Source organism: Toxorhynchites rutilus, chromosome 3, assembly GCF_029784135.1.
Source record: "Toxorhynchites rutilus septentrionalis strain SRP chromosome 3, ASM2978413v1, whole genome shotgun sequence".
Lineage (NCBI taxonomy): Eukaryota > Metazoa > Arthropoda > Insecta > Diptera > Culicidae > Toxorhynchites > Toxorhynchites rutilus.
Genome location: NC_073746.1, coordinates 136,665,407 through 136,737,495, shown reverse-complemented (window position 1 = coordinate 136,737,495; position 72,089 = coordinate 136,665,407). Strand labels below are relative to the sequence as shown.

At 39.7% G+C, this 72,089-nt stretch overlaps 4 protein-coding genes and 1 long non-coding RNA gene across 5 annotated transcripts; 3 read left to right on the top strand and 2 right to left on the bottom strand.

Moving 5' to 3' along the window:
• Positions 1–42,757: 42,757 nt before the first annotated feature.
• Positions 42,758–43,270, bottom strand: LOC129774987 (uncharacterized). The gene is made up of 3 exons (XR_008742828.1): positions 43,161–43,270; positions 43,037–43,103; positions 42,758–42,982 (listed from the first exon to the last, which is right to left on the bottom strand). It is a non-coding gene; the product is annotated as an uncharacterized LOC129774987 (long non-coding RNA).
• A 2,099-nt stretch (positions 43,271–45,369) lies between these two features.
• LOC129773512 (uncharacterized) lies at positions 45,370–46,428 on the top strand. Its single transcript, XM_055777126.1, has one exon. The coding sequence runs from the start codon at positions 45,370–45,372 to the stop codon at positions 46,426–46,428; it is 1,059 nt and encodes a 352-aa protein (XP_055633101.1).
• Positions 46,429–46,686: 258 nt separating this feature from the next.
• On the top strand, positions 46,687–51,101 carry LOC129773511 (uncharacterized). The gene is made up of 2 exons (XM_055777125.1): positions 46,687–48,234; positions 49,446–51,101. The coding sequence occupies exons 1-2, from the start codon at positions 46,687–46,689 to the stop codon at positions 51,099–51,101; spliced, it is 3,204 nt and encodes a 1,067-aa protein (XP_055633100.1).
• Positions 51,102–58,329: 7,228 nt separating this feature from the next.
• Positions 58,330–59,254, top strand: LOC129774986 (uncharacterized). Its single transcript, XM_055779118.1, has 2 exons — positions 58,330–58,553; positions 58,618–59,254. The coding sequence occupies exons 1-2, from the start codon at positions 58,487–58,489 to the stop codon at positions 59,112–59,114; spliced, it is 564 nt and encodes a 187-aa protein (XP_055635093.1). The 5' UTR covers positions 58,330–58,486; the 3' UTR covers positions 59,115–59,254.
• A 614-nt stretch (positions 59,255–59,868) lies between these two features.
• LOC129773510 (uncharacterized) lies at positions 59,869–70,746 on the bottom strand. The gene is made up of 4 exons (XM_055777124.1): positions 70,152–70,746; positions 68,878–69,001; positions 67,584–67,769; positions 59,869–60,758 (listed from the first exon to the last, which is right to left on the bottom strand). The coding sequence occupies exons 1-4, from the start codon at positions 70,296–70,298 to the stop codon at positions 59,869–59,871; spliced, it is 1,347 nt and encodes a 448-aa protein (XP_055633099.1). The 5' UTR covers positions 70,299–70,746.
• Between the last annotated feature and the right edge of the window lie 1,343 nt (positions 70,747–72,089).

Sequence of the window (72,089 nt, the reverse complement as noted above, 5' to 3'; positions counted from 1 at the left end):
TAGTAGTTTAGGGTAGTCGATAGATCCTTGCGGTATATCAAAAATAAACATTCGTAGCTTCGTGGAAGTTGGTGACAATTATCAAGATAAAATCAAACCACTTATTCCACAATCTTTCGCCATCTTTCACGTAACTTGGAAATTCCGTCCTTCCAGAACATGAACCTGTCCAAAGAATTGAAATTCTTGGCTTAAGGTGAAGGTGGAAGCAAGCCTTTGTAGTAGTATAGGTAAAACCACGTGTATAAATGGAGCAATTTGTTTCATTTGTTTTGATCTTTGTACGTAAATAGTTCAATTAGCTTATCAGACTGCGTGGTGCTTCACTGACCCATATATATACAGGGTTTTCCAACTTTAAATTCCGAAAGTAAATTGAAATAAAACACACTTAGAATTCTAATTTCGATGAAACTTTTATTTCAAATTAAAGTTTGGTTTATGCCATTATGTGTGAAATACAACATCATTCAAATGTCCACCTAGGGCTTCCTCGCACACCTTGATCCGGAACAGATAATTTTCGATGACTTTTCGGCACATATGGGGCGGTATCTCGGTCATAACTTCACGAATGTTGTCTTTCAAATGTTCAAGAGTTTGCGGAGAGTTGGCATAGACACGGTCTTTCGCATAACCCCACAAAAAAAAAGTCTAGCGGTTTCAAATCGCATGATCTAGACGGCCAATTGGCATCACCAAAACGCGAAATTATGCGTCCCTCAAATTTCGTTCGCAATATGGCCATGTTCGGTCGTGTTGTGTGGCACGTGGCACCGTTCTGCTGAAACCACATGTCATCCGTCTTCAATTTGTGGCAAAAAAAAATCGGTTAACATGCGGCCATAGCGCTCACCATTCACAGTTACCGTCTCGCCGTCCTCATTTTCAAAGATGACTCCACCAGACCATAATGCGCACCAAACAGGGGCCTTTGTGCGGATGCAATGGCCTCTCAACAATCACGTGTGGATTTTCTGAGCCCCATATACGGAAATTTTGGGTGTTCACATAGCCACCGAGCTCGAAATGTGCCTCATCGCTGAAGAAAATTTGATGCGAAAATTCAGCATTTTGCTGCTGTTGTTCGTTCACCCAGTCGACGTATGCCCGACGCATTCCATGGTCACGACGCTCTAATTTTTGTACCAGTTGGACTTTATATGGATGTAGGTGCAAGTCCAAATGCAAAATTCGCCACAATGATGTGTTTGACAAGCCCAATTGCTGAGCACGCCGTGGAATCTAAACATTCGGGTCATCCTCCACACTGACAGCAACTGCAGCAATATTTTCGGCCGAACGCACATTACGATGATGCACAGGTTTCACAATATCCGCAACGGATCCAGTTTGTTCGAATTTACGCACTACATTAGCGATTGTGTGCTCTGTAGGCCGTCCATGACGACCAAAATCCGTCCGTAATGTTCGAAAAACATTTGCCGGTTTTTCATCATTTTTATAGTATAATTTAACAAAATTAACACGTTGTGCGATGCTAAAACGATCCATATTGTAAAATGGCAGACATTCAACTAACGATATGACGCTTTGGTTGACAGCTCAAGTAGCTAAAACTTACATTCTATTAAACGTAAAAATAATAGTTGTATTGATATCAGCACAATTTTATTTTATTGATTTTCATGACATGAAACGCTATGACTGAGGAATAACATTTTATTGAGTGGTTTTTATATCTGTGTCAATGATGTTGTCTGGCATCAGTGTCGAAAAATAAAGATGTTTTTATCAATACAAACAAAACCATTGCGGAAAATTGAAAAATGAAAAGTTTACTTTCAGAGCACTAGCTCGAGTTTTACGACGTTTTCCACTATACATTGCGACGGCACATGAAAATTTAATATCTGGTGAGTAATCGATTAGATTTTGGTTAACATTACTTGGTGGGAAGTGTGTGCAAACGATCGTTTTCTTCACACTGTTTCGCAAAATTATTGATTTTCGGGCGGGGGTAAGAGAGGGAGATGAAAGAAATGAGCGCCATTGTGGCAGCCATTTGTGGCTAGCTTCCACCTTCACCTTAAGAGTGGACAGGCACACAACATGACATTCTCCTGATGAGGACCGGTTTTGGAAATATTTAGTGGTGGTTAATTACACCCAAAATTCTTGTGTTGCATTTGTAAAACGAGTTGCAGATAGAGTTTTTTTTTGCTTACAATGATGCCGCAACCCATGAAGAGATTGGATCTTATTCACACCATTGTTCAGCCAAAAAACATGGTCCACAACTGCAGTTGTCCAACTCCGGGTCGCTCCGATTCTTGCAAAGGCCAGCTGCACCTGATTCAACCATCTCGCTCGCGGGGTCCATTTCCTCTTGTTCCCAACTGACTCGATGCGAACACCATCTGTCCGACAATCTTGAAACGTGTCCCGCCCATCAATTGAAAAAATGATTGATGCAAAACTCTCGTAAATCTATAGACTGAGCAATAATTGTGAGTACAAGAGGAAGCTTGTACCTTCGATTTAGACCGATCAGAACGAGGCATTTCCGTTTGGATAACGGTTGAGATTCTTTAATTGCTCGATAGTCAGTTTCATGACATGTATCATTTTATTGAATGTTATGAAGTGCCAAAATCGATCGACGCAGGAATCTCATCAATCCACCATGAAATGACTGAGCAATAAGCGTTTGAAATTAGACATTTCTCACGATTTCAATATGTCCCCGAAAAACGTAATCCTACTTCAAAAATAATAATTAAAAAAAAATCAATCAAAACACATATTCATATATTAGGTTGGGGAAAAAGTAATCCATGAGTTTTGGGTGAATTTCAAAACTATTTTTAAAATGCTTCGGATTATCCGATTTGGGTCAAATATGCACTGTTTTGTTGTAATTTGTTACCATTCTAAACGTAGCTTCATAATGTCGCTATCATAGAGGTCTTGGTCCTTATTGGCAGAAAACTTAAGCAATAGATTTTTACAGTCTTCTCTTGATCCCAATTTCTTATCACTCTGGAAATTTTGCAATGCGAGAAAAAAGTAGTAATCGCTTGGTGCCAGGTCCGGACTAAAGGGTGTGTCACATCAAATTGCATCACGGAAAAAACGCTGTAGAAATTCGCCCAGTAGACCGATCCTTTTGAAAATTTTAGACAGTAAAATAAAAACTATTAAACAACTTTTGGCATTTTCTTTTTATTCATACTTCGAGCCCAAGCCCGTATGCTCGCACCTTCCTCTTTACCCCGTCCATAAGGTTCTGTACAACGTCAGGTTGTAGTTTTTTTTTAACAGAAATCCATTTTCTCTTGAAGTCCGCCTCCGATTTGACAACTTTTGGGTTCTTCCTGAGGGCCTGCTTCATAATCGCCCAATATTTCTCTATTGGGCGAAGCTCCGGCGCGTTGGGTGGGTTCATTTCCTTTGGCACGAAGGTGACCCCGTTGGCTTCGTACCACTCCAACACGTCCTTTGAATAGTGGCACGAAGCGAGATCCGGCCAGAAGATGGTCGGGCCCTCGTGCTGCTTCAATAGTGGTAGTAAGCGCTTCTGTAGGCACTCCTTAAGGTAAACCTGCCCGTTTACCGTGCCGGTCATTACGAAGGGGGCGCTCTGCTTTCCGCAAGAGCAGATCGCTTGCCACACCATGTACTTTTTGGCAAACTTGGATAGTTTCTGCTTGCGAATCTCCTCCGGAACGCTGAATTTGTCCTCTGCGGAGAAGAACAACAGGCCCGGCAGCTGACGAAGGTCCGCTTTGACGTAGGTTTCGTCGTCCATTACTAGGCAATGCGGCTTCGTCAGCATTTCGGTGTACAGCTTCCGGGCTCGCGTCTTCCCCACCATGTTTTGCCTTTCGTCGCGGTTAGGAGCCTTCTGAACCTCGTATGTACGCAGGCCCTCCCGCTGCTTGGTCCGCTGGACGAATGAACTTGACAAATTCAGCTTATTGGCGACATCCCGGACCAAACTTCTCGGATCACGTCTAAACTGCTTAACTACGCGCTTGTGATCTTTCTCACTGACGGAGCATCCATTTTTGCCGTTCTTCACCTTCCGGTCGATGGTTAGGTTCTCGAAGTATCGTTTTAGTACTCTGCTGACCGTGGATTGGACGATTCCCAGCATCTTACCGATGTCCCGATATGACAACTCCGGATTCTCAAAATGAGTGCACAGGATTAATTCATGACGCTCTTTTTCGTTCGACGACATTTTTCCAAATTTACGAAAAATTGACAGTGAAGCATGACCAACGTGATCTATACACTCTTATCTGATTATAAGCGAAAGCTGAAGATATAATTCCTAAAAATTAAATTTCTACAGCGTTTTTTCCGTGATGCAATTTGATGTGACACACCCTTCATATGGTGAATGCATTAAAGCATCCCAATCATCCCAATCTGGGAATTGTGTGGCATTGCGTTATCATGATGAAACACAACACCTCTTCTGTTGGTCAATTCTGCACGTTTCTGGTCAATCGCTTGCTTCAAACGGTCCATTTGTTGACAGTAGAGATCTTAATTTAGTGTATTGCACTAAAATAAAAATAAAAAAAATTAAAAATAAATTCGAAAAAAAATTTTTGAAAAATAAATGAAAAATAAATTGAGTTGCGTATTTTACTGTGGCAGTATCGACACCATAAACACCATTCACAATTTCAGCGGCCTGGCTTGTATTTTTGCATTTATAAAAGAAAAAGTGTAAAATGTACCGAATTTTCTTTCTGTTGACCTCCATTGTTAACACCCTGCAACTCACAATTGAATAGAACAAACAAAAAATAACAAAAGTTTTTTTTTAGTTCAAAATATCACCTTTACAACGAGCCCAGCCTATACTTGAAATTATATGATCGATATCACGCGAGATATCGATCACTAAAGTCAGCTATCGAGAAAATAATGGGTGACTTTTCCCCCAACCTAATATATCAAACAAATAGTCCAAATTCAAAATATGAAGAGACGTAGCCGAACAATCTGAATTTTAAAACATGTTCTCGTTGAACTACTCTCAACCAGTCGTTATTAAAACGTAAACGTATGGCTACGTAAAAGCATAAAGTAACCGTAGCTGAATTCATACACTAGAAGACATAATTTGAGACAATAGACCGCAACAAATTGATTCGCACTGAAAAAGCGATGCAGCTTCAAAGTAATTTAACAGTAATATTGATTAAGCTAACGCAAATCACGCCACATGAAAGTAGGAAAAACTTACAGAGACTGCTAACCTTGGAATATCTCATCGTTGTGTTCTGGGGTCATTACTTTTCATGTTTATACGAGGGTCACTATTTATATTTCGGGAATAGGAACAAAAACAAATAGTTAAGCTGCGAATATATTTTTATTGTTTTTCAAAGTACTCGCCACGATGATCGATACACTTTTGCATGCGCTTAAACCAATTTTCAAAGCATTTATTCCAATCGACACGAGCCTTTTTTTTTGAGCGATTGTCAAATTATGTGGGATCCAACGTGAACATAATTTTCGCACAACTATGTGTTCATGTAAAATCGCATATATGCTGGTGGAACTAATGCTTAGGGATGCCTCAATCTCACAATAGGTTACATGACGATCTTGCTTAATCATTTCGTGCACAGCATCGATGTTTTCTGGCACTACAGTCGATTTTGGACGACCTTCACGAAACTCGTCGGACAGCGAACTACGACCACGATTGAATTCACTTTACCAGCGATACACAGTGGTTTTTGATGGAGCTTCATCGCCAAAAGTCAAATTAAGTTGATTGACGCACTTTTGTTGTGATAATCCACGTCGAAAGTCGTAAAAAATCATCGCACGAAAATGTTCACGATTCAGTTCCATTTTTTTGCCGAGACCAAACTTTCAAAGTTAAATTGGTACGGTGAAGGAATTGAAAGTTTAAATATACGGAAAGTCTTTGTAGTATTCCAAGTGAAAATATCAGCGAATCGAAATTTCGCAGAAGCTAAAAGCAGGCATTTTTCAAATGAATTTGAGTGAATCAAAAAATGTATATATAGATTGTGCAATTATCTACATGCAGAATACACTGTACACACGCACAGAATAGGAGATTTATTGAAGATCCGGGTGACGAGTTAACGAAACCTACAAAACGTAAGATAGCGAAGAGTGATATATAATATAGAGCTAAATTAAATAATGTGTTTATAACTTGTAGGAGATTTTTAACCGTTCAACCTCGAGCGGTTCCGAATAAACGAGTTGAATTTCCGGAAGTTGGTTTCCTTTCGTTGCGAAAGCAACATATAAAATAAACAAATAGCGTCCGTATGACAAAATGTTCTGAGTACGTATATCGTCAAAAATGTCAAACTTTACGATGGAACCGTCAGATGGACTCACATGACATCAGTGTTGCCAATTCCCGAAATATAAATAGTGACCCTCGTATCAGTTTAAAATTTATGTTCTGAATAGTAAAGCATAATATTAAAACTTTCTCAGTAATGATATAGCAATTTATGTCATTGCGAATGATCTTACGCAACAATGAAAGTAATGTAAAAATGCTATAAATGATCTATTTTTTTTTTGCTCTTGCTACTCTTTCAATTGATTTCGGTTAAGACTCATTATCATTCAAATTGAAAGAGTAGATCTCCACCTGTTGCAATTGAATTATGATGATCGGCTGATTTCGTGCAACGCAGATATGCTTCGAGCTGCTAGATAGCTGCTCAATAACATACATGTTATTGAAGCCACTATGTTATCGAAATGTCATCTAAATTTCATTTCGACGCTTATTAATGGAGTCGTAACGAACTACTGATTTTGCTCAAAGTGTTATAGACGAGTATAACATTGAAAAATCAATCGTAAATGAAATTGGTCATATGATAAATAAAATTGTTGATGTAGTGACAGCTATATCTACAATGTTTCAAACAAAATCGGAGAGACAATTTCAGCTGACTGCGAACATCCAACGAATAGGTTGATTACTTCAGAAATCAGATAAAACAACGGTCATTCTACACGTAGGGTAAGCAGTTCCGCATACATTCTGCAAGGGTTGGAAAATATACAGACTTGGTCCGCAAAAAAAGCCAATTCATCCGTCCGACCATTTGTGTCATAACGTGCACAATTGATGACGATTTCTCTCCAGCATGGATACCGCAGCGAAAAATCAAAGTTATCGATAGGTTGGCTGCCTCTCGGGTGCTTTTGTTTTCGCAGTCTATGAGAACAGACTCGATAGCGGAAATACTCGATGGTGTTTCGCTCCCATCTAAATCCACCGCTTTTACTGCCACGGAAAAATGGCGACTTTCAATGGACCATCCATAAATCATCAAACCTTTTGGATGATTTCGGCGTCGAAGTTGCAATAATTTATTAGACAGCTACTAGAGAGTAGATCGCATTTTTCATCGGCACGCTCAACGCAATCCATCGGATAGATTCAATCGATTTAGGCGCTCCATAGTGAGTAAGTTTTAACAAGTTTTCAGTGAGTTTACCAAAAATCGTCTCTTCGTGAAACTAAATGTTCAAAATCCATCGCTTAAAGTGGAAGGTTTCCACAAGAGCGGATCAACCATAATTTTACGAATTGCTACGAAGGTGTGAGTATCCTGAGCCGAACGATTTCTGACTGGAAAATGATTATCAATCATTTCTGAATCTGATAAACAGACGAAAAATATGAAATGAAACACTAAGTCATCGAAAGTGTAGCTTTCCTCCCTGGATGATAAACCTGCACCATTTGAAACACGCACCGCCCCCATGCTTCCGGAGTGGTTTTCGTGGTGAAAAAAGGGGTGTCATTATCGGTCCCATTTTTTCACTTCATCGAGTTTGTCCCTCACTTTCACGTTCATCCTGAAGTGGCGAATGCCGTGTTTTATTTGTTTTTCCATGGTGTTCGATGGGGTGGATGAACCAAAGAAAAAACCATCATCACTTCAAATGAAACGGCGGAAGGGATTGCGTTGATTTTCTAAAGAGTCAGAAGTATTTCGTCAAGGCCCACTAAAATGGGAAAGTTTTCCCCGAAGAAGTTAAACACCCTCGCGTTCATTACGCCAATTTGAAGCAGAGACAGCGAAAGTAATTGAATTTTAAGAAAAAAAGGAACAGGGAGAAAAAAAAAGTTTGGTTTTACGGCCCAATTTATAGGAATCAAGCCGCGAACTGCGGAAAGCAAAAACATTTTTAAGTGATTCGTTAATAGGGGTGGGACACACTTTAGAAATAGATTGATTTTGTGGGGAGTCTGTTCTACCAACTTTCTAGGTGTTTACTTTCCTTGCCATATTTGAAAGGTATTTATTTTTTTCCATGTAATTTTAATTTGCTCCTGTTATTGATGTTATTCGTCATACGAGTTCTGAAAGTATCGTCAATTTTGAATTTCGGCGGGTAACGGATATTCGATTTCCGATTTTTCATGGCGTTATGTTGGTAGGGTAAATGATCATGTTTTGTCCGATTTAGGGTGTTTCTACGCAACTAGTAAATGCAAATCGAAAAAAAGTGGACAAACCATGATCATATTTTCGACTGGCTCCCATTTTTCTTTATTTACTAGCTAACCCGACAAACTTCATCCCGCCCAATATTTGTGTTTTGTTATCAATACCTTCAAATATTCACGTCTTCTTACTATGAGCAAGTTCAAAGGTCCAATCGCAGAACTGTTCATTGATTGATCTTCTATTCGACCCCGTTGAATTTACGTTTTACTTTGAAATTCCGAGTATTTCTAACAAAACTCATCATTATAATATCAGATTATTTTCAGACACAATTCTCGTTTAAGATTTTTCAACCACTTGCAAATAACATGTTTCTCCGTTACATGAAATAAATGTTTTATACAGAAAATATAATAGAATGAAGACAGCCCTAAATCGGACAATTCCTTTCTCGAGTTCTGCTCTTATCAACACATCCGGCTATCCTTTTTTAGTATAGATAGAAGAAGATATAGGAGTGCGTTTCATCACAATAAAATCCATTTCCAGTTTCGAACAAAGATCAATTTCGCTAGCGCAAACATCAAATGTACTAACAACGCTTAACACTATATAATTGTAGAACATATGGGAATTAAATTTTCCGAATTTTTCCTTTTGACGTAGAACTACGTCTTTCATTTCCCGTCAATTTCCCTAAGATTTGTTTGATATTGTATACATTACAATCCCATAGTCTGTATATGGTTTAAATTGATGAAAATTGGAAGCATTCCCATTGCCTCATACATTTGGTCTGTCCATTTGTGTGCTTTCCCGAACAGAACTGTCAATAACGAGCAACTTATTGACGAGCAACGAAGGGGAAATCGTAAGATGTAAAGTGAACAAAGGAAAAGAAGAAGAACGAAGGGGAATATTTACCTAGAGTATAAACATTGCTTAGGCAAACTTCATTCTTCGTGAGGACACCGACTGGACAACATCGTAGCTGGACGAGCTGGACGGCGAGGGATCGAATGGTTTTCTCAAGGTAGTGGGGGTGCAGGAGTAATATGAGGAAAGAGTAGAGTTTTCCAAGGATCTTTTCGAAGGCTAGAGACAAATCAACTGAAGAAGTTTAAAGTCTCTTTAATTCAACAAGGAAAGGAAGGAAAGGCAAACTTTCAGTATCGTTCTAGATACGAAACAATGAACATCGCTTGTTATTCCTTTTTTTTAGTTATCACATGTCTTCATTTCGGACTGACGCCGTTGCATTAATGTTTTGAGCTACACAATTGTGTGGGGAATCATAAAGCTAGGCTATCGTCAGCGCACCAAAAAAATAAATGTTCTGACATTTTGTCAGTGATTTAGTTTCGCATGACGGTAGGAAAACTCTCTCCACAAAGGATGACAGCTAAGCTAATCTAGACTGGCAATATTAACGGAAAGGGTTTCTGTTGAGAAGAGCGCAAAATAGAGATAAGTGTGTGTATATTTAGTTGCTTCAAGCCATTTATGTGCGTACTTGCGTGCTTCATAACTCGTACGTAGATATAGTGCATCTTCGCTACGCTGAAATTCCATTTGTAATGATAAATATAAACAAGGAGGGGTGATAGCGGGAGGGAATTATTTACGCTAGGGTCGTCGGTCGTTGGTGCCTTTGACATTGCATCAATGCATTGAACTGACACTATGGTGAAGCAGGCGTTAAGGTTGTGCACCAGAAATTATTTAGGAAATACTAAGTGCTTCAATAAGTTATAATATGTCATTAATTTATTTGGATGCAGATAGAGTTTATTTCGCTTATTTAGTCACCAAAAAAATAAATGTCGTTCTGAAATTTTGTATATGATTTGGTTTCGCTTGCCAGTAGCAAAACTTTCTCCACTAAGGATGATAGCTGCGCTTATCTCGAGCATGTATTGTTCTGCGAGCACAAGAATGAATCATCAAACAAGTAACGTCAAATGATTCTACATTAAAAAAAATTTCAGGGCGACCAAACTGGTAGAATGGTTATTTCAAAATTTTCGTAGCATTATAAAATAATATCCGCAGTTATAAACAAGCGACTTGAATTAAACTACAGCGTAGTTCTACGTCAACAACGCGATCGTGTCTTGAACACAACCTCCTATATTTTTTCTTCAGAGTTTTCCGAAAACTTTCAATTGTCATATTTGGTTGGAATATTTTTGGTTTCTTCTTGAATGGCGTTAACGTTCCCTTGTGGAACTTTTGCCGTTTCAACGTACGCATTAACTAGCGTCATTTATTAATACTTGGTCGAGATTTCTTAAGCCAAATAACACGCCTTGAATGTATTCCGAGGGGCAAGCTCTTGAATACGCATGACCACAGTGCAAGTCGAAGGAAATTTCTTTGACGAAAAATCCCCCGGCCAGAACGGAAATCGAACCCGAACACCCGGCATGATAATGTGAGACGCTAACCACTCGGCCACGGGTGCTTTAAATATGTGTAATATTTTTATGGGACCCCCTCTCCATTACAGTGGAGGGAGGGGTGTCATACCATTATAGGAACATTTCTCATACCCAAAAACCCTCACATCCCAAATTGTGCTTGATTAGTTATCGAGTTATGCAGAAGTTTGTGTTTCGTTTGTATGGCAGCCCCCTTAGAGAGGGAGAGGAGTGTATTCACCATGAAACGTTTCGTGCCCCGTAAAACTTTCACATGCCAAATGTGGCTCCATTTGCTTGATTAATTCTCGAGTTATTCAGAAATTTGTGTTTCATTTGTATGGTAGACCCCCCCCCCCCTTAGAGAGTGGGGCGAAGAGTCTAACCATCATAGAAATATTTATTGCACCCTAAAACCTTCACATGCACATTTTTGTTTCATTTGCTTGATTAATTCTCGAGTAATACAGAAATTTGTGTTTCATTTGTATGGCAGCCCCCCTTTAGAGAGTGGGGCGAAGAATCTAACCACCATAGAAACATTTATTGCGCCCCAAAACCTCAATATGCCTAATTTGGTTTCATTTGCTTGAATAATTTTCGAGTAATGCAGAAATTTGTGTTTCATTTGTATGTATGTTACAATTGGTCCCTAAAGGGACAGACCTCAACTCGCTCCGCTTTGTGTCCTTCAAAGTAGGCATCAACGAAGCGCACAGAGTAAAGGCTCTCTCTACCAATTCATGGCCTGTGAACGTTCGTTTCCGTGAATTTGAAGATAATCGTTCAAAAAACGGGCGCATATCGTCAGACTATCTTCCATTGCGTCCCCGAACACGAAGCCACCGACCCCACCTGCGATAAGGGTGCCCTTTAACAGGGCTACTTAGAAACATTGGTTTCAATTTCACCAGGGCACATGCAAAAAAGCATTTTGGGAGCCCCTTCTAACCCCGTAACAGTCGTGTCTCCAGCCTTGTCAAACTATCAACGTTATCCATCCTGGTCCTGTTTACGGCGGCTTGGAAGAAGTCTTCCAGCCTGCACTGTATTAGAGAATATTCTGACCCTGATCGTTTTCAAAATCGTAGCTCCTCGTCAAGCGACAGATCACAAATTTGCCCTGTTGCTTTCAAATTCAGTCAGTGGTATGGTGAGGTATTCAAGCTCCCCAGAATGTGGATACACCAGGACGCAATGTGTACAGTGCTTCGGAAGCCCTGGAGCCACCCGACCCAGTCACGCTGTTAGCTGATTCCTGCAATCGAAGTCATCCTGGCCCTGTGGTCGAGGTTGGTGATAGGGTTTCCCAGCCTGTGTTGACAGGCAAGTACCATATCATTTGTGATGTTCCTTCTCCTGATGCTTTTTCAAGTTGCGGCGGGATACCGCAGATTATTCGCGGAGCTTCTATGTCCGACGTTACCAATGCCATCAATTCATCTGTGTTTTTCGTGTATTATCAAAACCTTGGCGGAATGAACACCTCGTTAGCAAAGTACGCGATTGCATGCAGTGACGACTGCTACAACATCTACGCGTTTACGGAAACGTGGCTCAACGACAACACTATTTCAAGCCAGCTCTTCGATAGTAACTACGTCGTTTTCCGACAAGATCGATCAGCATCCAACAGCAACAAAAGTTCTGGCGGCGGAGTTTTGTTGGCTATTCGTTCTCGCTATAAGTCGCGGTTACTGTCTCCTCCCGAAAGTGTGTCTGTTGAACAATTGTGGGTGTCGGTTAACGCGGGCGACTCAACGCTCTTTATTTGCCTGGTATACATTCCTCCGGATCGTGTGAACGATAATACCCTTATCGAGAAGCACTTGCAGTCGCTTGACTGGGTTGTTTCTCTAATGGACGCGAAAGACAATTTGTTGATCCTTGGTGATTTCAACCTACGTGACGTTGGATGGGAACTGAATACCCACGGCTTTTATTTTCCCTCATCCAATTCGTCGATTGGACTCGTATCTCGCAATCTATTGGACGCATATCGCACTTCAAGACTCGGACAGAAGAATGGAGTTTTCAACAGTAACAATCGTATGCTAGACCTCTGCTTTGTAAGTGAGGAAATGTGCTACAGTTGCTCAGTAATACCAGCTCCATCTCCGCTCGTCAAATGTTGCGTGCATCACCGACCTTTGTTGGTCAGCATTGATTCCTGTGTACACTGTGATCACAATGACACGACAGAGAGAATGTTTTACGACTTCGGCAGAGCAAACTTCGACGAGATGAACAACTTCCTCTCGAACGTTAATTGGGAAGAAGAACTGGCCAATCGAGATACTAATGTCGCGGCGACGGTATCGTGCATCATAACTTACGCAATCGATCAATTTGTACCTAAGCGTATCAACCGTGAGCCTATCAAACCTGCCTAGTCAAACTCGGAGAAACGGGCAGCTCTTCGAGAAAACGCTAAACACACAAAGGAAGGAAACAGGGTTACCCTCAAGCATGACCAATGGTGAAATGAAAGCTGCCACCATCGCCGATATTGCAGACATGTTTCGCACACACTTTAGAAGCGTTTTCAGCAATGAACGAATTAGCAATCAAGACGTAGACGTAGAAGCTGCATCTCGCAATGTACCTCCCTCAGCTTTCTCAAGTCATTCGTTTTCGATCACCAGAGAAATGGTTGTATCAGCTGGGAATCAACTGAAGAGCTCAATGGGTTCCGGTCCAGATAGAATTCCGTCATTGGTCCTCAAACGCTGTTTGCCTGCGCTGGCAAACTCTGGTCAGTGTTTTCAACTGCTCTCTCCTATGCGGTGAATTCCCAGTCTGTTGGAAGGAATCCTATGTCTTCCCGATTCACAAGAAGGATAGTAGAGGGAATGTATCTAATTTTCGAGAAATAGCTTCATTAAGTGCTACCTCCAAATTATTCGAGTTAATTATTCTCGAAAAACTGGTTCAACACTTCGCCCACTGCATTTTGGAGGACCAGAGGCTTCATGCCCAAGCGGTCGACGGCTACCAATTTAGTGAAGTTTACTTCGTTCATCATCCGCGAAGTGGAACTAGGCCATCAAGTAGATGCCATCTATACGGATCTCTCTGCAGCCTTCGATAAAATGAACCACGATATTGTTTTGGCTAAATACGACAAATTAGGCGTCCATAACAATCTGCTTGCCTGGCTATCCTCTTATCTAACTGGTCGAAATATGTCTGTTAAAATTGGAGACTTTGTTTCTTCTCCCTTCCTCGTGACATGCGGCGTTCCTCAAGGCAGCCATCTCGGACCATTTCTGTTTCTGTTATATATGAACGATGTTAACACTATTTTGAAATGCCTTAAGTTGTCGTACGCTGATGATCTAAAACTGTATTTGGTGATACGGAAACCAGGCGATACTATTTTCCTACAGGATGATCAATTGTAAGTTATCGCCGAGTGGTGCCAACTGAACCGCTTGGTACTCAATGTTTCGAAATGCTTCGTAATATCATTCGGCAGACATCGTGCATTGATTCATCATAACTATGTTCTATCGGGCACTCGCTCGCAACAGGAATCAACCGTTAAGGATTTGGGAATACTCATTGATTCTATGCTCACATTCAAGAATCATGTCGCTTACGTGGTATCAAAAGCTTCCTCTCGTCTCGGCTTTATATTTCGCTTCGCTAAAACTTTCAAAAATGTATATTGCTTAAAAGCTTTATATAGCTCATTGGTGCGGCCTCTTTTGGAATACTCGGCTGTAGTGTGGTGTCCATACTACCAAAACGAGACGAATCGCATCGAAGCTATTCAACGGAAGTTTGTTCGTTGCGCTAGTTAGCATCCACCCCAATTTCATACCTGCAGCAGTAATGCATAGTAATGCATCGTTTATGACTCAGTGAAGATTGTTCCAATAACATCGTTTTATGACTCAGCGACGGTTCGTAATCAGAAGAAATGCTTTATGACTCAGCGACGGTTGTTTTGTTATTTTAGCAGAATAGAGAATAGAATAGAGCAGGTAAAAATAGCTAGGTATTGAACTGTAATGATATTTGGTAAGGAAAATAAACGGCACTCTTAGTTTGGCTCTCACACTGAAAGGTTATATTTCTTCAGAGAAGTCCATACTATTTGTAACTCGCTCTGAGGCATCTTCCGTGGAATGACACCAACAATTTGCCCAGCTATGAAAGCCGTTGTATGCTTATACATCTGGAGCTACTGGAGGCGAGACGCAACATTGCGATGGCAAGTTTCATCGGTGATCTGATTCAGGGAAACATCGACTGCACTTCGCTGTTAAGTTGCCTTCACAGAAACACCCGCCCTCGTAATTTACGCTCACAGATTTTCCTGTATGTTCGTCCCTCACGAACCAACTACGGACATAACGAGCCCATGCGAAGAATGTGTCGAATCTTTAACAGATGCTACGATGTGTTTGACTTCAATGTTTCGCGTTACAAAAATAAGTGTAGTTATCGTAGTGTTCTTAATTAATGTTTATAGTGCTAGTATATTTTTTTGTCATTGGGGTGAATATTTTAACTGTTGACCAAATAAATAAATACATAACAATATCTATTTCTTTCCTCTTACTTGCTATTTTGATAAAAACTTTTTCAAACATCTACAAAAAACAAAAACCAACACTGCCCAAGCAGTGGTTTGTTGTTGACATCACAAACTGACGAAAAAAAGTACGCTAATTCGCAAAGATCTTAAAGGTTAATTTGTTTGGAGAAATTTAAGGTGTACACTTAATTTTGTGATACTTAGAATAGAGATTGTTTTCAATTTAAAAAATATATATAAATATTGGGCTGTCAAAAAAGTCCTGCGGTATTTCCGCGAGGTGTCGTTGTAAGCGCGTAGTTCTAGTTGTATTCATTGTATCGAGTCATACTATAGCTTGTTGAAAAGGTATTTTTGCGCGCTCTAATATAGTCGATGACAGTGTTTTGTTTGGTTAAGTCGTTCGTGAGTTATAGTGTCGCAAATATGGAGCAAAATAAAGAGAAAATCCGACATATTTTACAGTACTACTATGACAAAAGCAAAAATGCATCTCAAGCTGCCAATAAAATTTGTGCAGTTTATGGACCCGATACAATTTCCATTTCCACCGCACAACGATGGTTTCAACGTTTTCGTTCTAGTGTAGAGGTCGTCGAAGATGCGCCACGCTCCGGAAGGCCTGTCGTCGAAAATTGCGACAAAATCGCTGAATTAGCCGAGAAAGATCGGCATAGTAGCAGCCGTAGCATCGGCCAAGAGCTGGGGATAAGTCATCAAACCGTTATTAACCATTTGAAGAAGCTTGGATTCACAAAGAAGCTCGATGTATGGGTGCCACACACGTTGACGCAAAAAACATCTTTGACCGTATCGACGCATGTGAATCGCTGCTGAATCGCAACAAAATCGACCCGTTTCTGAAGCGGATAGTGACTGGCGATGAAAAGTGGGTCACTTACGACAACGTGAAGCGCAAACGGTCGTGGTCGAAGCCCGCTGAAGCGGCTCAGACGGTGGCCAGGCCCTCATTAACGGCCAGGAAGGTTCTGCTGTGTGTTTGGTGGGATTGTCAAGGAATAATATATTATGAGCTGCTTCCCTATGGCCAAACGCTCAATTCGGACCTGTACTGCCAACAACTGGACCGCTTGAAGGTAGCACTCATGAAGAAGAGGCCATCTTTGATAAACAGAGGCCGCATTGTCTTCCATCAGGACAACGCCAGGCCACACACTTCTTTGGTGACGCGTCAGAAGCTCCGGGAGCTCGGATGGGAGTTTCTTTTGCATCCGCCGTATAGTCTGGACCTTGCACCAAGTGACTACCACCTGTTTTTGTCCATGGCGAACGAGCTAGGTAGTCAGAAGTTAGCCACAAAAGAGGCCTATGAAAATAGGCAATCCGAGTTTTTTTCCAATAAGGAAGCGAGCTTCTATAACAGGGGTATTATGAAGTTGTCATCTCGTTGGGAACAAGTCATCGAACAAAACGGCGCATATTTGACTTAAAACAGATGATTGTAACTAATTTTATGAACAAATGAAAATTTAAAAAAAAACCGCAGGACTTTTTTGACAGCCTAATATCAAAACACTTTTCGCGAAATTTTCTTGCGCGCATAGTTAGTTAAATGTGTGTGTTACTAATGTGCCTCAAAAGAAGAAATGTATTCAAAATATTTTGGGCCCAAGTGTTCGTATGGAGTATCGTCAAGCAGCATGTTTATATTCAATTTTGGGATTGAATGTATATGCTTGTTACTTGTTGATTCCTAAACCAACGTTTGTCCTACGTCCATCTTCCGGGTATATCAACCTTTTTTTCAGAGTGGCCACAAACACTTGTTAGTCATTGTGTCGCGGACCGCAAAAAATGAAAAAGGATGATGTTCAAGACACGACCGCACTGTGAACAAAGAACTACGAAATTATTGCCGGCGAGCACAAACATTAGTGAAATTTAATAATGAAACTCTTTGATACAAAATCAAATATTTGTACCAAAGAGTCTTATTATTAACGACAAGGGCAGATAAATGAATGCATTCACTGAGCAAAGAGCGCGCACACTACGCAATTTGAGTAGGTTGTCAAATTAATTCTAATGCCGGTTGTTTGGTTTAGTTTTTCAAATTGCTCTTTTTCAAGGCTAGAGGTGAATGAACTGCCTTAAGCTTAAAGCCTCTATAATTCAAAACAACATCGTTACACCAATAAATCCCAACACACTTCTGAATTCACAGAAGTTCCCTTCAGCCAAAAATAAATATAAAATAGATTTTTAGAACGCATCGAAAGTTCTAAAATAACTCTAGTCGAAAGTTTTTGTGGCCTTTTGTGACCGATGGGTTTGCGTTGTTTTGTAGACGCAGCTGAAGATGGTTGATTCATGATTCATTCTTGTTCTCGCGAGAACAATACCCGCACTCATAACAATGCACGTAACGCACTCAGTATGGATCGCGACATTTTTCTCGTACTACACACAGAGCGGCTTCAGGCCCACACTACCGTTATCTATTCGATAACGCATAAAGTCCACAGTTCGTACATTCTCCACGGTATGACATCCAACGTCATAAGTCCTATTTAATATCACTCTTCTGCTTTGATTCTGCTCTACACTTTACTTGCTTCTTGCATATTCTGAAAAGGCATTCTGTGGCGAAAAAAATGTCAACACAGTAGCAAAAGAGAAGTTTAGGTTGGCCAGGGCGAGTACAATATTTAGAGAACTTTCACTGACAGCCTAACGACATCGAAAAATCTAGACTAAAATGACCTTTCAAGCTCATATTTATAGATTTTTGAGATTTCAACAGTTTCGGAGCAGTTTTGAGACAATAAGTAACCAGTATTACTTATTGTTGCGTCCACTACTATTTTTTTGGTTTTGCGGTGTAATGCATAGTTGACATTAGGAGCCGATCCCCGTCGCTGACAAATGCGATTAACGCTTGCACCAACACAAGCGCGCACTGGCAGCGACGGCGGTCGGTAGCATAGTTAACTCTTTCAGTCTATACAAGTCAGTCGATGTAATGTGGTCTATGCTAGAAGTTGTGCGCAATAAAATTAGCCCATGTAGCTCAGTCGAGTTTGTAGTGCTGTGCTGAGTAAATTTAGGTGCTTTGCATAAAACGCTTGGAGTGGATCCGGAAAGAAAAATTAACACAACGTAGGGTCCGGTTACCGCTCGACGGTACACTTATACATCTTTTATCTTTCGAATGAAATGATTGATATACCACTTTGTACAACTAACCAAGAAGTATTATCGCTCGAAACTTTTTGAAAATTTTTAGCTTACACCCCAGTACATATTCAAATATGATGTGATGCAAAAATACAGAGACACTTTACTCTAGACAGCATGCAAATCGACGCGGTGCCCCCACCGAACAAAATTGCACCATACTATGCAATATCTATTTATAATTCATTTTTCCTTAGAATCGAGCAAAACCATGGTGTGTCATCAGCATTGAATGATGATGATGATGTTTTGAATTAGAGCGGCTTTAAAGTTCATCAGTTAATTCAACTCTAGCCATGAAAAAGACAAATTTGGAAAAGCAAACTAAACACTCGGTCTCGAGAAAGTTTATTTCGAAAGCCTCACCGTCTGATGACTGATGAGTAGCGAATACTGTAATTTTAAATGGCGAATGGTTTGTTTATACTCAATGAATAGAATACGGGGGACCTACGAATGCAATATTTTCTCTATCCACATTGTCCGTAGAACGAACGCAGCATTTGCATTTCGAACGACCGATTTACGCTCGTCTGATTAACAGTGATATTCAAATATTGTACCACGCTGAGACATAATCGGTCACGGGAACACGATAGGAAAATGTGTATTCTTCCAATTCTCCTTAATTTGAACTATTTATGGGTTAAGGAACCGGCATGTATATCTTACCGCAAAATTCTAGAGAATAGCAAACCATCAAGATCCTATATGTGCTAAATTAAATATCAAGGCTAAAACTATTTCATAAAAAAAACCCTTACCTGTTTTCTGATTTGGTACCATTACTGAAAAACATAGTCTTATGTCAAAAAATAGGTTCAGATTTCATATCCATATTTTTATTTTTATTCACTAATGTCGACAGGATTAGCCCCAATTATCGGATAAAATATATTTAATCGATATTTAATCTACTAACTAGACAGCTAACTAATGTTCAAATGCGTAATGTGTAATAATGTGTAATGTGTCAAAACCCGTTATCCTCATTTCATGTTTTCTAAATCATTTCGTAAGTTTTTTTTTCTGTATTATAGTGACTTTCAACACTTTCGGCTGGTTCGTCACTTTTTTACCTTCCATTTTGGAAGAATGTCGGGAGTGAGAATTGAACTCGTGACGTTTAGCGTGAGAGGTATGGATGTTATCACTACGCCAGATCGCCTCCACATCAGTTCGTAAGTTTTCGCGATTGTTACACGTACAAAACGGTAACGGGCCAGGCGGGCCAACCAGAAGAGGCCGGTGGGCTGCAGGTTCAGTATGGCTGGTATGAAGGAAGTTGTTTTGCTCTCATGCCTTCTACACATCAAGTGACTTTATGTGAGTGAAGTAATAAGTTAAAAAAAAACATGCATGACTTTTCCTAGCAATTTTACGTGAACAGGTACAAAACTATCACGGCGAAAACGATACGAGTCGAGATCCCAAGGAATGCGATAATGAAACTATCGCTCTAAGGGTTATGGATTTCAAGATTGCACATTGCTGCAATTCACTTTCTCTCAGATGTATCAAGCCTAAATATTTTGGTTCAAATTTATTGAAATTCAATCAAATGTGGGAATTATAATTAATTACATTGGTTCCCGGGAAAATCTTCCGTGTTATAATCGCTCGAGTAACATTTGCATTTCAACAATCGGGGCAGTAATCCGCCATGTTAATCCTCTCTTCATCATATTTGTTGTCAATCCACTTTGTAAATCAATTCCCATTTCGACAGTTCTTTGTGAGGCGAATTCGAGCAGTACTTATTATCCAGCGGTGCGCGAGCCGTATGTGAATGACAACATTCAATAATAAATATTTACACGTTTTTCCATGATTTATACATTTTTATGGATGTTATGTTTTGGGATTTGTTTTTCCTCTTTGCTTTTTTTTTTTATTGCTATGTTACGAATTGCGCTGTTGTGGCGTCATATTTCTCAATGTTCGGATGCTTGACGTGGAGTCTGTTAGTGTGCGCCGCTGTGTCCAGGGGATACATAAATTAATGTGATTTAATCCAAAACAGTCATCTAATAAATAACAGGACAGAACGACTAACATTACTGTTGTGTGGTGAAAATACGTGATGGCATTTGCAATTGACTTTGCGAAGTTAGCGATATGAAATTTGAGAGAAATTAACTTACGTCGTATATTTACATTTACTTCTTTCTTTAAATATTCACATTTCACTCACGTATACATCAACTGAATTTGAATAATGGCGAAATAAACCAAAAACCCTTCAATGCAACACTGACTCTCACACCTACACATCAGCTCTCGGTCGCTGTTTTGTGAATAAAGCGCACCTTCTCCTCAAAAGCAGGCGGAAATTTCGGCTGACAATGATTTATGTGATGAAATCATTCGCATTAATAATAAATCTTTTCGTGAGTTTAGTCTACCTTTCATTCTGCTGGATCATACACTCAGAGCCAGGAGATAAACTCTAGCAGCAAAGTGTAATTCGGTGCAACATTTGCAGTGGCATTGGAAGGGTGGCGGCACCGCGTTGCGCAAAGTCCATTTTTCATTCACTCCTGTATTGACACAGACGAAACAATCGCACCTCAACCCGAGCAGCTTCAGTTCAATTTCAGAGATTCATCACGATTAAAGGCGGATCGGGTTTAGGGTCTACGGTTAGCAGTAAGGATACGCTGTGCTGATTCAACCCTCTCCTGGTTAGGCAAAGGCTGCGGTTAGAGGGTAGCAGCAGCGTTTCGGCAACGGCGGCACCACTTGTCAAATATTATTTTATACCGGATTTGTGCCTATTTCTATATGTTCACATTCCTCATCGGCCGTATTGGTTAGTACTCGTCGTTAGGTTTTTTTTTTCTGGCCAACCAAAAGCTGATGGGATGGGGTGTGATTGTGTCCACACCGAGGGTGGGTCAATACCGTACATATGTGACGCTGCTATCTGTAGAAGTCAGTTCCAACATCCGTGCTGGAACAACCCGGTATGTATGTGCTGAATGAACAAGTCCTGGAATGACGTTCAACTGCCGCACTCTAAATCTGAGCTTTGACCAATGTCGAGTATTATCGGCTGTAGGCTCCCGTCTCTGCCGTGGCATTGGTCCACCGGCCGCTGGCTGGAACAGTACGTGAAGTGAAAGCGGACAAGAATTGATTGAATATTTCGTTGAGAATTAAATTGAATGGAAAGATAAATATTAAATATTATTCCGATGATGATATTTGATGTATGCTTTTGCCCCGTCCGCCGTTCGCACTTGTGTGTGCGGCTATTGATAGCCGGTCTGGCCGGTTAGAGAAGGATAGTCCTTCTATTGCCATATAAACAGCTGTGGGATTCTATGTTTATGTGTTGTATCCTGTTTTCCATTTCCCTGGTTCGCCTTTTCCATCGTCTGTCATTTGGGTGTGCTTCGGAACATTATACTGGTCGGAAAATTTATATTTAAGTGATTGCTAAACCAACAATGCTATCGTATCGCACCACACTTGGACTCTGTGACGATATTTAGATGCGGCCAGTGTGATATGGGTGTCGAACAACAACCAATGATGGACTGAATCGGGGGACAGAATCGAATGTGGTTCAATCTCTAATTCTTCCTCGTTCGTGATTCGATATGGACATAATCTCTCAAATATGCAGATTCACTATATAAAATGTTCTGCACAGTATTTGTTGGTGATTTCCTTCAATATGAGAACAAGTTGGTAACTATTTCTGGATAGATTGATCCAATTGTAAGCAGCGCAACTCTTCTCATTCGAACCACTGTCCATATGGATATTGACGTTGATATTCGCTTGACAATCCGTATTTTTGTATTAGAGCCTTTTTTATGTTGGTGACTACGTGACTACGTTAAGTAAAATCGCTGTATCTAAAAGCTTCAGAAATGCAAGGAACTGTGAAAGATATTTTAATGGACAAAATTTATTTTAAATCCTACGTTTATAAAGTCTTCTACAAAAGGCCAAGGCCACGGAAGAGCCGAAGAACAAGTCGACATCCATCTTTTCATCAGCAAAAACCCAATTCAATTCAATTGTCTTTCACATCCATGTAAAAACGCTATATTCAGTAAGTTTCTTATCAAATAAAAAGTCACAGGAGGGTTGTATCCGAGACACGACCGCATAGTTGACGTAGGATTCCGTTAGACTATCTGTTGATTTTGGATACGTTTGAAGAATTACATCGTTAAACTCTTTGATAATGATTTGGTGGCCCTGAAAAGGGCAATTTTGTTGATTGTTGGATATTGTTTGTTCACTCAACCAGTGTTTACCGAGTAGTGATGACAGAAAGGGGTAAACAGTCGTTGGATGGTGCGTATCAGATAAAAGATACCGAAGTGGAACGAGATATGATGAAAACCGTCCTCTGTGATCCTAGACGAGATGTCTCCTGTGTTATGTATGGATGAAATGAAGAAAAAAAAAACTCACTAATGGAATATAAAATAGTTACCAATACCGAACACAATTATCAATTTTTCTCATCAGTAAAACATGTTACTTCAATATAGAGAAATCATATTTGAAATGGAAAAGGTAATTCTCTTTTATAACTTTGACTTTCTGAGTGTTTATTCAACCCAATGCGAATTTTAATTGGACTAACAGCACCTAATACTATACGAGGGTCACTATTTATATTTCGGGAATAGGAACAAAAACAAATAGTTAAGCTGCGAATATATTTTTATTGTTTTTCAAAGTACTCGCCACGATGATCGATACACTTTTGCATGCGCTTAAACCAATTTTCACAGCATTTATTCCAATCGACACGAGCCTTTTTTTTGAGCGATTGTCAAATTATGTGGGATCCAACGTGAACATAATTTTCGCACAACTAAGTGTTCATGTAAAATCGCATATATGCTGGTGGAACTAATGCTTAGGGATGCCTCAATCTCACAATAGGTTACATGACGATATTGCTTAATCATTTCATGCACAGCATCAATGTTTTCTGGCACTACAGTCGATTTTGGACGACCTTCACGAAACTCGTCGGACAGCGAACTACGACCACGATTGAATTCACTATACCAGCGATACACAGTGGTTTTTGATGGAGCTTCATTGCCAAAAGTCAAATTAAGTTGATTGACGCACTCTTGTTGTGATAATCCACGTCGAAAAATCATCGCACGAAAATGTTCATGATTCAGTTCCATTTTTTTGCCGAGACCAAACTTTCAACTAAATATAAAATAAACAAATAGCGTCCGTATGACAAAATGTTCTGAGTATGTATATCGTCAAAAATGTCAAACATTACGATGGAACCGTCAGATGGACTCACATGACATCAGTGTTGCCAATTCCCGAAATATGACCCTCGTATGTAGAGCATATGGGAAACAAATTTTTCTAATATTTTTTCACTTTTCAAATTTTTCTCGCCGTATAAACTTTCCTTGGGTGAAAATAAACACAACAAAACAGACAGCTTAAACCAAACGACCCGTTCTCGAGCGAGAACACACCTTGGTTTTTATTTATGAAATATGAAATAAATCGTTCCATATATCCATATAGTCATTTTTAACACAACTGCTACCATATACCATTTTACACTTACACTTGTGCTAAATTTTTCACAATACACGATCGGCCCAAATTTAAATTTTATTTGCTAGAATTATTCGTATCACTCACCTTACTTGCAATATAAAAATGCCCCCAACTTGCATATATTTGCAAAGCCGATTTTCCCCTAGGCAGCTTGGTTTTGATGTCTCTGTTAGGGACCCGCCGCATGTGTAGTCAATTTCGACCAATCAGAAGTGGGTATTTCCGTTAGGATAGGGGTTGAGATTTTTCAATTGTTGGATAGTTAGTTACATGACATATACTATTTTCTTCAATATAAAAAAATGTTATGGAGTACCGAAATCGATTGACGCAAAAATTTCATCAATCCATCATTAAATGAAATTTAAAATTGGACAATTTTCACGATGTGCTCGATTTTCGATTTTCAATTTGTTCCCCAATATGTTCCCGAAAGACGTAATCCTACGTCAAAACAGGTATTTTTTTTTATTCCCGATGAATATGAATATAATGTGGCAGTGTGCAGTGCATATTTGAAGAATAATTGACGAATTTCATGCCAACTCGACTGGCCGTTGGCAGCACCATCTCAGATAGTAGTGAAACGTTGTGGGTGTAAAGATATGGGTCATTTAAGGTGAAGGTGGAAGCTAGCCACAAATGGCTGCCACAATGGCGCTCATTTCTTTCATCTCCGTCCCTCACCCCTCGCCCGAAAATCAATAATTTCGCGAAACAGTGTGAAGAAAATTATCGTTTTCGCACACTTCCCATGAAGTAATATCAACCAAAATTTAATCGATTACTCACAAGATATCAAAATTTCATCTGCTGTCGCACTGTATAGTGAAAAACGTCGGAAAACTCGAGCAAGTGCTCTGAAAGTTAAATTTTCATTTTTCAATCTTCGGCAATGGTTTTGTTTGTGTTGGTGAAAGCATCGTTATTTTTTTGACACTGATGCCAGACAACATCATCGAAACAGCTATCAAAACCACTCAATAAAATGTTATTTTTGAGTCATAGCCTTTCATGTCATGAAAATCAATAGAATAAAATAGTGTTGATATCAATACAATCATTATTTTTACGTTTAATGGGTCTATAATGTAAGTTTTAGCAACTTTAACATTGGGTAAGAAAATTGTATTGCAGAGCTCGGAACACTGCCACGGCTGCCTATGCTTTCAAAAACAATAAACGGAAAAGTATTACATTCAATCAAAATGTCTCAGTCAACGAAGAGAAGGGTTAAGGTTCTCCAACGTGAATATGTGAAAACAATACGACCAACGAAGGAAAATATTGAGGAATTATCAGCATCGAGTTACTATGCGGTAGAACTTGTTAATATCAAAAGAGCCCCAATTCGCATGTGTTATAAATTTGCACATGCTACGCTCGCGTATAATCAGAATTTTACTTCATATGCAAAAATACCCCTTCTATATATTTATGTTTGCAATTGGCTTGGTTCATCGGAACATATCGTTCATACATTTAACTTCAGTATTGAATTGTTATTTTTTTTTTCAAATGTATTCAAAGACTCGTGTCAATGAAGCGCCACACAGTCTGATAAGTGAATTGATCTATTTACGTGTGCTTTGCTCTTCTCTCACAAACACTATTACCCCATTTTTATTCATGGGTTTACCTATACTATTACAATGGCTAGCTTCCACCTTCACCTTAAGCAACTTTGCATGCTTGAAATATTCGAAAAACAATTTTTTTTCTTAAATTTTTACAAAAAATTATAACTTAAAAACTATGATTCCTACAAAATTCATGTAAAAGGATGAAATGTAGGAAATTGTTTAAATTTAAATACCAAAAATTTTTTGGAAAAAAATTAAAAATTATTTTTTTTTTAAAACGTTCTTTTTTAAATTCCCAAAAATATATATATGAATAGCCCTTACAATTTCCAACAAGTCGTCCATACATCGGAAGATGGGCACTATTACAGGGAATAAGTTTTTCTAACAACACCTTTTTTTATATTTTCTTTCAAAAAAATACAACTAATCCTAATATTGTTTAAAGTCAAGATAGCGATATAGTGTATTCGACAAAGTTTTATATCTTATTAAAATGTAAACTTTTGTCGAAGACATCAACTTTCTATCTTTTTTAGTTTTTCGAATATATGTCATTTTTGTACGAAGACTCCTGAAAAAAATAATGTTTTGCTCGTAACATTTTTGTGTGTAAATTCTCACGTTTGAAATGTTCTTGACATGTTTCCGAATAGAGAAAAGTTAGCAGAGCATGTAAATTGCGATAATCGATATATATATGAAAACGGATTTCTGTCTGTCTGTATGTCTGTCTGTCTGTCTATCAGATTCTTATGGACTTGGAAACTACTGAACCGATCAACATGAACATTGGTATGTAGGGGTTTTTGGGTCCGGGGAAGGTTTTCGTGATAGTTTGAGACCCATCCCCCCTCTTCAAGGGGGGCTGCCATACAAACTAAACTACTAAAATTTCTACATTACTCGTGAATTAATCAAGCAAATGAAACGAAATTTGGCATACAGAGGTTTTAGGGTGCAATAAATGATTTTATGCTGGTTAAACTCTCCACCCCGCTCTCTAAGGGGGGGTAGCTGCCATACAAATGAAACACGAATTTGTGCATTACTCGAGAATTAATCAAGCAAATGGAACCAAATTAGACATATTGAGGTTTTAGAGTGCAATAAATATTTCTATGGTGGTTAGACTCTCCACCCCCCTCTCTAAGGGGTGGGGTGGGGGACTGCCATACAAATGAAACCCAAATTTCTGCATTACTCGAGAATTAATCAAGCAAATGAAACCAAATTTGACATATTGAGATTTTAGGGTGCAATAAATGTTTGTATGGTGATAAGACACTCCACCCTCCATCCTAAGGGGGGGCTGCCATACAAATGAAACACAAATTTCTACATAACTCGAGAACTAATCAAGCAAATGCAACCAAATTTTGCATGCGGAGGTTTTAGGGTGCAATAAAAGTTTCTATGGTGGTTAGACACTCCCCGCTCTCTAAGGGCTGCCATACAAACGAAACAACAAAATTCTGCATAACTCGAGAACTAATCAAGCACATTTTGGGATGTGAGGATTTTTGGGTATGAGTAAAGTTTCTGATGGTAATACGCCTCTCCCTCCTCTGGAATGGAGAGGGGGTCCTATAAAAATATTACACATATTTCAACCAAAAATATTCCAACCAAATTTGACAATTGAAAATTTTCGGAAAACTCTGAAGGAAAAAGGGAAAATTCGAAAATAAATTCCCATATGTTCTACAATTACATAGTGACAAGAGCTGTTAGTCCATTTGATGTTTGCGCTAGCGAAAAAAATGGATTTTAATGTAAAGAAACGCACTCCTATATCTTCTTCTATCTATACCAATAAAAAAGTATCGCCCAATGTGTTGATAAGAGCAGAACTCGGAAGGAATTGTCCGATTTAGGGCTGTCTTTATTCTATCATATTCTCTGTATAAAACATTTATTTCATGTAACGGAGAAACATGTTGAAAAATCTATAATGAGAATTGTGTCTGAAAATAATCTGATATTATAATGATAAGTGTTGTTAGAAATATTAGAAATTTTATAGTAAAAGGTAAATTCAAAGGGGTCGATTAGAAAATCAATCAATGAACAGTTCTGCGATTGGATTTATGAACTTGCTCATAGTAAGAAAACGTGAATGTTGGAAGGTATTTATAACAAAAAAAAATTTTTGGGCGGTACGAAGTTTGCCGGGTCAGCTAGTTTATACATAAAAATATTACGAATTAAACATTAATAGTATTTTTTCAAAGAAAAAAGTGAAAAAGTTGTTGTTCGAAAAACTTTTTTCATGTAAATGTGCCCATCGTCCGATGTATGGAAAACTTTTTAGAAATTCTAAGGGCTTTCTTATCTAGTTTTTCAGAATTTTAAAAGCATTTGTGGAAAATGAAATGTAATTTCCTACATTTCATTCTCTGACCATCTTTTTGTAGATGTTATAGTTTTTAAATTAAGATTTTTCGAACAAAAAGTTGAAAAAACACAAAATTTTAAAAAAAACCTACAATAAAAATGTCAGAACTACAAAGTTTTAGTCAACGAATGGAATGTAGGAAATTATTTTGGTTTTCATTAAAAATTATCAAACAAATTTTTGGGAAAAAAATTCATTGAAAAAAAAAAATTTTGAAAATAAAAATGCATTTTTCTCGAAAACATATGCTTTCAAAATTCTGAGAGAAATAGATATAAATAGCCCTTAAAATTTCCAACATTTCCCATACATCGGACGATGGGCACATTTACACGGAAATAGTTTTTCGAACAACAACTTTTTCATGTTTTTCTTTGAAAAACTGCTATTAATGTTCAATTCGTAACATTTTTTCGCATAAACTATCGCATTCTAAATGCTCTGCTAACTTTTCTCTCTTTAGAAACATGTCAAGAACATGTCAGACGTGAAAATTTACACACAAAAATGTCACGAGCAGAACATTATTTTTTTCAGGAATCTTCATACAAAAATGACATATATTCCGAAAACTTTCTTCCGTATGAAATTTTTTAATTGCCTAGTATAGTGTAGTTTATTAACCTACAATTTATTTTTCTAGATCCCACTTCCGTGGCGATAATTAATTATTCTATGTAGTGCGGTTTCTAACCTCCAAAATTGAATTAATGCACTAAATTGTGAGAAGCCTAATATACCTAAATTTGTTATTAAAACCTAATTATAACTACTTTCTGCAGCTTTGAAGCAGATAAATACATGCTATCAAACATTAGTGAACGGGGTTTTACTTCCGCCAACAATTTTTCAAAGAATTTAAGTCAGACGATGCCGGATGATACTCCACCCACTCCGGGAGTTGTTAAATGCGTGGCCTGCGATGAGAAGGAATCCGGCAACTTTGTCCAATGTAACAAATGCAAATCCTGGTGGCATTTCGAATGCGACCGGGAGTGGAAGTGTACTCAGTGCGAAATCGCCCTAAGCGAATCGGATAAAAGCAGCAAATACAGCCGAAGCAAAGGAGATTGCAGCGGAAGCAGGTCGAGCTGGATATGAACAGGAGGTTCCTGCAACAGGAGCAGGAATTGCTGAACAAGGCCAAAGTAGCTGACGAAACCAACTCCCGGATTAGTCAACGAGGACGCGATCATCGTGTGCAACAGTGGTTGAACAAGACCCCTAATGGTGATGAAGAAGGCGCGGTAGGTGGAGAACCATTACCAGCTGCCTCGCACACCAAAACCAGTGGTCAACAACTACCCCCCGGCACCGGCGATCAGCAGACAGACCCAAAGACGACGAAGTCCGGCAACCAATTGTAAATCCGCGAAATTCGCGATGAAGTGACCGAATTGCGATCGCAGCTGGCGCTCTGTATGCAGCGAATGGACCAGGTTATTAGCCAGCAGTCGGCGCACCAGGTACCACAACAGCCCCCGATGAGTGTGCCCATGTCTACAGGTGCCATTCCTAAAACATATCCTAACCATGAACAGTTAAGTAGACATCAAGCACCCCTACCCGCTGGAAATAAAGGCAGATCTGGCTTGTTTGACAGGATAAGTCCTCCCACAACCAAACAATACAATCGTCTCCCATCTCTGTGTGAACCACAATAGCCTCGCAACCATGTCCAACATCGCAACAACTCGTAGCTCGGCAGTCTCTGGCTAGGGATTTGCCAACATTCACCGGGGATCCAGCAGAATGGCCGATATTCATCTCCAGCTACAACTACACGACCGAAGCGTGCGGCTATACGGATGGCGAAAATATGGTCAGGCTGCAGCATTGCCTGAAAGGCAGTGCGCTCGAAAGCGTAAGAAGTCGGCTCGTGATACCCCGTACGGTCCCGCAGGTCATCGAGAAACTGCAAATGCTATATGGACGTCCGGAAATCCTCATAAATGCTTTGCTCCAGAAAGTTCGGTCAATTCCAGCCCCGACATCGGACCGGCTTGAGGGACTCATCGATTACGGGACTGCGATTCAAGCACTGTGCGACTACATCGTAGCAGCGAACGAGCTGACCCATTTGTCGAACCCTACACTGCTTCAAGTACTAGTAGCCAAGCTTCCGGCCGACCAGAAGATGATATGGGCAGGGTACAGACGTGGTGTTGGCAACGTAGACCTGACAACGTTCTGTGCTTACATGCAGCAAGTGGTCGAGGATGCCACGAGCGTGCATTCGATTGAGTCAAACGTAAGAAGGACGCAATGAAAAGAGCAGGGAAAGGACAAAGTGAAGCAGAAAGGTTACGTCCATCAACATGCGTCCGGAACTTCCGGCTTATCCGAAGCAGCTGAGCAAAAGCCGGCCGACAAGTTTCAATGCGTAACAGCAGCAAGCAAGGATATCGCATTAAGGACTGCGGAGAGTTTAGGATTCTCAGCATCGATAATCGTTGGCGGGGAATTCGTTCGTTGGGTGTCTTCCAAAACTGCCTTTTCAGGCATGACCGACGTTCCTGCCGAACTGTTACACGTTGCGGTATCAACGGATGCCAGTACCGACATTATCCTCTTCTGCACTCTTCGCCCAGGCCATCGGATTCAGATGCTGTCACACAGGTAGCTGACAACCACACTCATGGTCTGCAGAGTTCGAGTGTACTCTTCAGGATTGTTCCGGTTGCTCTCTACGGGAACAACGGCCAGGTGAATACCTTCGCCTTTCTTGATGAAGCATCTTCTCTAACGCTGGTCGAAGGAAAATTGGTGTAGGAGTTAGGAATATCTTGCAGCCCGCAGCCGCTCTGCCTGCGATGGACGGCGAATACCTCTCGGACCGAGAAATCTTCAATGAGTGTATCCATCTCCATCTCCGGAGAAGGCAAGGAAAGGAAACACTAGATCGTTGGAGCGCGAACGGTTGAGAGCTTGAATCTACCAACACAAAGCTTCAATTTGGAGGAGGCAGTGAAACGCTTCGAATAGTTGAAGTACTTGCCTCTGCAGAGTTACCAGAATGCTACGCCTAGGATTCTGATTGGATTGGACCATCTATCGTTGGCCCTGCCGTTGAAGATCAGGGAAGGCGATGGATCCGGTCCCGTCGCAGCCAAAACCAGGCTTGGCTGGTGCGTTTACGATCAGCAGCAACAGCAACAGAGCGCCTACAGTTTCCACATATGTGGATGCACGCATAATGAAGAGCTCCACGAAACGTTGAAGCAGTTTTTCACTGTAGAAGAAGTCGGAACCATCAGCCCTTCCCTTTCGACGTTGGATCAGCGAGCCCAGCAGCTACTGGAGCAAACAACCAAGCGAGTCGGAGATCATTTCGAGACCGGGCTGTTGTGGGACAACGACTTCATCGAGCTTCCAGACAGCTACCCCATGTCGTTGAGCCGAATGAAATGTTTGGAGCGTCGTATGGAGCGAGATCTGACTCTCAAGGAGAAGGTACATCAGAAGATACGGAAGTACGTGTCCAAGGATTACGCGCATGTAGCGACGAACGAAGAACTGGAGACCGCCGACCCCAGACGAGTCTGGTATTTGCCGATAGGGGCAGTGACGAATCCACGGAAACCAGACAAGTTCCGCATCATCTAGGACGCAGCCGCGATGGTAGATGGAACATCTTTAAACAGCCATCTACTGAAGGGTCCGGATCAACTGACGGCGCTGCCTGCCGTTTTGTTCAAATTCCGGCAATTCGGGATAGCGGTGAACGCTGACGCGCAAGAGATGTTTCATCAGCTTCGGATGACGGCACGAGATAAACAGTCGTTACGCTTCCTGTTCCGTTTCGATCCAACGCAGCCTCCCATAATCTACGTTATGGACGTAGCCACGTTCGGAGCGACCTGTTCACCGGCCTCGGCACAGATCGTGAAGAACTTGAAGGACAAGGAACATGCCCAGCAATACCCTCAGGCTGCGCAGCGGATAGTCGACAACCACTACGTCGATGACTATCTCGACAGCTTCGGGGATGAAAAGGAAGCGAAGAAGATTGCAGCAGAGGTCCGTACCGATTGCAGCAGAGGTGCGTGTGCGTTTCGACACGACAAATGTAAATTATTTGCGACACTGTTCGGAGAGAAGCGTTCACAACAGTTTTGGCACAAATCGAAGCCTGCCTAAATTCTCGACCGATAACCTCACTGTCGTCCGACCAGAGAGACCTACAGGCATTTCCTTATTGGACGTCCTCTGCTAGCTGTGCCTGAGCCAGATCTCGCTGAAATACCCGAAAACCGGCTAGATTTATGGCAGAAGATCCAATCGATGGTACAGCACTTTTGGAAGCGATGGCAAAATGAATATTTATCCACTTTGCAATTACGTTACAAATGAACGACATCAAATCAAAATCTTCTTGTTGGTGCCATCGTGCTAGTTCGCGAAGAAAATCTACCTGTAGGAAAAAGGTCTATGGGAAGAGTAGTGGAAATCCATCCAGGCGACGACGGTCTCGTTCGAGTCGCTACAGTCAAGCTACCGAACAATCAGAAGCCGATGAAGCGGACTATCACCAAGCTATGCCTTCTTGCAGCCCGCAGCCGCTCTGCCTGCGATGGACGGCGAATACCTCTCGGACCGAGAAATCTTCAATGAGTGTATCCATCTCCATCTCCGGAGAAGGCAAGGAAAGGAAACACCAGATCGTTGGAGCGCGAACGGTTGAGAGCTTGAATCTACCAACGCAAAGCTTCAATTTGGAGGAGGCAGTGAAACGCTTCGAATAGTTGAAGTACTTGCCTCTGCAGAGTTACCAGAATGCTACGCCTAGGATTCTGATTGGATTGGACCATCTGTCGTTGGCCCTGCCGTTGAAGATCAGGGAAGGCGATGGATCCGGTCCCGTCGCAGCCAAAACCAGGCTTGGCTGGTGCGTTTACGATCAGCAGCAACAGCAACAGAGCGCCTACAGTTTCCACATATGTGGATGCACGCATAATGAAGAGCTCCACGAAACGTTGAAGCAGTTTTTCACTGTAGAAGAAGTCGGAACCATCAGCCCTTCCCTTTCGACGTTGGATCAGCGAGCCCAGCAGCTACTGGAGCAAACAACCAAGCGAGTCGGAGATCATTTCGAGACCGGGCTGTTGTGGGACAACGACTTCATCGAGCTTCCAGACAGCTACCCCATGTCGTTGAGCCGAATGAAATGTTTGGAGCGTCGTATGGAGCGAGATCTGACTCTCAAGGAGAAGGTACATCAGAAGATACGGAAGTACGTGTCCAAGGATTACGCGCATGTAGCGACGAACGAAGAACTGGAGACCGCCGACCCCAGACGAGTCTGGTATTTGCCGATAGGGGCAGTGACGAATCCACGGAAACCAGACAAGTTCCGCATCATCTAGGACGCAGCCGCGATGGTAGATGGAACATCTTTAAACAGCCATCTACTGAAGGGTCCGGATCAACTGACGGCGCTGCCTGCCGTTTTGTTCAAATTCCGGCAATTCGGGATAGCGGTGAACGCTGACGCGCAAGAGATGTTTCATCAGCTTCGGACGACGGCACGAGATAAACAGTCGTTACGCTTCCTGTTCCGTTTCGATCCAACGCAGCCTCCCATAATCTACGTTATGGACGTAGCCACGTTCGGAGCGACCTGTTCACCGGCCTCGGCACAGATCGTGAAGAACTTGAAGGACAAGGAACATGCCCAGCAATACCCTCAGGCTGCGCAGCGGATAGTCGACAACCACTACGTCGATGACTATCTCGACAGCTTCGGGGATGAAAAGGAAGCGAAGAAGATTGCAGCAGAGGTCCGTACCGATTGCAGCAGAGGTGCGTGTGCGTTTCGACACGACAAATGTAAATTATTTGCGACACTGTTCGGAGAGAAGCGTTCACAACAGTTTTGGCACAAATCGAAGCCTGCCTAAATTCTCGACCGATAACCTCACTGTCGTCCGACCAGAGAGACCTACAGGCATTTCCTTATTGGACGTCCTCTGCTAGCTGTGCCTGAGCCAGATCTCGCTGAAATACCCGAAAACCGGCTAGATTTATGGCAGAAGATCCAATCGATGGTACAGCACTTTTGGAAGCGATGGCAAAATGAATATTTATCCACTTTGCAATTACGTTACAAATGAACGACATCAAATCAAAATCTTCTTGTTGGTGCCATCGTGCTAGTTCGCGAAGAAAATCTACCTGTAGGAAAAAGGTCTATGGGAAGAGTAGTGGAAATCCATCCAGGCGACGACGGTCTCGTTCGAGTCGCTACAGTCAAGCTACCGAACAATCAGAAGCCGATGAAGCGGACTATCACCAAGCTATGCCTTCTCCCGATTCAGGTGGATGCAGCTGTCATCGAAAGAAGTTCGTCACCTTCCCGTTGTGATGGTGAAAATTGAAAATTTAAATTTAAGAGAAGAATTTTGAAAAATAGTTTTTCAAGGTGGCCGGCATGTTTAATCCAATGTTGAATTATTTAATCATGAACAGAAAGAGTTTAAATCCATGCAGCTCACTAAACAAAGGGCAATAAATCGCTATACCCAATTACTCAAGAACCTTAATCTGTAGCACAAAAAAGGCCGTAAATCATACGCACAAATAGCCAGAAGAATACCGAATAGCCGCATTTGAATATCCTTGACTATGTGAAACATCGGAACGGATGAAAAGCTTGTTGTTGACGAAGGAGGATGATGAACCTATCGGCAAATCTTGCAACGATAATCCTGAGTTTTCATCGTCATCAAAGAGTACAGATTTCAATGCTTACCTAAATAAAAATACCACCAACTCAAGTATATATCAACATTTTTCCTTAACTCTAAGGTCTAAGGTAGGAAACCGATTACTCGCAGACCACTAGAATTTAGAAGAGTGACATATTTTCTTTAGAAAAAGAAATTCTAAATTTTGATATTTGTTTGTACTGTCTAATCAGAGAAAATCGTAAATTAAACGTTCTGATGAAAAAACTGGTTTCGAATTATTTCATTTTTTTAGCAGGAGTCGGAGTTGGAGTCGGAGTCGGTACTAATAATTATGAGGAGTCGGAGTCAGAGTCAGGAACTTTTCCTCCGACTCCACAGCTCTGGTTTTAATGCATCCATCATATAGTCCGGACCTGGCACCACGCGATTAACACCTTTTTCTCTCATTGGAAAATTTCCAGAGTGATGAGAAATTGGGATCAAGAGAAGATTGTTAAAATCTATTGCTAGTGTTTTTCACCAATAAGGACCAAGGCTTCTATGATATAGGCATTATAAAGCAACCTTTAGAATGGCAACAAATTTTACAACAAAACTGTGCATATTTGACCCAAATCGGACAATCCGAAGCATATTGAAAATAGTTTTGAATTTCACCCAAAAATAATGGATAACTTTTTCTCCAACCTAATATTTTAAGAAACTAACAATCAAACAATTGCAAATTGCATAAAATTGCTCTGACATCCAGTGCATCTGAACTCTGTAGAAATTAAAATACGGGGTTGTGTAATGAAATATGAGTTTAAGGGGGTACCCCTGTCTGGAAGGTCGAAAAATAATGAAATTATTATTTAATATATAAAATATTAAAAATTATTTAATATTTTCCTTTTTTTGAGTGCACAAATAATGATTATTACGCTGTTGACAGCTGGATGCGTAGATGCTGTCTGCAAATCGGTGTCTTGCTGATGCTATCGGTTCTGAAGTAACGGGCTGTCGCAGAACGAATTCCAATGAATCGTTTTAAACCTTAGGACAATACCTAAAGCGTTACATAAATATTTTTGAAAATTCGAAAAATGCCAAAATGGCGGTCTTTTTTGTTAAAAATGAGTTATTTTCCATGAAAAATTTCTGTTTCGAAGTTAAGAAAAAACCGAACATATAAGATATCAAAAAATGGTTATGTAACGCTTCAGATAATTCATTTTTACATAGTGATAAAAAATTCCAACCAAATTAGTCGAGTAGATCCTGAGATATCGATACCACCAGCTGAAAAAAACATGGTTTCGAGAAAAACGCGTATTCGTATAGCAATACTATATCCCTTGAGGTAACTTCATACTTTTGGCGCAAAGCGGTCAAAGTTTGGGTTTTTTTTTTTGATAACCGAAAAAACACCCAAGGGTGGGTACATGACAATGGTGTTCTCGAAAAAAATGATACCAAATGTCTTAAAATTGCATGTAACGAGATCGAGATCTACAGTCATCTCAAAACATTATTTTGTCAAAAATCGACACTGTGGGTCTTTTTTCGGAATACGAGGCAAAACGTATGGTTTAGGGTACCAATGAGAATGGTCATCACGATTTTTCATATGGAACTTCGTACGAAATGTTAATCTACACGATAAATTACCCAATGCAAAATATTAGCTTAGTTGGACTTCATTTACTAATGTCGCAGACGTTCAAATTTGAGTGTTTTGAAAACCGAAAAATCACCGAAAGGGGGAGTACAGGAAATCAGGGGTTTCATAAAAAAATTGATGCCATTTGTGTTATAATTGCACTAAACATCGAGATTTTCCGAAAATTGACTTTTGGGCACTCGGTCGTTTTCAGTCTGAAAATTTGATTTTTGATAAAAACAATTTTTTCAGTAAATATCGATGTTCAATGCAATTTTGAGAGATTCAGCATCATTTTTTTTTTGACGTAGGACTTTCATTTCTGTACCGGAGTGTAAGTTCAAAGTTTCAGAAACGAGAGAGTGACGCTTGGAGTGCAAAGTTATGAATGTTAATACCTCTTTGCCGGCTGAACGGAGTGGTGTGAACATTATTTAATTCGAAAGACGAAATGTCTGCATTTGAGCACAGATATCATAGATATAACCCACTTCTAGTTTTCACTGAAAAGTTATTCGTGAAATTTCGTTACATCTATAAATAATATCCTAAGAGATAAACAGGCGAATTAAATAAAACGAATGCGTAAATCTACATCCTAAGTGATCGTGTCTTGTATACAGCCCCCTATATGTTTTTAAGAACACATAGAAATTTTTAATTATAGTAATTCCACAAGGTTCGCGCATAAAGCACGGTCAAAGTAATTCAGGGAAAATAACCCCTCCCGCTCTTGTCACGCTTGATCTAAAGTACAACGGCCTTGATCTGTAGTACAGTTTTGTCGGAAACAATTATCCTCTACTAGCTGACCCGGCAAACTTCGTCCCGCCCAAAATTTGTTTTTTGTTATCAATACTTTCAAACATTCACGTTTTCTTACTATGAGCAAGTTCATGGGCTAATCGCAAAACTATTCATTTATTGATCTTCTAATCGACCCCGTTGAATTTACCTTTTACTATAAAATTGCCAGTATTTCTAACAAAACTCATCATTATAATATCAGATTATTTTCAGACAGAATTCTTGTTCAAGATTTTTCAATCACTTGCAAATAACATGTTTCAGCTCCAAATCGAACAATTCCTTCCTCGAGTTCTTGTCTTATCAACACATTCGGCGATACTTTTTTATTGGTATAAATAGATGAAGATATAATAGTGCGTTTTATCACATTAAAATCCATTTCCAGTTTCGAACGAAGATCGATTTCGCTAGCGCAAACATCAAATGGACTAACAGCACTTGTCACTATGTAATTGTTGAACATATGGGAATTTACTTTTCCGAATTTTTCCTTTTTCCTTCAGAGTTTTCCGAAAATTTGCAGTTGTGATGTTTGGTTGGAATATTTTTGGTAGAAATATGTGTGATATTTTTATGGGACCCCCTCTACATTCCAGAGGAGGGAGGGGTGTCATACCATCATAGAAACATTTCTCATACCCAAAAACCCTCACATTCCAAATTGTACTTGATTAGCTCTCTAGTTATGCAGAAGTTTGTGTTTGTGTGCCCCCTGTAATTTGTGTTTCACTTGTATGGCAGCCCTCCCTTAGAGAGGGGGGGTGGAGTGTTTAACCACCATAGAAACACTTATTATATCCTAAAACTTCCATATGCTCAATTTGGTTCCATTTGCTTGATTAGTTCTCGAGTTATGCAGAAATGTATGCTTCATTTCTATGGCAGACCCCCCCCCCCCTCAGAGAGAGAGGGGAGGATTGTCTATTTACCATGGAAACGTTTCGTGTCCCCTAAAACTTTCGCATAACAAATTTGGCTCCCTTTGCTTGATTAGTTTTTAAATTATGCAGAAATTTGTCTTTCATTTGCTTGATTTATTCTCGAGTAATGCAGAAATTTGTGTTTAATTTGTATGGCAGCCCCCCCATTAGAGAGGGGGGTGGAGAATTTAACCACCATAGAAACATTTATTGCACCCTAAAACCTCCATGTGCCTAATTTGGTTTTATTTGCTTGGTTAATTCTCGAGTAATGCAGAAATTTATGTTTCATTTGTATGGTAGTCCCCCCTAAGAGAGGGGGGAGGAGTATCTAACCACCGTAAAAATATTTATTACACCCTAAAACCTGCACATGCCAGATTTGGTTTCATTTGCTTGATTAATTCTTGAGTAATGTAGACATTTGTGTTTCATTTGTATGGCAGCCTCCCTTCAGAGAGGAGAGTGAAAAGTCTAACCATCATAGAAACATTTATTGCACCCTGAAACCTCAATATGCCTAATTTAGTTTCATTTGCATGATTAATTCTCGAGTAATTTAGAAATTTGTGTTTAATTTGTAAGGCAGCCCCCCTTACAGAAGGGGGAGGGGTCTCAAACTATCACGAAAACCTTCCCCGGCCCCAAAAACCCCTACATACCAATTTTCATGTTGATCGGTTCAGTAGTTTCCATTTTTATATATATATAGAAGAAGAAGATAGATACGGCTAGAATCAGGAGTTATTTCATGTGGCTGTCTCACCCCTAGTGGTGGCCGTCTTTACCCGGCATGACCCGGCACTAAGTAAACTTTCTGAAAACCAACGTGATTGCGGAAAATGTCCTAAATATCGATGCTGACATAATTAAATGCTTGAATGTTGTACACATTATGTTTTATTGTACACTATGTTTAGAGTTGCCGTCTTACCCCGTCGTCCCCTACTACGCTCTGAAGCTGAAGAACACGTTTTCCAATTATTTTTGTTGCTTACATGCTTACAGGGTCTTTCAGATCAAAAGCTCACGCAACAAATTTTAATAACTTCTACAAAAGTGAAACAATTTTTTATTTAAAAAAACAAAACAAAGTTTATTTTAGGATATTTTCGATGTGATCATTCTTTTTTTCGATAACGCGTTTTAAACGGTGAACAAAATTCTTCATGCACAACTCTAACATTACGATTTCGATGCTGTTGAAAATCCGAGTTATTTCTTCTTCAAGTTTCTCCAAATTTTGTGACTTATTAACATAGCAACGGTCCTTCGCGTACCCCCAGAGGAAGTAATCGACGACGAGAAATGTTGAAATTCTTACCATAAGAGGGCAAAGTTTCATTAAGACTTCGGTTGCTCGAGTAATACGATACACGTTCTTGTAAATTGTACATCTTGACAATAAAAACCATCCGATCAGACTGAACGAGTAGCCGAATATTATCGTCCCGAAATGAGGAATGCAATGTTACCATGGACGGAGCGAAAAAAAATTATTAGGAGCTATTCGACTTTTTTGTGTGAGCGTTTAATCTGAAAGACCCTGTAAGATCCGTAAAATCATACTTGTACACATAATAACACATAACTGCCGTTCTACGCATAGTTGTCCCATGTTACTTTTTGGCAATTTTCACTTTTCTTCATAAAACGATGTTTTCATGTCTAGTCTTGCGGAAAAAATAAAAAAAGGTATAGTTTGTTCCCAGCTTTTAAAGAACAACATCAAGCTCAATTTTCCCATGTTGATATTCTATTCATAACTACCCCACCATATATTTTTTGTAGATTCACATCAAATAAGTCGGTTCAACTACAAGAATTTTATGTCACGCTTTCAACAGGCCTAATGTACTAATAAAAATGTAATAAAAAAAAGTTTAACAGAACACGTAAACTCCTTATTAGCTAATACCTGATAACAACGAGATTTATATTCTGCAAAGTATTGCAGATCACTCCCTTTTTCATAAAACGATGTTTTTATGCATATTCTTTCAGAAAAACACAAAAAAAACTTATTGTTTGTTCCCAGTATTTCAAAAAACAACATCAAGTTAAATTGTCCCATGTTTATGTTCTAGCCATAACTGTCCCACCATGAATTTTTAAGCGTGTAGCCAAGGTTGGTTAATCCAAATGATGCTTAAAAATGCTTAAAAAAACCCAGGCTGTTGCTAAACCGAAATGGTTAAAGCTTCTGTTAAAGCAAATATGCTAGAAAATTTTTAATGCGTTTTTCTCAATTTTTGATTCTGGAACATGGGACAACTATGCGTAGAACGGCAGACAACCTCAACAAAATCCACAGAAGGCCCACCTTTTATCAAGTGTGCCTCGAATTACGATGCATCAAATCTCTCAAACTAAGTTATGGCATCAATAAAGTTCCATAGCTTCCACAAACTAAACATAAATAATTGAAAAACTATGCGTTGATTTATTCCCAACAGAATCAGAGTTCAAAACTGTGCTCCTGTGGGAGACCTCATTCGTTGGAGCACTAAGCACCAACTTTAGCTCTTCCCAAACTATAGTAGGTATGTGTTCGTCGTCCCAACCGTTCCGTTGTGAACTGACGGAATGATTGAGAAGTACGGAGCGTGAATGAAAATCACGACCCCACTCCGGTGAAGTTAGAAATGCGCGCACTTGATATTCCATGGCGAATCTGCGAGTATATTCATAAGCATGCTGTTTCACGTTAGATTATGAATATGAATAAGCGGTATAAATTATAATAAATAGAATCTACGCCAAAGTTCATCATTTCGGAGGGACTGCATTCAAGGTTGTAGTGTGCGATGGGACTAGCTTTTCGTCTACGAGTTGACTCGGGCATGAACTCTGGTTTGCTGAACCCTAAATTGTATCCATTTCTCGTTATTCGTATAAAAATATTGTAATATTTATCGCAATTCAACATCGTAGCTTCCGAAAATACGAATGGTTCCTCGTCATTTTTACCGTCTTTTAGCCATTTACGTAAGTTAATCCGCTGTGCCGAGTCATCTCAGCCACTCTCCTCGGAAGGAAGCAGTAATCTTCCTTCATCTCCGAATAAAAACATTAGCCAGACTCCGGACGAGGACTGGATGTGATATTGATATAATTTAGCATATTTCTGAATTAAATAAAAGTGATAAATTGTTAATGAAGCGCATGCATTTATCATCCTGCCAGATTCCCCTGTCTCGCGTGCTGAGAGCACACGATCTGAACGAACGGAGGGATATCCGTGGGCGGCGGCGGGGACGAGAATTGCTCCTGGAATGCACCACGAGACAACCGAGGCAGCGTTTGAATAGATGACTTACTATATTTTGATGGAACACACAGCTTTGCGGCAGAGGCGCTAAAATTCCTGGCCAAACGGCGGTGCTAAAGTGCAGCCACAAAACTTTTTCCATTATCATCTGCCGGGCGTCGGATTTCACAATTTTTAGAAATAAGACCGAAACGAATCCGGGGTCTGACAAGTTTGGTGGGAGGGTAGGGATTGAGTTGGGAGAAAAATGCTTCTGGGAACAGCACTCTCCGATCGTGCCTTCGCAATTTCGTCTCCCGATGGAGATGAGGGATTTTCAGTGATAAATTTTTCGATTATTTCATGTCGAGATTAGAGTGACTATGATTCCTCCCAGTACTTCGCGATGGCACACTAACCGTAGTAGATTCGGAAACGGGGACAGACGGTAAGAATGGCACGAATAATATAATATATTGTGCGACAAAAATTGATATGGCATGAATATTCAGATTTAGCTTTGAAGGGACTGCTTTCGCTGGCTTTCGCTGGTTCGTAAAATGTGGTTGCAAAGGACTTTCAACATTAGAATTTAATGTGATTGATGCGCAAACCCACGGACTATTGACCCAAATGGACTGTTGACCCAAACTTATGACCCAAACTTATGACCCAAACTATCGTTATCGGTTCAACGAGGTGGGTACATTTGTCTCATGAATATATATGCACCTACTTGTAGCGGACCGGGTTTCAAAAGACAACCCGGAACCTACGGCCCGCTCGAAGAAGGCTAACAGCTCAGCTTTCCCACCCGACCTCTCTTAAGCGATTGGCTTAAGCGCCACCTCTTTCGAGGACCAATCGCCGCGTTAGTTGCCCAGCTAGAGGCCTGACGGGCAGGCCTAAATTGTATCCTTTTATCAGGATCGGGGGACGATCGAGCTGTACCAATTCCAACCAGCGAAGACTTCTAGAAGACACCCGTAGGGTACTCCGAGGGAACCATCAAACGACCAAGAATCACCCTAAAAGCACAGAATACCACAACAGGGTTTTCTCATCACCGGAAGTATTCAGCGAACAAATCACCAGACTGGCTCAACCATCTGGGAAACACGGATAACGTTAAACCTTAATGAAACATAAAATGAACGATTACAGGATCACATATGACTTCTACTCATAACTTAACAACATGACGAAAAACTTCCTGAGTGGACTACAGATTCACATTTATACAATTTATTTGTACATTTACTTTTGCTTAAATCTAAGGGACATCACATGTGCACATTGACAAAACTATACAATACAGGGTACCTGGGGAGTGCGGTGAGGACACAAGGTTCCTCACCCACTCCTTTTGCTGGTTTCGGTAGAATTCTCCGCCGGTGGGTATCGCTCAGCGGATCCTCGGAAGGCGCGATGGTGACGACGCTGCCTTTGCTTGGCGTGATTGGCTCACCAGGTTTTTGCCAATGACGTATTTCCCTGTTCTGAATAATTAATTCACATTTAGAATAAGTCCCTACATAACACAATGTATGTACCTCTAGTCGCTTTGTTTCACGCTTGAATAATTACGCGGTTCTATGGAATCTAGGAACAATGCTAACACTGAAACAATCCAAATTATAGTCACGAAAACTCCACGTTATACAAAGAAAATCTTACAAATTACGATCGCGAACAAAAAGCACAATGCTTCCGCGACGTCGGACAGTTCAAGGCAAAATGGTCGAAGAACATTGTAGTCCTCAGATAAACCGCAGGGTATCTCGCGATTCAGAGCTCAAGCTCAGCCGAAGACAATTTCCCCAAAGCATCCCCTTGTGTGCATCTTGCTTCAACTAACCGTCCTTGAATACGACCTTCTCATTCCCCTTCCCAAACTCAAGGCCACGAAAGTAAGCGCTGCGCGAACAGACACTCATTGGCCGAACAACTTTGGCGATTGAGCTTTCGCCCAGCTCCAGGGAGGTGGGATGGGAAATCTAAGCTCTTAAGTATACTTTCTGGAGTATCTTTTAGTTTACTTTCGGTTGTGACTTAGTACAGGTACACTGTAAATGTTTCAGTGTGAGTTTTTGAATTTAAATTTTTATATTTGAATAATTACTAACTATCCTAACCAATAAATAAAAAAATAAGTATATAAATAAATGAATAAATAAATAAATAAATAAATAAATAAATAACTATATATATAAATAAATAAATAATTATAAATACACAAAAATATTGTAAATGAACAAATTTAGAAATAAATAAACAACACTCATTAAATATGCACACCAATAATAAATAAGTAAATAAATAATCCAAAAATATCACATGATGAAAACAGTTGTGGCAACTGTTACATACTTATCAAGAAACTCACAAAGTTTTGGCAATGCTCCTTTTTTTGCTGTGAATAATAATTTTCATGTGAATAAATTGCATCAATATCTCTACATACCGTTCTGAATTATATTTCGGACAACATCATATTTCGAACACTTTGTTCTAATCTCTTGAAATGCCTAATGCACTGATGACATAACTATAAAATTAATATCACAATTGCTTCTTTAGAGTAATCCCTTGGTTTCACTATCATTTCATATGAGAACCACATTTGAATTTTCATATAATCGGCAAAAATCTGACAACACTACTCATTATCGTTTGTGTTTGACGTTTGCTTAGCGTGAGAACGTAGAATTTACCCGTTCATCAATATTTGAATTTCTCCCGTGTTTCATCAGTTCTCATCATCGCTAACAGTTTACTGTGATTATCAAATATAATCAAATCTCAAATATAATCAAGTGTAATGTAATTTTCGTCCAAAAAATTACAAAATAAAGTATCCGAAATTTGAATTTAATCTGTCCGAAATTTGATTTAGTGTCCGAAGTTTGATTTTTATTCGCTTCATTTGAAAAGCATTTTATTCGATGATTTTTTTATGTTTTCAATCAAATAGGTACCAAAGTAAAAAGCTTAAATGCATATTGAGCTAATTTATTGAAAATATCAACCAAATAATACTTGTTGCGGGATTCAAGAGCTGTGAACGGTATCCACTCGGTGAAGGTTTCTATTGGGTATTTCTCGGCGCACGCTTACCAGTGCAAGTAGACTCATTGTGGTACTAGATTTGTCGGAGTTAAATTTAAATGTTCGTAAGAATAGGGTATTGTAATATAGTTATTGTAAGAGGAGATCTTTTGAAACCATTGTACCGTCAATCGTCCATCAATATACTTGTGCCTATCGTATTTGAAGAAATGTTTAAATGTTATGTAGTAATTCGTTAATTAGTTAATAAATGTAACGTAAATGTAATGCAGTTCGTCAATAAATACAAAATCAAAATACACTGCGGATAATCAATATACATAAATGGTCCTTCGAACCGGATCTGGATTAGAGGATCAATGAGAATAAAGGATCATCGCCATTAAAAGGATCATCACTTATAAAAGGATCTATTGTCGACATCATTGGAATTTTAATTTGAATTGAACATCTTCACTGCAAAAATCATCGAGCATCTCACGGAATCAAAGAAGTTCAGAGGATTTTAAATCAACTTGGATCATATTGGACTTGTACCAGGAACGGTTCTATAGCCGTGTAGGTTAGTAGACATTTAGTACATGTCCAGCCGTGGCACTACACTAGATTCTAACACAAATCTCTCAATCGCATGTTTTAAATCACGCTTACTGGCGATCGTTCATCGCATCATCAAAATCGGAGAAATTTCTTGGATACAATAACGCTGTTACTGGTGAACGAACGATTCGGAACATCGGCAAGTCGTACGCTATTGGACCAATCATTCCTGTGGAGCAGATCATCGTGAGAGAAAGGTGAATTGGACGCATCAATCATGCCACCAGCATCAACTTCATTATCGAAGGTTAAAACCGTATCAATGAAGTCACTGCAAGTGAAACACAACGGACTGCAAGCTTCTTTTTCAAACCTTGTGAGCTTCATGAATGAATATCCTGAGGGGACAACCGCCAATCAGATCGCAGTTCGTCTTGAGAGGTTGGATGATTTGTGGGAAAAGACAAACGATATTTATTACGAAATTGAGTGTCATGAAGATTTTTCACCTGATGAAGAAGTCTATGTGAAGGAGCGTTCAGTTTTTGAAAATCGATATTACGATGTAAAATCATTTCTGTTAGATAAGGCCAGGGAGTTAGAAGATACTGGTAATTTGAACCAAACAACAAGGCAATTAGATGCAACAATGCAGGGAGTAACCGAACATGTACGTCTTCCAATGATTAAACTGCAATGTTTCGACGGTAACATCGACGAGTGGCTCAGCTTTAGGGATCTTTTTACTTCACTAATTCATTTGAAGCCTGAGTTACCGGACGTAGAAAAACTGCATTATCTCAAAGGATGTTTAGAAGGCGAAGCGAGGGCGCTAATCGATTCTTTGAAGATCACAAAGGCAAACTATCATATTGCCTGGGAATTGTTGCTCAAGCGTTATAATAACAGCAAACTATTGAAGAAGAAACAGATGCAAGCACTATTCAAACTACCAACTATAGTCAAGGAATCGGTCGTAGAATTGCGCTCATTACTGGAAGGATTTGAGAAAACCGTTAACACGTTGGATCAGATAACACAACCAGCAGATTTCAAAGACTTACTGCTGGTGAATATTCTCAGTTCCCGGTTGGATCCATACACACGAAGAGGGTGGGAGGAATTTTCCTCTACGAGAGAGCAAGATACGCTTCCTGAACTCATCGAATTTCTGCAGCGACGTGTGCGAATTTTGGAAGCGCTCCCTGCTAAATCATCGGAAAATAAACACGAGCAAACCGCAGTTATTAGAAAAGGGCCAACCCCAATACGCGTCAGTCACCATGCTGCTCCACATATAAGCGGGAAATGTCCTGCATGTCCCGATACACATTAGCTTTATTTGTGTCCCACCTTCCAGCGCATGTCAATTCCGAGTAAGGAATCAGTTTTACGCTCCAACAATCTGTGTCGGAATTGTTTTAAAACGGGCCATCAGGCAAAGGAATGTCTATCGAAAAATTCCTGCCGTAACTGCAAGGGTCGACACCACACCATGGTTTGTTTCAAAACAGAAGGTGAAAGTAGCATCAGGAACTCATGCGAAGCAGGTGAAATCACGGCAAATCAGAGATCACACTCAAGGGTTGCAAACATGGCGGCAACAAATTCAGCTTCATCAACAACATCGGTTAATCAATCTTCGAAAATTCTCTTAGCTACAGCTTTAGTGCTAATCGAAGACAATTGTGGACTGAAGTACCCTGCACGAGCGCTGTTGGATTCAGGATCAGAATCCAATTTTGTTTCGGAGAGATTATGCCAGCGTATGAGAATATCCAGAACAAAGGTAGATGTCTCTATAGTGGGAATTGGCGGTGTGGCAACAAGTGTAGAGCATAAAGTACATGCAACAATTCGATCTCGAACATCTCCATATGCGCAAAAAATGAGTTTCCTAGTTCTTCCGCGGGTGACACTCAACCTACCAACTGCAACAGTACAAACGAAAGGCTGGAACATGCCCGACGGCATCGAACTGGCCGATCCAGCATTTTATCAATCTGGTAGCGTCGATTTAGTGTTGGGAATAAAATCATTCTTCAGCTTCTTCCAAACGGGAAATGAAATATCATTAGGAGACAGTTTACCACGACTTACAGAATCTGTGTTTGGCTGGGTGGTATCAGGAGAAATGGCATCAGAAGAACCAATTTCACGCATTAGTTGCAACATGGCAATATCAGATCGATTAGAGGAGCTTATAACTCGATTTTGGTCCTGCGAAGAAGTAGGAACTACCAACTACTCACCTGAGGAATCATGCTGTGAGGAATCATTCCAGCGCACAGTGCAGCGCAGTGCAGATGGTCGTTACACTGTGACACTTCCAAAAAATGAGGACATCATATCAAAATTAGGAAAATCAATGGAAATAGCTAAAAAACGCTTCGAAAGCGTGGAACGACGACTCACTCGAAACGATATATTACGAGAGCAATATCAAAGGTTTATGAAAGAATACATCGAAATGGGGCATATGCGGAAGGTGGAGGAGGATCAATCAAATCAATTAAAGCGATGTTATCTACCGCATCACGCTATTCTAAAGGAGTCCAGTACCACTACGAAATTGAGAATAGTTTTTGATGCCTCATGCAAAACATCGAACGGTATTTCTTTAAATGACGCATTGTTCGTGGGTCCAGTTATTCAACGAGACCTCAGGGCAATTCTCCTTCGCTGTCGAACTTATCAAGTGATGATTGTGGCTGACATTGAGAAAATGTTTCGCCAGATAAACATAGATCCCAAGGATGCACCACTGCAGAGTATTTTATGGCGAGCTGATGAGAATGAAAACCTTGCAACGTACGAGTTGTCCACAGTAACTTACGGGACGAAACCCGCACCATTCCTGGCAACTCGCACTTTGAAACAACTGGCATCTGATGAACGTGAGAGATATCCACTAGCTGCGAAGGCAGTCGAAGAAGATATGTACATCGACGACTTAATCACAGGAACGGATGACGTCAATACAGCAATAGAATTAAGAAGACAATGTGAGCAAATGATGTCCAGCGGCGGGTTCACTTTGAGAAAATGGGCTTCAAACGTAACAGCAGTATTGGAAGGCGTTGCTCAAGAATCACTCGCATCACCAGAAATTCATGAAATCAGCTGGGAGCTGGATCAGGCTGTAAGAACGTTAGGTTTAACATGGCTGCCTAAAGGTCCATTTATACGTTGCTAGTAGCTGACTTCACAATGAGCAGCTACTGACCCGGTGAACTCGCTTGACAAATGGTTGACTCGCCTTGTCCGTTCACACAATGTGAGCTGCTGGCAAGAAACTAGATACTACGGCACGGGTTTACCAGAGATGCCAGACGATTTTTCAAATGTTCATCAAATAGTCAGAAACAGCAATCAGGTCCGAATTTGTCAGATGAGGAAAATGAAAATGATAGTAGATTTGCAGAAGGAACAAATACGCCTCGAAAACTAAAATAATGAAGGAAAATCTACTTTTTTATATCGATTATGTATTCTGTTTCTTAGAACAATACTTTTTTTTGCAAGTTGTGAGTGAATTCTGAATGAAAATTGTGCCCGATAATGATTTTATATTCAGATTCCCAATAAAGTTATCTCAAAAAGAAAACGTATTAGTTTTCCAATAATTTTCAAATCTATAAATATCTTCGCACATTTTCAAATATCTTAAAAATAGAGACATGTCAAGACAATGTAAAGATTTGGCATCCCTGATTCGAGCGCTAAATTCTGTTTTTGACGTTTTGAGGGATGCGAGTGCGAGTAAATTCAAAAAACTTTGAAGTAGCTCGCACGCCGAATCACACATGACACTAACTGGAATGATGTGTTCACACGGTGTGAGTAGCTGCACTGCAGTAACTGACTAGATCGACTCGTATGCTTACTCGCACCGTCTGAACCCGGCTTAAGACTGACTGTTTAAAATTCCAATTCGAAATTCCTCCACTCTTATCAAATCAAAGCTTCACCAAACGAAGGGTATTAGCCATTATCGCCACACTATTCGACCCTCTTGGGCTACTGGGTGCGGTCATTATAACGGCCAAAATTTTCATGCAGAAGCTTTGGACTCTCTGCAATGAACAACATAAGCATTTACAATGGGATGATACTTTACCAACTGAAGTGCAAGAAGAATGGCGAAGATTCCACAGGTGGCTACCACTTCTGAATGAAATAAAAATTCATCGATGTGTCGTATCATCTGAAGCTAACTCGATAGAAATACACGGTTTTTCAGACGCATCTGAAAGAGCTTATGGCACATGCATATATATCAGAAGCATTAACACGAACGGCGAGGTCACCGTGCGGCTCATTTCTTCAAAATCTAAGGTTGCTCCGTTGAAGGTGCAATCATTGCCACGCTTGGAACTTTGTGGAGCAGTACTAGCGGTCGAATTGATGGAAAAGGTGAAGGAAGCAGTACGAGCACACAAAATTTTCTTCTGGACCGATTCAACCTGTGTGCTTCAATGGATCAAGGCTACGCCAACCACGTGGGTAACATTTGTGGCAAATCGGGTGGCAAATCGGGTGGCAAAAATTCAAAATTTTCGAGGAAAATGGAATCACGTTCCCGGTACATCCAATCTAGCGGACTTAATTTCAAGAGGAGTAGCTCCAGATGTCATCGGAAAATGCAGCTTGTGGTGGGAGGGCCCATGCTGGTTGAAAGAAGTTGAGGAAAACTGGCCATGTCAGCCAACAGTCGTTGACGAGGATCCGTCAGAGGTCCGCCGCAAGGTGGCAGCATGTTTGACGGCAGTGGAACCGGAGTTCGACATCTGGTACATCTCGAAATTTTCGTCATATACAAAAATGATACGAACAACGGCGTACTGGGTGCGTTTAATTGAGCTTCAGAGGAACCCAAAATCGGATCACAATTTTGGATTCCTTACATCAAGCGAGCTCAAGGGAGCGGAAATGATTTTGTTTCGCTTGGTTCAACGGTTGGCGTTCAACCAAGAAATTAGAGCACTGTCGAACAGCAAACCAGTGCCTCGTAATTCATCACTTCGATGGTTCAATCCTTTTATCATGGAAGACGGCATACTACGCGTAGGTGGGAGATTAAGCCAATCTCAAGAACGAGCTGAAACAAAGCATCAAATTGTATTACCGGCTAAGCATCCAATAACCACAATGATTTTTGTTTACCATCACGAAAAGTTGTTGCACGCCGGTCCACAATTACTGCTAAGTGCTGTCCGGTTACGTTTCTGGCCATTAGGCGGCCGAAACATTGCTAAAAGGGTGGTCCATCAATGCCAACGGTGTTTCAGAGCGAAACCAATTCTGATCCAGCAACAAATGGGTCAATTACCAAGGGAAAGAGTGACAGTAGGTCGAGCATTCCTGAAATCCGGAGTAGACTATTTTGGACCTGTATATATCCGCGATGGCCGCCGAAAACCTGCAAGAAAAACTTATGTAGCGCTGTTTGTGTGTATGAGTACGAAGGCAGTGCATATGGAGCATGTTACGGATTTGTCGACTGAACGATTTCTGCAGGCTTTGAGACGGTTTATTTCTCGACGTGGCCGATGCACGGACATCTTTTCCGATAACGGTACTAATTTCGTGGGTGCAAAGAATAAAATGTGTGAGTTGTTCGATTTGCTCAAGGATCAGCGACATCATGATGCTATCTCCAAGGAATGTGCAAACGAGGGGATGCAATGGCACTTTATTCCTCCAGCAGCCCCACACTTTGGTGGATTATGGGAAGCTGCGGTACGCTCAGCAAAATTCCATCTACTACGTGTACTAGGAGAAAATCCGGTCTGCCAAGAAGATTTCAGCACCCTTTTGGTCCAGGTAGAAGCGAGTTTAAATTCCCGGCCGCTTACCCCAATGTCAGATGATCCAACCGATCTGGAAACTCTGACTCCGGCTCATTTTCTGACAGGTGACTCGCTTCAAAATATTCCGGAACCTGATTATAGCACGGTCCAGCTCAATCGTTTAAGTCGATGGCAACTAGTGCAAAGGCAATTGTAGGATTTCTGGAAACGTTGGCGTACTGAGTATTTATCCCAACTCCAGGCCAGGTCGAAAAACTGGAAATCACCAATAAAATTGGATATAGGAATGTTGGTAATCATGGTGGATGGAAATAATCCACCAATGCTATGGAAGAAAGGTCGCATTGAGGAATTACACCCTGGAAAGGATGGTATAGTACGTGTAGTTACCGTGCGGACATCAAGTGGGCTATTTAAGCGTCCTGTAGCTAAACTTTGTTTGTTGCCAATGGAAGGAAACTCAACTAATCATAATGAAACTGATCACTGAACATCATGGCGCAAGAGAAGATCACTGTTTACTTCAGAAGTCCGGAGACACTTCAGGGTGCGCGAGGATGTTGCGGGATTCAAGAGCTGTGAACGGTATCCACTCGGTGAGGGTTTCTATTGGGTATTTCTCGGCGCACGCTTACCAGTGCAAGTAGACTCATTGTGGTACTAGATTTGTCGGAGTTAAATTTAAATGTTCGTAAGAATAGGGTATTGTAATATAGTTATTGTAAGAGGAGATCTTTTGAAACCATTGTACCGTCAATCGTCCATCAATATACTTGTGCCTATCGTATTTGAAGAAATGTTTAAATGTTATGTAGTAATTCGTTAATTAGTTAATAAATGTAACGTGAATGTAATGCAGTTCGTCAATAAATACAAAATCAAAATACACTGCGGATAATCAATATACAATACCTGTGCAGAACGGTATAGGAGGTCACCATGGAAGTGATACACACATTTGAGTATTCTCCGATGCATACTGTGTCGTATCTCACTGATTTTGTCTTTGGTTTTGATATTTATTGTTAATTTGTAGCCAGTGTTTGATCTTTTTCAGAGGAAAATTGCAATGGATTCAAGTAGAGAACAAGTCAGTATTTGGTTCCTTGCTGAAATGTCACTTTTAAATTTTAGTAGAATATTCACATACAGGACCACCACACACGTTTCAGGGAAACTGACAGAGAGGAGTAATTCCAAATGAAATCGACAAATAATGAAATATGAGTTTTTAAAGCGAATGGAAGTTTGTATTCCGTTTGCGTTGGAGGAAATAAGTTTTCCACGACAATTGAGAATATTTTGAACCAAGTGTAAGTTTTCTATAGGGCGTGTCGATTGTAGTAGGAGAAATCTTTGATAATTTCTAGCTCAAAAACTATGAGTCGTACAAAAAAGTGTCTTAGAAAGAGTTATAGAGTATTGATGTTTAAACGTATAGGAATATACACTGAGAAAAAAATAATACTCTTTTTTTATTTACGAAAAAAAACTTTCCAATTTTAAACAAATTATGAATCCTGATGTGATTTAAAACAAAAAAGCTCATTATCAATCTCTTTCTAACAGTTCGGCTGAAAAGATTATAAGGTACACACAGTAAAACTATTTTTTTGCGAAATTCAATTTTATTATTCAACATAATTGCCTTCGAGGGCGATAGACCGATTACAGCGATCTTGCAGGCAGGTATTGAATTAAAGAGACTTTAAACTATGAGAGTTCATTCGTCTCTCGATCTTGCAGCTTTTCGATACCGTTTTTATAGTACACAAGCTGACCTGGCAAACTTCGTCCCGCCCAAAATTTGTTTTTTGTTTTCAATACATTCACGTTTTCTAACTAAGTGCAACTTCATGAGTCCGCAGAACTGTTCATTGATTGATCTTCTAATCGACCCCGTTGAATTTACCTTTTACTAAAAAATTCCTAGTACTTCTTCCAAAACTCATAATATCAGATTATTTTCAGACACAATTCTCGTTCCAGATTTTTCAACCACTTGCAAATAACATGTTTATCCGTTACATGGAATAAATGTTTAATACAGAAAATATGATAGAATAAAGACAGCCCTGAATCGGGCAGTTCCTTTCTCCAGTTCTGCTCTTATCAACACATCCGGCGGTCTTTTTTTTGTACGGATAGAAAAAGATATAGGAGTGCGTTTCATCACATTAAAATCCATTTTCAGTTTCGAGCAAAGATCAATTCCGCTAGCGCAAACATCAAATGGACTAACAGCACTTGTCACTATGTAATTGTAGAACATATGGGAATTTAATTTTCCGAATTTTCCCTTTTTCCTTCAGAGTTTTCGGAAAATTTTCAATTGTCATTTTTATTTATTTATAATGATACTACATCCCATTGAGAGATTAGATCTTCTTCACAATTTTTCGCCAATAGTCCCGATCCATGGCTGCAGTTCTCCAACTCCCGGCTGCACCGATTCTTGCCAAGTCCTGCTCCACCTGGTCCAACCACCTCGCTCGCTGGGCTCCTCTCCTTCTTGTTCCTACCGGATTCGATGCGAACACCATCTTTGCAGGGCTGCTGTCCGGCAATCTTGCAACATGCCCTGCCCATCGCACTCGTCCAGCCTTGGCGACTTTCTGAATGCTGGGTTCGCCGTAGAGTTGCGCCAGTTCGTGGTTCATTCTCCTTCTCCATACTCCGCTTTCCTGTACACCACCGTATATTGTTCTGAGCACTCGGCGTTCGAAAACTCCAAGCGCTTGTGAGTCCTCTTCAAGCATCGTCCATGCTTCGTGCCCATAGAGAACAACCGGTCGAATTAGGGATTTGTACATGGTACACTTCGTACGGGGTCGGAGTTCTTTGGACCTCAAGGATTTGCGGAGCCCATAGTAGGCACGACTTCCATTGACAATGCGTCTTCGAATTTCACGGCTGTTGTTGTTGTCAGTTGTTATCAACGAGCCAAGGTAGACAAATTCCTCCACCACCTCGAGCTCGTTGTCGTCGATCACAACACTACTACCAAGAAGAACTCTGTTGCGATCTGTCCCTCCAGCTAGCATGTATTTAGTCTTACACGCATTGATCCCAAGCCCAATCAGCCCTGCTTCGTGTTTCAGTCGGGTATACAAGTCGGCTACCGTCGCATGTGTTCTTCCGATTATGTCCACGTCGTCGGCGAAGCAGATAAACTGACTAGACTTGTTGAAAATCGTGCCCCGCATGTTGAAGCCCGCCACCTTCCAGCGCCACGTTGAAGAGCAGACAGGAGATTCCATCGCCTTGTCGAAGTCCCCTGTGAGTCTGAAATGATTCCGACAGCTCACCTGAGATCCGCACACTGCACCGCACACCGTTCATCGTTGCCTGAATCAGTCTTGTCAGCTTTCGGGGAAAGCCGTGTTCGTCCATGATCCTCCATAGCTGTCGTCGATCAATTGTATCATATGCGGCCTTGAAGTCGACGAAGATGTGGTGTGTAGGGACCTGATACTCGCGGCACTTTTGGAGGATCTGCCGCAGTGTAAAAATCTGGTCCGTCGTCGAGCAACCGGGCATAAATCCGGCCTGATAACTTCCCACAAATCTACTTACTATTGGCGATAGTCACTTTTTTACTTTACTTGAACCTGAAGGAAAATATGAAGCAAAGTGTCAACAAAATGGGATGGGATCGAGGATTCAAGTTTTGTCAAGACAATGACCCAGAGCTCAAGACATATGAAGTTCGCACATGGTTACATTACAATTACACAAAAGTCATTGATAATCTTCCATAATCTTCCGACATAAATCCCAGTAAAAAACTGAGGAAGTTATGTGTGTAGGAAATTTAGAAACCATTAAATTTCTTAAAATAACGATTTTAAAAACTACTTAATGAAAAAAATGATAAATATACCTTCCGAATACACCAAAAAACTCGTAGATAAGGCTAAAGACAGCTAAAGATAATTGCAATGAACAAGGGATACCATACTAATTATGTAATTTGGAAATATACCAACGCCTTCGAAATCAAGTTGAGATTTCAACCTGCGTACGATTATGAGTTTGAGTCAATTTTCATACATTAATACATACATTCGCCATTTTTAGAGAATTAAAAACCATTATTCTGAAAACAGATAGCAAACCTTTTAATATGACACTATGATTCTATCTAAATAGAATGTTCCGAAAGCTTGTTTTCGACTTTCGAAAGAAGGGAAAAGAGATCCTCATGGTGGAGTACGATTACGGATTTGAGTCACTGTATAGCATAGGGTCAAAATAATCAAAATTAAATACAATGTCGCAATCATTCGAATTCTCAAGCGCAAACGAACTAATGTCTCCTATAGATAATATGTATTCAGACCGCTTGAAGTTCTTCTGAATTTGAAGTAAAAGTCGCTTTGTTGACGAATTTATTCTATATACTTGTGGATTTTCTTGGATTTATTCTATATGTTTGAGCTTGGAAAAGTTTTAAAAAAGCAAGTGAATAAAACCAAAAGACAAAAGTCTCCGTTGATTATTAACCCTCCTGTACTCGCGTGCAAAATCATAACACGTATACTCGCGCACGGTGTCACAGACCGAAAATTAAACTTTTTGAACTGAACTGTAATGTTGCCATTGTGTATTCTTCAGGCTTTATTGGCATTTATTTTAAGAAGAGGGTATGATTAAATGAAAAAAACCCAAAAAAATATGTTTTCTTCGTCTTTATTATGTTTTAATAGTCATCTAATTCAGCCTCCTCAAAATAGAGCAATTTTTGATACTTCAACACAAATAACGAAATTTGAATTTTTCACTGTTATTGATTGAAAGTAAGCAACTGAATATAATTCATGGAAGTATAAAAAGCTATAAAATAATATAAAATCGTATTAATTGATTGTGGTTTCATTGGAGTAAGAATCAGAACATAGCATAACTGCATGCTCGAAACAAACATTTTTTTTTTCATTTCATGCAGTTGTTGCGTGTTTTCGGGTCTTTTATCGGAGAGAAGAATGTATACTGACCTTCTAGATAATCACCAGATGATAAAGGTTCTGGAATAAAAAGTTCGCATATTTCTAATATTCTTTGTCTCTGTATTCTTGGTAAACTAAGAATTAATACCTTTTTATAGATAGGGCATAAAATGATGATATAAAAGGATTCCTAGGAACTTAGTTTTCTTTCTCTTGTTTTATTTTTGTTGATATTTTTCATTATAAAAAAATATCCCCGAAACTGTAACTGTTAAAAATTACCATAAGCCACCGATTAGTTTATAGTTTACTGTTTACAATTCTTCAAACCAAATTCTTTCAAAAGTCTGTATATGTATGACCATTATATTTAGCGAATAACTATACGAAAGTCAAATATTTATATTTTGCTTTTGCAATCAATGCAGTTACAAAAAGGGACTGAAATCAAATAAGAATAGTCCGGTAATGATCTTATGCATTATATTCAATAAATATCCCACGCCACTAACATTAATTTATACATTTCATTCAACAATATTCTAGAATATGAAAAAAGGCACTTGTCCAAAAAAGTTACTCCTATACTCGCGTCGGTGTGTCAGACCGAAAGTGTTAAGAAAGTGGCACACGTCCCCTTTGCACCAACACATGCGATACGCTAAACGATGACGAACGACGAACCACGAAGCTAGAGAGAAACGCAAAGTCGTAGTGTTGATATTTTCTGAGAAATGAACGAATTATTGATTTCTCGGTCTGACAGACCAATGCGCGAGTATAGGAGTGTTAAGAACAAAAGTTAACAAGCAAGCATATGACATTAAGACAAAAGCCCTACATCTATTGACGATATCTTCGGCCAATAGTTAGAATTTCATGAAAATAATATCTCTCAAGAACCCACGTACGTTATCATACTGAAATGTCTTCACGTATTTCATAATGTCTTCAAAATGTCCACCAAATCAAATGACTTCACAGTATGTCAAATGTCTTCAAAATGAAGACATGTCTTCAATCCTGGCATCTCTGGAGCTATGATTCGATGCTTGCCTCAATTTAGTTTCAAATATTAGTGTAGCGTGCAAGTGCGATAACTTGTATCCAACAGCAGTGTTTAGCTATTCACAAATAGGTGGTGCTACGGACTAAAATTTTGTTCGCAATGTACACTCAGAGAAAAAACATTATAAAAAACATTTTTGAAGTAAATAGTACCAGTTCATTAATTTCCCCGTTATTCCGCGCATTGAAAAACGTGAGATGGCTCAATGGCTTGACTATAGTACGTCACTAGGTGAGATCAAGACGGGTCTATGGTACTAGGTGAGGCCGTTTCGTCACTAAGTTGGTTAGGGGAGCGGTATATGAAAACAGCACGGAAGAAAGTAGAAGGGGAATTATTTCCTTGTAGCGTGAAAGAGACAGACTGATCACCAGCGAGCTTCGGTAATAGCGTATTGTGTTTTGTTTACAAACAAAACACAGTAGACTTCCAAGATGGCTGAAGAGTGGTTTTAGCAAGTTGGCCCACCTTAGTATATACTTCTAGGCGCCTTGGGTGAGATTTGAAATCGTGTCCGTTATCGACTCGGGAATCAAAAAGGAGCAACAAAGTAAGAAGGCTTCCAATATAAAGTAATTAGTTCCAATGTTTTTTTTTCTATCCAGCGCAGATATGTTAGGTGATCTGTTTTAACACGTAATATAGTCGTAAAGCTGGTCTCAGATTGCAGCTTAACACGGCACGAAAAAAATTACTCTTCATTATGATATAAAATCATAACCAGACAAAATTTATGTTTTATATTTATTCGAAATTTTCAAAAAAAAACTGTTGTTCTATCATATAAAATACATATTTGATACAAACAAAATAATTTTCATTCATGATTTTCATATTGGAAGTTTATTCATTCTGTATGAAAAGCCTTTGCCATTTTCGCTTTACTAATTGGAAGAAAATCCGGTGCCCTGACAACCCAATCCTATGCCAATGCAAATTGAACGTAGGCAGCATAAAACAGGGCTCGCGCTTAGGAGGTATTGTTTAATGTTTGGAGTCATATATGTCAATTACGATATTACGATTGATTACGTTGGATAGTGTCCTTTGGCAAGCGATGTTTGGATACCCATCCGGAAGCTTTCTTGTCGATTTGCAATAGAATCACTGCTGGAGAATCGCGCGAAACACTTCATTTTTAATTTCAGATTATGATTTCTATTCTCATGATTTTCTATGCTGGCTACAAAAAGGCGGCCATCTTAGCAATCCCTTGAGAAAAACCATCAATGTCAACGCGAATTGTCTTGCTACCCACGGTGTGATTATTCAATTAATGACTTTAGCGAACCTCCTATCAATTCTCATCTTGATCAACAATCGCTATTCATCGCTAGAGGGCAGTGTCATCAAGATATCATTTATATCGTTGCTATGTACTCTGCTTTACCGACTTTACGCCAATGTTTAACGAACTCTTTGTAAAAAGCAGGTAAAAATATAAACAAAAGGCAGAACCGTGCATAGAAAACGCAAAAATCCTCCATTTGTCTCAATTATCTATATTATCGCATTGAAGAGAAATACGTTGCTAGGTGTGAATTTATATTGTTCACATGAAATATGGCATCCACACGTGCGTTCAACATATTGGAGCAGCGTAACAGCAACGAAAACCAACGAGTGGGCAGTAAGTATCGAGGTGTATGATATTTTGGGCTTTGTTCAGCACTAACGAGCGCCATCATTTACAGAATCACAATTAACTGGCAAGAATGAAGCCCGTGCTCCGTTCAAACTGGCTCTCAAGGATCTCACCAACAGCACTACCTCGCGATCGAATTTCGCCGGTAAACAGCTTCAGGACACAATTATAAAGAAGCCCCTCCAGCAAAAATCTGCCGCTTCTTCATTTCTTCAGAAGAAATCTACAGAAAGCATCACACAAGGGGGTACCAAGAGACAAAATCCTTTCACCATTTTCACCCCCCAGGAAGCCGAGTACAGCTGGGGTAAAGAAACCTGCCTCCGGGAAGATTTGCTCGAACAGCTGATAGAATTCAACGGCGTTGTCTACAAGCGAGACAGAAAACCAATGAAACCACTCAAAATGGATCCCCCGGAGCTGCCAGAGATTACACTTCCGAAGGCAAGCCCCAAAGCTACTCCGACGGTTCCTAAGGATCTACCGAACAGCTTCCTGTTCAACCTGACCGAAGTGGAAATACCCGATTTGGATTTCATGTTCTGAAGCGCTTCGGAATCTGTATTTTTTACTGCTGTTATTCACTCTCATCTTAAGCATTTAATTATATTTCATCAATTTTGGGACGAAGCTGAAATTTGTAGATTTGTTTTATGATAGAATTAAAATAAATAATTCGTTTATAATTGATTTTTTTTCCTCGTGTGAATCCGATGATTGTTTCAAGCGAATTGACAATAAATCAAATACAGGAAAACCTGTTTTTGTGCGGTTGCTTTTCGTGTGAGTTCTCATTTGTGTGACTGTTTAGTTGCGATATTATTATTTGTGCGATTAGTTTGTGTGATTCAAGACCCGATGTCATAATAAAATCGCACAAACGTGGAATCACGCGGAAAGGGACCGCACAAAAACAGGTTTGTCTGTAGTGATTTTCGTTCCTTTTTTTTTGGTTTTTAGGGTGCATTATTAAGTTGCAAGTATTAAGAATGGGCGGACATTTATGACTAGATGCTTACTGGACACTCAGAAACGAGATCCATAAGTCAGAGCGGACCAAGTCGCAAAAATAAAAATTTCGAGTTTTTGATTGCATTAGGTTGAACATTGTGTAAGCTAAATTTCACGTTTATCAGATTTGGGAAATCACGCGTACAGCAGGAATAACTAATCGAAATTGTTTTGAACGCTCAATGGAAACCCTTTATAGCACCAAACTTCAAACTCGCTTTTCTCGAAATCATAAAAATGTCACATGGTCCGGTCTGACTTAACACCGACCATTTATCCCTAGAATGAATCACAACCTAATACAAATCTCAGACTCATAGGATTTCTCATGTTTTCTCGCATCATTTTGCAAACAATACATTAATGCATCTTTATTGAAGCGTATCTTGCTTTGAAATTCTTTAATATACTTGTACTCTGCACACTTGTCGCAGATAATGGCGCCCCTTGAGATCAGATCGTGAATACTTTTGTCGTGGCAAACAATGTGAACCAGCTTGAGGTTCCCGAGCGTAAACAGCTCAATAAAATAAGTTATCACAGAGAGTTTTTTACCCCTACGGTTATGTATCTTACATATGGCATCCGTTTCGTTCGCGATCATCCTCGCGACGTTGTCCACTATCGATGGCAGTACCGCACGGCTCAACTCGACCTGATGGTCCAAGTTCCACACTTGAAATAGAATCATATTTTCTCGGCTGGCGTACGGATTTATGGCATGCGCTGGGTACCTGCATCGCTTTTCGTTCCACAGTCCCATGCACCGAAAGTCACCACTTGCACCGCAAAGAGCGACCTTGTATTTGTCGATGGTATTACCGTCATTTTCCAGCGATTTCTTGATAGCAATTTTGAGTCGCTTTGAAGGAATTGTTTGAGCGTCGGTCTCGTCGCTGTTGTCCTCCTCGTTCCCGAATACTAGGTTGGAAACATTGCTATCGGGCAAACGAACTGAGTGGTTTCGATCGAATATACAGCTGAAGTAATCGAAACCAATTAGCAGATGGCGAAAAAGCTCCAGCATTTCGTCGATCAGCTCTTTGGCCATCAGGTTCTTGCGATAAATAGCACACTTTGTCAGTTCGTCCTTGGTTTTATAATAGTAGCCTCGTATCCTATCCTGGCCACGGCGTTGCATGATCTCCTCCTTTGTGTGGCCCGATTTCGTGTCGATTCCTGGGGAATGAAAAAGCAAAAGATAATTCTACAAACGATTATATTGAGTGTGTTGATTGATCCTTTAAAAATATTGATTCAAGTACCCTGCAACTAACCTGGGCGCCAGGGCGCCCTCCGCAATATATTCTGTCCTTTCTGCATTAACACGTTCGTCGCAGAATGCGCCGTTTTTGAGTTTCTCGTGAGGCCCAAATTGCGGATGAATTATTAAATGAAGACCAAACATATACATTTAATTAAATGAATTAAATGAATTAAATGAAGACCATATATACAGGGTTTTCCAACTTACCACCAGCAAGGTATCGATTTTTAGACAGCATCTACGCATCCAGTTGTCAACAGTTGTCAACGTCATGCCAACACAAAAATCGTTGTTGAAATAGAAATGAGTTGAAATACTCTCAGAGGACTATCCCAACACTAAATTATGTAATGACCCGCTACTCGGGATTTCTCATGGTCGTTATAAGGGGCCACGTGGACGTAATGTACCGTTTTAGACACCCCCCTCCTCCTCCGTGGACTAGCGTGGACATTGATTATACCCTTCTGTTATCCACGTGGATGTTATTCCATTTTTCCAAAAAATGAGGTAAATTATTTTAATTTAATTTTTTTTAATTATTTTTTTAAATAAAAAAAAACAGAAGACGTATTCCACGCCATATTTCGGTAATGACTTCTCCAGAGCATTGAAAGTATTTTTTTATTTCCAAAATTTCCATATATCACACATAGCGGTTTCGCTCAATACAAAGTCCAAGATACATCCCCGCTTCTAAACAACACAAAACTACTGTAGTATCATCGTTATTAATTATTTGAACGATGATTTTTTGGTAATGGAAGCATGTTCCAAAAAAGTCACATTTGAATGAAAAAGAACATTGCTGCAAAGAAGATTTCTTCAGAGATACTACCCATTGAGCTACGGAAGAAATTGTTGTTCGTCTTCCATTTCCACAAAAGCTATCTAGTTTTGGGAGCTCTCGAAAGATAAAAATGAAGCGGCGTTTGCATCAGGAGCGAATGCTGAATTGAATCCCGCGCCATAGAGGACTATGTCGAACACTATTAATATTACAGAGTTCGCTAAGAATATTTTGTGGACATTTCTTCATTTTTCATTTATCCAATCATTTCTTTTTGCATATACAGTTAATCTGAAATATCCGTCCAATATGTTCACGTGGACATGGTCTATACACCTACTCCCCTCATTTCGTACCCCCTATCCCCCCTATCCATATCCACGTAGTATGTGAACAGCCCCTAGGCTGCTCGTTCACACTCAAACAGAACCACGCAACCCACAATTTTCTAGGAGCCAACCTTTTCCCGTTTATTATAAATAGAGCCACTCGCGTCACTCGTGGGGAGCCTCTCTTAATATGGTTCCTAAGGCTCCTGTGGTGAAACCTTCTTTTTGACCAACACCGGACGAGGGCTGACGGCTATCCTTATGAGCCCGGAATAACGAACAAGAAATTTAACGTTCAACGCTGTTTGTTAGAAGGAAATGACACTTAAGATAATGGTATTGAGTTTTTGTATTTCAGGGGGTTTACAGCACACGGTACTTGCGTCTGATTCCAATGGGATTCGATTGTCTGCGTGAGTTGGAGACAGTCTTCCGAAAAACACTTACACATGTCCACACGATGTTCAAATTCCATGTTATTGTTTAACACGAACATGCTTTTCGCTAGTGTTCGATGTTTATTCCAAACACAGCCCATGATGCAAAAACACAAACATCCTAAACAAACATGGTGTTCATAATTCAAACACATCATGTTCAAAACATACCACCCGTTGTCGCAGTCTTCATTTCTTTTCACATGTTTTATGCACGGAAAAAAATAATTTCTCTTAAAACATTGATTTCTTTGCAGAAAACTTTTTCACAGAAGCATTACATTAACTCAGACCCCATGAGTTCTTGCACATTTTGTCTGAATAAAGTGAAGATGGAAGGAAGCTATAAATGGCTGCCACAATGGCGCTCATTTCTTTCATCTCACTCCTTCACCCCTTAACAGAAATTCAAAAATTATGCGAAACAGTGTGTCGAAAAAAATCGTTTTCGCACACTTCCAATCAAGTATTGTCAACCAAACTCTAATTGATTACTCACAAGATATTAAATTTTCATCTGCCGTCGCAATGAATAGTGAAAAACGACGGAAAACTCGAGCTAGTGCTCTGAAAGTTTTTTTTTATCCCATTTATTTATCAGGCTCATTAGCATTTTATCTGTAACAGAGCCGGGTTTTTATCGTGTACATGTACATATGTTTATGTTTCTATAAATTGTAAATTACACAGTAGAACTGGTAGCCATTTAGGCGTTAGATTTTCTGTTCCATTACATTATGGTAAATTATACTGTAGTAGCCATTTAGGCGTAAGGGTATTCTATCTGTTCTTCCATTGTTCAGCAGACCGGACAGCGGAGACAGTTGATATTGATCATTGTTGGGTTATTTATAGAACAGCAGCCCGATGTTTCTTGCAGAGCAGAGCAGTTGTATGGATGAATCGATCTTTGTTCCACCGTGGATCGATCTCCATAGCTGATGATGGTTGCGTGGACGTACCTATTCTATAACAACACAAAGATGGTCAATTGAGGGCCCTGAGTATGAACTCACGATCGATCGCTTAGTAAGCGAACGCGTAACCAAGTGGCTACGAAGACCCCCTGCTCTGAAAGTTAAATTTTAAATTTTCCGCAATGGTTTGATTTTGTATTGGTAAAAGCATCGTTATTTTTTCTACACTGATGACATACAACATCATCGAAACAGCTATAAAAGCCACTCAATAAAAAGTTATTCCTCAGTCATGGCGTTTCATGTCATGAAAATCAATAAAATAAAATTGTGTTGAATATAATTATTCTACAATACAATTATTCTTTAACATGTACGTTTAATGGATCTACAATGTAAGTTTTAGCAACTTTAACATTGGAAAATTGTATTGCAGAGCTTGAAACATTACCACGGTTACCTCTGCTGTCAAAAATAGTAAACGGAAAAGTATTACATTCAATCAAAATGCCTCGGCCAACGAAGAGAAGGGTGAATACTCTCCAACGTGAATATGTGAAAAATAACGATCAACGAAGGAAAATATTAAGGTATTATCAACATCGAGTTACTGTGCGGAAGAGCTTGTTAATACCAAAAGAACCCCAATTCGTATGTGTTATAATGTTAAAATGAAACACAAATTTTTGCATAACTCAAAAACTAATCACGCAAATTGAGCCAAACTGGACATGTGAAGGTTTTAGGGGGCACGAAACGTTTCTATAGTGAATAGACACGACTCCCCCTCTCTAAGAGGGGCTGTCGTACAAATGAAACACAAATTTCTGCATAACTCGAAAACTAATCAATCAAATGGAGCCAAATTTGGCATGTGAAGGGTTTAGGGGGTGTATGGTTCTATCCCGAATAAACGAATAAAGCGTACCTTGAATATGAATGACTTTGATATTTGAATTTAATTTACCTGATGACGAAAGAACATTGATTGTGTGAGGACGGAGGAAAATGTAATGGTAGACAAGAGTGAACGTTCGAGTGTTCGAGGACGCGTATAACGAGCCGGTTGAAATAAGTGAATTAAACGAGTGGATTGAAGGAGCTAAACGACACCCGGACGAACGGTAATCCGGAAGAAGCAGACGAAGTAGTTACAGGGAGCAATAATTGTTTCTATGGTAGTTTGACAATCCTTCCCTCTCTTTGAAGGAGAAGGGGGCTGAATAACTCGAGAACTAATTCAGCAAATGGAATCAAACATGGCATATAAGGGTGGGTTTAGACTAGTGATATATTCATATGAAGAAATATGATGAGATTTATAGAAATCGCATCAACCGTTTACACTAGCGTGAACTTCTATAATGAATATATTCATATCTTCGGTGAATTTATTCACCTGAAGTAGAACTGCATCCAACTTTAGTGATTTCTCACCAGTGAGAAATTCACAAGCGTTTACATATGCTGAATTTATTCAAGTTATATATACCTCGAATAAGTGTATCATATTTATTCTCACCCGTTTACACCTATTTCACGTGAATAAATCCATCTATAGCTATAGATCTCCCTAATGTAAACCCGCCATAAAGTTTTTAGGTATCGATAAACGCTTCTATGGTGGTTCGACACTCCTCCCCCTCTCTAAGGGAGGAGTGCCATACCAATGAAACACAAATTTCTGCATAACTCGATAACTAATCAAGCAAATGGAGCTAAATTTGGGATGTGAGGGTTTTCGGGTACACCCGTGGCCGAGTGGTTAGCGTCTCACATTATCATGCCGGGTGTTCGGGTTCGATTCCCGTTCTGGCCGGGGGATTTTTCGTCAGAGAAATTTCCTTCGACTTGCACTGTGTATTCTAGAGCTTGCCCCTCGAAATACATTCAAGGCGTGTTATTTGGCTTAAGAGATCTCAACTAAGTATTAATAAATGACGCTAGGTAATGCATACGCTGAGACGGCAAAAGTTCCACAGGGAACATTGACGCCATTCAAGATGAAGGGTTTTCGGGTATGAGAAATGTTTCTATGATGGTATGACACCCCTCCCTCCTTTGGAATGGAGAGGGGGTTCTATACAAATATTACGCATATTTCAACCAAACATATCGCAACCAAACAACACTTTCACTCAGCTTCATATATTTAAAAGTTTCTCTGCAAATGCTTGTAAGAAGTAAACAGTAAATCTTTCAGTTTTATCAAGTCACATAAACACGCGTTTGCTGTCCCGTAAAGCCATCCCATAGCATCTTCTGAGTTCACTAAAACATGACTGTCAAATTTGTCAGACAAACTGTTCTGATCTCCAGATTAATCAAACATTTTTCCCGTTAGATGAGTTTCAGGTTGTAGCCATTCCGTTCAGTTTGACGGTTGTTTGCTTGATCCTTCAAAAATCGCTCATGGGTCTTCTTTACTTAACGATATTCACTCTCTCGATCTTCAACCAAACCTCAAACATAGGTGTGCTCCTTTGTATCAGTACATATTCAATTCCACTATGAGAACAAGCTCTACTATGTTCCAATCGCCATCACAATTCAGATTTATCATGACTTCAATGACGCGCGTGTGCTCAAACTAATGTAGACTACTTTCTAATATCCCTTTTTAATTTCTATGAACATTGAAAAAACCCTCCATCATCATTGAAACGAAGTTGGCAGTTCTTTCTTGCAAATTAGTTGGAAACAACTTTGTCGATAACAATCTCAAAATTCATATTGAATTTTTGACATGTGAAATGCACTGCCGTTTAAAATCAGCTATTGTAGTTGCTCTTTTAATGTGCCCAGACATCGAATTGAAATAAGTAACACCTTCAACAAATAGGGAGTTCTATGACAGTCTACTTAAAAAGTTTAGCGTTCGTACTATGTCAGTTATTCTGGTATTATATCGATGAATTTACGGTTTTTAAAATAAATACACAATCCTTTGCTTCACAGATACAGTATGTTTAGCATGAGAGCTGAGGAAATGAATCAGTTACAATGCAAAATTTTGTTTTGTAAACGTTATAACCTCAACATTCGTGTTTCATTAGCAAGGAAAGAATGGAATAGTCTATGGGTGGCGAAATAATCGATTTATACTATTGAATTTTACTCGAAATAGTCAACTCATTCCTTAAACGACATATGATACCGTATTTTTGCAATTTTCTTGAAGACATTATCTGTATGAGACCTAAAAAAAGTTTGTCATCTATAATAACACCAAGATACTTCATCTTTCTAACCCATTCTATACAGGTTACCGAAATGAATTAGAGTATCTCCTACAAAGCAGATGTTTCTTTGGCCGAAGAAATTGGCCTATTGGCCGAAGTAACTTAATTAAAAGTTCAGAAGGTGCAAACAATGGTATTACCAGGATTTTTAAAATATATCTGTTACAGCATCACCAACTATCGGCAACTATATTTGACTAATCTTTGAACGAAAGTCGCAAATAACAGGAACGCCCATTTGAAAAAAAATATCCTTACAAAACCAGACTTTTTGTTCTTCTACATCCAGACTTTGTAACAGTTGAGACGAACGTCTTGTGCCTCGTTTAGTTGTTCATAGTAGTACTGCCTCTAATCTTGAGTCCCTTGTGTTCGTTTGTCAAGATACTTTTTCGCTTGTACAGAGCGTTCAGCTTCTCGAAAAAAATATGCGACTTTTAGGAACGATAAATCCTCACTACGCTTTCTTATTCCAGAGATACTAGTTTATCGATTGACGAAACTCTGGATGTATGTATACCAATGCTGTCAGTCGGTTCGAAAGAAACATCGATTATTGTGATCTATTAGTGCGCCTTCTGTTCTATTACAAAATTGTGGAGGTTGTCAGTTTTTAATTTATCTTTTATAGTCTGGCAATTCCATGTCCTAATATTCTAATGATTAGACAGTATTCCATTCACCCACATGTTAACAACGAATAACATTTGATCGTAAGAATTTTTCACGAGTAAAGCGTAATTCGAATACATGTCTTCCTGATTTGATTAATTAAAGAAAATAGTCTCTTAACGTTCTTGTTGGTCTTGTCCAAAGTGTTTTGTGGTCACATAATGAAGAGTTAGAGCAGCAGTTTCCAACATATAAATAGGAAATAATGTCATTCGAACCAGGAATCAGTCCGTTGTCTTTTGAGAAACATCGGAGGCATTCATCTTTCAATCGATCATTAAAATACAAGTCACCCAGCACTACCTCTTCCTACCTCTACATATAACAAAATATACCCCGTGTTCACAAACCTTCGAACCATGCGGCGTGCTCGTTCCGTCGACTCTTAGCCGTCTGCTCGTCCTGCGAGCGTTGAGCTTGCTGCAGAAGCTTCAGAACTTCGTCCTGATTACTATTGACGAATTCTCGAGCCAGGCTGCCGGCCTGCAGCAGTTCACTATGGGTGGACTTTATTGCGTCATACAAAAGCTCAAAATCTGCAAGTGGGAAATATTTGATTTAGGTCATTGTTACTGTTGAATCCACTCATCGTGCTTCATCGATCGGACAATGTATCTACTATTATGGATATATAGGGTAACACGGGGTGATTTGGTCATATAGGGTGATTTGGGCCACCCCTTTATCTAAAAAATTACGGCTCAACTTAGATTTTTTATAATGTCCTTTCCTTCTATTGTTTAACCGTATGTACCTAAAGTAAAAAAAATTGTTTAAACTTCACAAGTAGAGGGAAACGATAGCATAAACACAGCAAGCACTTTGATCGTCAAAAAATGTGAGTTTTCCGATAGTGGTTTTAAGGTTTTTCCCACTAATTAAACAAATTTTTCGTGTATTGCGCAGTAAAGTTCTGTTCGCCTACAGAAGAAGAACAATTTGATGTAGCGAAACTGTAAGTTTGATAACAATAAATGAAATTATTTGCAATTTAATGTTTGCGTGTTGTGTGGGGTGACATGGACACGTTTCGGTGCGGTTAATTGGTCCTACAGGTTTGAGACTTTTCTTTGGTCTAATTGATTCCAGATGCCGCTGAATTACAAAAAAAAGATGCACAGACAACGTTGGAAGAAGGAGGAGCTTGAAAGAGCAACGCAGGCCATCGAGAACGGATTTTCTTTGACCAAGCATCAAAAGTGTTTGAAAATGCTCGACCAACAGTGGAAAGATTCATGCAGAATTCGAGGTGATGTCAATCCAACTTTTCTGGTCTGGAATCTGGCCAAGACACCTGGTTTCGATACCAAAACATTGTTACTATTTGTAACATTATCCCAAAATACTTTACATAAACATAAGTATGTTTTTTTCAATGAAACACACACTGGACCAAATCACCCCACAGATGGTCCAAATCACCCCGCATCAAATTTTAATGTCCAAAAATCATCTCTATTATTTTATGATATATTTGGTAGATTGAAGCTTTATATAATGATTAAACATTATTTATTGAGAGAAAACAAGTGTAGCTCAGTATACAATGTGACATTATTGGTTTAGAAATATTAGACGATTTGCTTAGGTGGTCCAAATTCCCCCTTTTCCCCTAAGTCGAATTTGTCGTTCTATTCTACTCACCAGTTTTAACAATAACATCTTTCTCTGCTACTACAAACAATATCTGGGCCGGAAGTGTTTGGAAATAGTCCTCGTCTAGCACTTCGACACCGTCTTTAGCCAAGTAAACACGACAGTTTTGTAACTGCATAGGAAAGCAAAACAGAAGATTTGTTATTATTTTAGGTATTTTTATACTATAATTCTCAAGCTCTTTGAAATTTTATGCTTAACGCTTTGACTGCCATAGGGGGCACCGATGACCGGCACTCGACTTGGATACAGTGCCATAAGGGCCACTCCTAACCGACATCGCATAATGCAAAATTGGCGCCTTAGCCAAACCATGGGAAATGCGTCTGGCAGTCAACGTGTTATGAATATTTGGAATAAAATTTTGCAGGTCCTCAGTTCTATTCTTATTTATGAAAAACTCTAATTCCAACGTCATTCATACCTATTCTTCTTGTTCTTTAACGCATCTCAAATGTTATACTCAATGTTGTAGGGATTAAAAAGTTAAAAAAGTTTTTAAGAAATAATTCTAATATGAAAAATTATTGAATTCATATTTGAATCATCCTTTGGCTGGAAATCTTTTAAGCAGTGACGAACTTTTTGAATAAGTTAATAAGAATTAACAGAATCAAAAAAGGAAGCAAGAAGTTCGTTGTTTTTCATCAGATAGTATTTCGAGCCACTAATAAAGCGTTTCCATGAATAAGAGGAGAAATGTCCTTGGTATTCCTGGTGACTTTTCTCCCATGTAAAAGCTCTTTCCCAACAACAATGACTATTCCCATAAATGGTTATCAGTGAGCCTTGAAACAAAAACTACTTCGGAAAACTATAAATGGGCGAGCGCACTGGAGAGTACATTCAACCAGGTCAATGTCAATGGCCTTCGAATTCTCACACATTGTGCACATTCCCAGTGTTCACCTTCGTCCTTTCTTTTTAGCATACTTGCATAGGGCTGCACTTGCGCTCAATGACGAGTTTGCTAGTGTTGTCCTTATAAGACCATCCCTTGCACTCCATGTAAGAGAATTTGAGGACTACATAGAATCTTGTCGCCCAATGTTCAACCATATACAATTTGCTATCTCATAATCTCACTCAATATCATTCTTCAGGACAAAAAGTCAAACCTATTTGTTCGAAATAGTTCTATGAATTAAGCATGTCACCAAACCACAACACAAAAAAAATCCATTGAGAGATTGTCCCCAACACCTGCTGCTTGCATTGCAATAGTGTGCATCCACGAATGTAACGCAATCTAGGTCATTCACCTTGAACTTTTCGGAAGCTTTCGTCCTTAGCATCCGAAGTGAATTTGCGGCCACACCGTACTTCCTACTCCGCTCCACATTGGTGATTTTGTATCCTTGCATTGGTCCAGCACCTGAGGATTTCTTCGAGCAGAGCAGATTCAACATTCCGTTTTTCCAACACAAATCAACACTGAACCCTAATGTCCTTCCAGGTCACCCAACAGAAGCAAACACTCAGAAGAAACACCTTACAGTGCGGGACTTGCAAGTGAACCGTTTATGGCAAGTTGAAATACTGGAATGCACTATCCAAACGCTCGAGCTGCTGACCAGACCTGAAGTTCGTTGATTTGTTTATGTGCAAATTCGCGAAATATGTGTGAATTTAAAAGCTTCTACATTATTATAGTTTATTTTGTGCGCTGCGCAACTGCAGTCAACAGCAAGACGGGTCTATGGTACTAGGTGAGGCCGTTTCGTCACTAAATTGGTTAGGTGAGCGGTATATGAAAACAGTACAGAAGAAAGCAGAAGGGGAATTATTTGCTTGTAGCGCGAAAGAGACAGACTGATCACGAGCGAGCTTCGGCACTAGCGTATTGTGTTTTGTTTACAAACAAAACACAGTAGACTTCCAATATGGCTGAAGAGTGGTTTTAGCAAGTTGGCCCACCTTAGGATATACTTCTAGGCGCCTTGGTCAACAGCTGATAAAAACGACCTCATCGGCCAAAGTAGAAACTGAAAAGCGGAATGGTGATCAAGGTACAGTCCAAAGGTGAGTTTATTTCAATTTATTAGCGAATTCGTTTTTAAAACTGAGTGAGTGCCAAACTGACTATGTAATAAAAAAAAACGTTTTCAGTTTCACGAATGCGGTAGTTTGTTGGTGTGCGTTATGTAGTCTGATTTGTTTATATTTGCGTCGAAAAATGTACAGTGTCGACGTCTGGTGGCGATATAAGTGCTTAGGGGCTGTCCACATACCACGTGGACAGAAAAATCGTGTTTTTGAACCCCCCCTCCCCCTCCGTGGACAAACGTGGACATTTACTATACCCCTCCCCCTGTTGTCCACGTGGACATTACACCAATTATTTCTAAAAAAATCCAAATAAAATTGAACCTCTCTTAAATTTCATTTTGGGATTGATTCTATTTTGTGTTCTATAGTTTTATGGATAACAATGTTAGCTTAAATAATAATAGCGGTTTATTTTAAATTCGTTTATTCTCTATCCAGCATTCTCCGGGAAGTTATTTGTATCGCTCTTTAGTTTCTTCTAAATTCCATTTATGCTGTCAGGTTGTTTTTACCGCTGAAATCCATATAAAAAAATCACTTGAGAATCTATTCTCGGGAATTCTTTTTTTCTTATTCTTATTATCATTCTTTATAATCATATACAATTATTTGCCAATTTTATTTATTTGGTTGAGCTGTAACAGTTCGGCTGAAAAATTCATAAGGTTGACGTCTAGATGGAACCTCTTGCAAAAATATACTTGACAATCACAAAGCACCATCATGGATACGTGTCAAAATTTGACAGCAATCGGTCGATTGGTTCGTGAGTTACAGCATTGAGAGTGAAGCAACTTTTATTATTGTGAAAAAATTGAAAAATCACAAACGAATGAAAACTATGGCAACATTGCATGAATTGGGCTTCGAATTGCTTCCGCATCCACCGTATTCTCCAGATCTGGCCCCCAGCGACTATTTTCTGTTCGCAGACCTGAAGAGAATGTACGCTGGCAAGAAATTTAAGACCGATGATGAAGTGATTACCGAAACCGAGGCCTATTTTGAGGAAAAACCGAAAGATTACTATAAAAATGGTATCGAAAAGTTGCAAATCGTTTTACTGTGTTACTTTTCAGCCGAACTGTTATATGTTTTCAAAAAAAAATCAGACAATGAAATCTAGGGCTTCATTACGAAATCGTTATTGG

Bases quoted from the DNA above. Each gene is read 5' to 3' on its own strand.
- LOC129773510 (XM_055777124.1), bottom strand. From the start codon at position 70,298: ATGTTGAATCTGCTCTGCTCGAAGAAATCCTCAGGTGCTGGACCAATG. The intron at 69,002-70,151 runs GTGAATGACCTA...TTTCCTATGCAG, and splicing joins AAGCTTCCGAAAAGTTCAAG to TTACAAAACTGTCGTGTTTA. The intron at 67,770-68,877 runs GTGAGTAGAATA...TCCCACTTGCAG, and splicing joins AGATGTTATTGTTAAAACTG to ATTTTGAGCTTTTGTATGAC.
- LOC129773511 (XM_055777125.1), top strand. From the start codon at position 46,687: ATGGCGGCAACAAATTCAGCTTCATCAACAACATCGGTTAATCAATCT. The intron at 48,235-49,445 runs GTAAGAACGTTA...GCTCCGTTGAAG, and splicing joins GCTGGGAGCTGGATCAGGCT to GTGCAATCATTGCCACGCTT.
- LOC129774986 (XM_055779118.1), top strand. From the start codon at position 58,487: ATGGCATCCACACGTGCGTTCAACATATTGGAGCAGCGTAACAGCAAC. The intron at 58,554-58,617 runs GTAAGTATCGAG...CATCATTTACAG, and splicing joins CGAAAACCAACGAGTGGGCA to AATCACAATTAACTGGCAAG.
- LOC129773512 (XM_055777126.1), top strand. From the start codon at position 45,370: ATGCCACCAGCATCAACTTCATTATCGAAGGTTAAAACCGTATCAATG.